Source organism: Pongo abelii, chromosome 20 (assembly GCF_028885655.2).
Source record: "Pongo abelii isolate AG06213 chromosome 20, NHGRI_mPonAbe1-v2.0_pri, whole genome shotgun sequence".
Classification (NCBI taxonomy): domain Eukaryota; kingdom Metazoa; phylum Chordata; class Mammalia; order Primates; family Hominidae; genus Pongo; species Pongo abelii.
Window position 1 is genome coordinate 53848703 of NC_072005.2, and position 68826 is coordinate 53917528.

The 68826-nt window shown below is 53.2% G+C and overlaps 3 protein-coding genes and 1 non-coding gene across 4 annotated transcripts in view; all 4 read left to right on the forward strand.

Annotated features, from left to right (window-relative positions):
- Positions 1-552: 552 nt before the first annotated feature.
- On the forward strand, positions 553-31503 carry EHD2 (EH domain containing 2). The gene is made up of 6 exons (XM_024237667.3): positions 553-883; positions 3859-4317; positions 5807-5904; positions 14172-14584; positions 24872-25036; positions 29072-31503. Exons 2-6 carry the CDS (start codon positions 3914-3916, stop codon positions 29621-29623), a joined length of 1632 nt encoding a protein of 543 aa, XP_024093435.1. The 5' UTR covers positions 553-883; positions 3859-3913; the 3' UTR covers positions 29624-31503.
- Positions 31504-33734: 2231 nt separating this feature from the next.
- On the forward strand, positions 33735-45336 carry NOP53 (NOP53 ribosome biogenesis factor). The gene is made up of 13 exons (XM_024237668.3): positions 33735-34154; positions 35302-35366; positions 38488-38596; positions 39221-39420; positions 39823-39893; positions 40809-40904; positions 42808-42912; positions 42990-43172; positions 43630-43805; positions 44036-44102; positions 44806-44882; positions 44966-45022; positions 45277-45336. The coding sequence occupies exons 1-13, from the start codon at positions 33790-33792 to the stop codon at positions 45281-45283; spliced, it is 1578 nt and encodes a 525-aa protein (XP_024093436.2). The 5' UTR covers positions 33735-33789; the 3' UTR covers positions 45284-45336.
- On the forward strand, positions 44133-44242 carry LOC112130296 (small nucleolar RNA SNORD23). Its single transcript, XR_002912562.2, has one exon. It is a non-coding gene; the product is annotated as a small nucleolar RNA SNORD23 (small nucleolar RNA).
- Positions 45337-66613: 21277 nt separating the features above from the next.
- SELENOW (selenoprotein W) overlaps positions 66614-68826 on the forward strand; it is a 5776-nt gene continuing 3563 nt past the window's right edge. The window contains 3 exon segments of the mRNA NM_001133657.1: positions 66614-66721; positions 68656-68680; positions 68776-68826. The exon segment at positions 68776-68826 is cut by the window's right edge and continues 3 nt beyond it. Coding sequence (NP_001127129.1) covers positions 66693-66721; positions 68656-68680; positions 68776-68826 — 105 coding nt within the window. The 5' untranslated portion in view covers positions 66614-66692.

Genomic DNA, 68826 nt, shown 5'->3' on the forward strand with positions numbered 1-68826 from the left:
GATCTCCCGACCTCGTAATCCGCCCGCCTCGGCCTTCCACGTATTTTTAGTAGAGATGGTTTTGCACCATGCTGGCCAGGCTGGTCTTGAACTCCTGACCTCAAGTGATCCACCCACCTCAGCCTCCCAAAATGCTGGGATTACAGGCGTGAGCCACCACACCCGGTCCTATTATTTTTTTTTTTTTACAGGTGAGGTCTCGCTCTGTCACCCAGGCTGGAGTGCAGTGGCACAATCATAGATCACTGCAGCCTCCACCTCCTGGGTTCAAGCGATCCTCCCACCTCAGCCTTCCAAGTTGCTGGGATTACAGGTGTGCACCCCTGTGCCTGGCTAAATTATTTTATTATTTTTTATTTTTTTTAATAGACATGAGGTCTCGCTATGTTGCTTAGGCTGGTCTTGGACTCCCGGCCTCAAGCAATCTTCCCAAAGTGTTAGGGTCTTTGGCCTTCCAAAGTGTTAGGGTTACAGGCGTGAGCCAGGGCGCCCGACCTAAGTTATTGTTACTATTATTGCTGCTGCTCTTGTGATTCCCATGTTAAGAAGAGAGACAGACTGGGGAGCAGCCCAACGCCGGAGGCGGAGGTGGAATTCGAACCCCAGGCTGGACGCTGGAGCTCTCGCCCGCCGTGCTAAGGCGTCTTCCCCACTCCCCACAAGGGGGCGCCAGAGGCCGGGCGCCCGGTTTTGAGGGGGGCGCCTCGTCCCGCCCCTCCCTCCTGTCCTCCCTGCCGTCCTCCCTGCTCCGGGCCCCACCCGGCTCAGACGGCTCCGGACGGGACCGCGAGCACAGGCCTCTCCGCGGGCGCTTCGGATCCTCGCGGGACCCCACCCCCGCCCAGCCTACCCAGCCCGCTGCAGCCGCCAGCGCGCCCCGTCGGTGAGTGCTCCCAGCACCGCAGCTGTCGCCTCCCGACCCCCGCCCAAGCCTGCCCGGTTCCTCATGTCTGACCCCTGCTCCCCGCCACCCTGTCCCCAGTCTGTAACGGTCTCCCCAGGTGTCCCCCAGTCACACCCAGTCTTCACCAGTCCCCCCAGTCTGTAAACATGTCCCCCACTTTTCCCACTCTTCCCACTCTTCCTCCAGTCTTTCGAAGCCTCTCCCACTCCCCCAATCTCCTCCATCCTCCCCCAACACGCCTCCCTATCCCCTGGCTAGAGGAGATCCTCTCTGCAGGGTCTCCCTCCACGCCCTCATCCATATCGGCTACCTTGGTCCCTCCAGCCACTCAAGAGCCCCTCTCCTGCCTCACCAGCTCCATCGGCCACCGCTGATGGCATTCTTCCCAGCTCTCTCTCAGGGCCCTCCCTGCCTGGGACACCGCCCAGAGCCCTCTCCCTCTGCCCACATCCCAGATCCTGCCTCTCTTTTCCGTTCCTGCCACTCCTTTACGAACTCCTTTTCCTTTTATCTCCCCTACCCCCGGCCATCCCTTTTAAAAGTCTCATGATTTTATGGATTTTAGCATATTTGATTTGCAGTTATTTTGATGCTCAAATTGCCCCATTTTTGGCCACTGGGCGCCCCTGCAAGCTGGGTCCTCTGTCCCTGTAACATGCCCTATCGGCCTTTGAGCACTTCCTCACCGTCTGACCCAGGCTCACTTGTTCTTCCCTGCCCCAGCCCTGGAATCCACCATTTCTCTAAGGAGTCCCAGGTTCTTTTAGTGGGGAATGGTATTTAGAGACTCCCATCTCACCAAAAGTTGATTCTTTGAAAACATCAGTAAAATCATAAGCATCAACGGGGACCAATCGTTTTTGTTTTTCTTTTTTAAAAAAAGCAAAGATCCACACATATGGCTGATATCGGGAATGAAAGAGGGGACATCACTACAGATCCTACGGTGAATAAAAGGATAGTAAGGGAAGATAGAGAACACAGTCTGGGTGCTGGAGGTGCTCATTGCTCCTGGGTTGGTCATGGTTAACCTCCCTAACTCAGATCTTTAGACCTATAATAGGATTGCAGCCTCTGAGGTCAGGGTTGCCTGCGTTTGAGTCCCAGCTTGAGCATTTTCTAGCTAAGTGATCTTGGGTAATTTGTTGCTGTCTTCCTGAGCCTCCTTTGCCTTGTTAAAAAAGCAGAGATGAGCCGGCATGGCGGCGCACACCTGTAATCCCAACAATTTGGGAGGCTGAGGTGGGTGGATCGCCTGAGCTCAGGAGTTCGAGACCACCCAGGGCAACATGGTGAAACCCGTCTCTACTAAAAATACACACACACACAAAAATTAACTGGGTGTGGTGGCACATGCCTCTAGTCCCAACTACTTGGGAGGCTGAGGCAGGAGAATCCCTTGAGCCCCAGAGGTGAAGGTTGCAGTGAGCTGAGATTGTATCACTGCACTACAGCTTGGGCTACAGTGTGAGACTCCATCTCCAAAAAAAAAAAAAGAAAAGAAAAGAAAAGAAAAGCAGGGATGATAATAGACCTACTTTACAGGGTTATAAAGGTTAAGTTAGTACAGTACCTGGCATGCAGTGATCATAAATGTTGCATTATTTTTCTTGTTAACATCCAGCAGCCCTCATGACCTGGGTGCACCCAGGCAACCTTCTCAGCTCCATTTCTCACCCCTCCTCTTTGTGCCCCTGTGTCTGGCCACCTACCTAGATGTTTCATGGCTCCCAACACACCAGGAACTTTCACACCCCCAGACCTTTGCGTGCACCGTCCTCTGCCTAAATCCCCTTGTCTTGCCTGCTCTTCATGGAGCAGCTCAAAAGTCAACCCTGCCCTGAGTCTTACTGGTGCTGTGGTCTGTTTCTCATGCCCTCCTCTGGATGTCTGGCATATGTCTGGGTCCTTACTGGGGGCTGTGGGTGGGTAGGGGATGATCTCTGGCTCATTTCTGGGTCCACAGTGCCTGAAGCATGGAGTGAGTGATTTCAGTGAAAATGTGTCAAATGATGGAAGGGAGAAGTGAGGAAGAAATAAATGAAGCAATTAAGGAATCCGTTTCTTCCAAGCAGCTTCTGCATGCTTTGCCTTGTCCATCTCTTGGTCTTCCACTATCACCATCAATCCCCCTTCTTCAACCATGTTACCATTAATCTTTCTCCTTCAGCTGGTTCGCTATGCTCTCCCTATTTTTTTTTTCTTTTTTTTTGAGATGGAGTCTCGCTCTGTCGAGTGCAGTGGTGGGATCTCGGCTCACCGCAACCTCTGCCTCTCGGGTTCAAGTGATTCTGTCTCAGCCTCCCGAGTCGCTGGGACTACAGGTGGCCACCACCACGCCTGGCTAATTTTTTGTATGTTTAGTAGAGACAGTTTCACCATATTGGTTAGGCTGGTCTCAAACTCCTGACCTCAGGTGGTCCACCTGCCTCAGCCTCCCAAAGTGCTGGGATTACAGGCATGAGCCACTGCACCTGGCCTTTTTTTTTTTTTTTTTTTTTTTTTTTTGAGATGGGGTCTTGCTCTGTAGCCCAGGCTGGAGTGCAGTGCAGCGGCATGATCATAGCTCACTGCAGCCTTGAACTCCTGAGCTCAAGCAATCCTCCTGCCTCAGCCTGCCAAAGTGCTAGGACTACAGGCATCCACCACCATGCCCAGTTAATTATTTTTTTTGTAGAGATGGGGGTCTCACTATTTTACCTGGGCTGGTCTTCAACTACTGACCTCAAGCAATCCTCCTGCCTCAGCCTCCCAAAATACTAGGATTACAGGTGTGAGCCATTGCACCTGGCCCAATCTTCCTCCTGCCACCCACTATCCATGCTCTGTGACCACACATATCTGTGCTCCTCCTCCTCCTCCACCCATCCTGTCACCCAGACAGTCTGCACTCAGACCCCTTTCGTCCTCCTCGGCCAGGCCACCCGTGCTCATGCCCTCTCTCCCTCCCACAGGCAGCTCTCCATCTGCACGTCTCTCCGTAAACCCAGTGAGCCGTGTGCAGCTACCATGTTCAGCTGGCTGAAGCGGGGCGGGGCACGGGGCCAGCAGCCCGAGGCCATCCGCACGGTGACCTCGGCCCTCAAGGAGCTGTACCGCACGAAGCTGCTGCCACTGGAGGAGCACTACCGCTTTGGGGCCTTCCACTCGCCAGCCCTGGAGGATGCAGACTTCGACGGCAAGCCCATGGTGCTGGTGGCCGGCCAGTACAGCACGGGCAAGACCAGCTTCATCCAGTACCTGCTGGAGCAGGAGGTGCCCGGCTCCCGCGTGGGGCCCGAGCCCACCACCGACTGTTTTGTGGCCGTCATGCACGGGGACACTGAGGGCACCGTGCCCGGCAACGCCCTCGTCGTGGACCCGGACAAGCCCTTCCGCAAACTCAACCCCTTCGGAAACACCTTCCTCAACAGGTGTGCCAGCCGCGAGCCCAGGGCGCATCTTTCTTTTTCTTTTTGTTAAGACGGAGTTTCCTTTCTTTTCGCCCAGGCTAGAGTGCAGTGGTGCGATCTCGGCTCACGGCAACCTCCACCTCCTGGGTTCAAGCGATTCTCCTGCCTCAGCCACCTGAGGAGCTGGGATTACAGACACCCACCACCACCCCCAGCGAGTTTTTGTATTATTAGGTACAGATGGGGTTTCACCATGTTGGTCAGGCTGGTCTTGAACTCCTGGCCTCAAGTGATCCACCTGCCTCAGCCTCCCAAAGTGTTGGGATTACACGCGTGAGCCAACGCGCCCGGCCCTGGGGACGCATCTTTCTGTCCCGGGGGTGCATCTTGTTGTCCCCCTTCTCTGTCCCCTCCCTGACTGTGTTTCCCTCCTTCTCAGCCCCAATTCCCTTCTCTCTACCCAGTTCTTCCCTGCCTGTCTCTGCTCTCTTATCCAGGGGAGCACCTAGGCTAGTGAAGTCAGCATGCCTGGTTCAAATCCCGGCCAGCTGGGTGGCCTCAGGCAAATGACTTGACCTCTCTGCCCTTCTTGTAGCCTCATCTGCAAAATGTGGATCAATCACCTTGGGCTAGGCCCGGTGACTCACGCCTGTAATCCCAGCGCTTTGGGAGGCCGAGGCAGGCGGATCGCTTGAGGCCAGGAGTTGGAGACCAGCCTGGCCAACATGGTGAAACCCCGTCTCTATCAAAAACACAAAAAATTAGCTGGGCGTGGTGGTTCGCGCCTGTAATCCCAGCTACTCGGGAGGCCGAGGCAGAAGAATTGTTTAACCTGGGAGGCGGAAGTTGCAGTAAGCCGAGACCGTGCCACTGCATTCCAGCCTGGGCAACAGAGCGAGACTCTGTCTATTAAAAAAAAAAAAAAAAAAAAGGGATCAGGATCACCATGGTCTCTATGCCATGGTTGCTGTGAGGACTTGGAATAGCACCTGGCGGCCAGGTGTGGTGGCTCACACCTGTAATCCCAGCACTTTGGGAGGCTGAGGCGGGCAGATCACTTGAGGCCAGAAGTTTGAGACCAGCGTGGCCAACGTGGTGAAACCCCGTCTCTACTAAAAATACAAAAATTAGCTGGGTGTGGTGGTGCCCACCTGTAATCCCAGCTGCTCAGGAGGCTTAGGCAGGAGAATCACTTGAACTCGGGAGGCGGAGGTTGCAGTGAGCTGAGATAGTGCCATTGCACTCCAGCCTGGGCGACAACAGCAAAACTCTGTCTCAAAAAAAAAAAAAAAAAAGAACAGTACTTGGCACAAATTAAATGCTCACTGAACATGAGCTGTGGCTGGTTATAGCTCTGAGATGGTCCTGGTCGCCCTTTTTCTGTCCGGTGTCTTTCTTTGCCCATACAGGATGCTTTGCCATGTGGTCCTGAGTCCCTCTTCATGTTTTCTTCATGTTTTCCCTCCTTCTGTCCTTCCCTGTTGACCCCTGACCCTCCTTCTGCCCCCAGGTTCATGTGTGCCCAGCTCCCTAATCAGGTCCTGGAGAGCATCAGCATAATCGACACCCCGGGTATCCTGTCGGGTGCCAAGCAGAGAGTGAGCCGCGGTAAGTGGGGCCAGACCCTGGGGTCTGAGCGAGGAGGGGCTGGGGCCTGGACTTCTGGGTCTGAGGGAGGAAGGGCTGGGGGCCTGGACTCCTGGGTCTGAGGGAGGAGGGGCTGGGGCCTGGACTCCTGGGTCTGAGGGAGAGGGGCTGGGGGCCTGGACTCCTGGGTCTGAGGGAGGAGGGGCTGGGGCCTGGACTCCTGGGTCTGAGGGAGAGGGGCTGGGGGCCTGGACTCCTGGGTCTGAGGGAGGAGGAGCTGGGGTCTGGACTCCTGGGTCTGAGGGAGGAGGGGCTGGGGGCCTGGACTCCTGGGTCTGAGGGAGGAGGGGCTGGGGGCCTGGACTCCTGGGTCTGAGGGAGGAGGGGCTGGAACCTGGACTCCTGGGTCTGAGGGAGGAGGAGCTGGGGTCTGGACTCCTGGGTCTGAGGGAGGAGGGGCTGGGGCCTGGACTCCTGGGTCTGAGGGAGAGGGGCTGGGCCTGGACTCCTGGGTCTGAGGGAGGAGGGGCTGGGACCTGGACTCCTGGGTCTGAGGGAGGAGGAGCTGGGGTCTAGACTCCTGGGTCTGAGGGAGGAAGGGCTGGGGCCTGGACTCCTGGGTCTGAGGGAGGAGGAACTGGGGCCTGGACTCCTGGGTCTGAGGTAGGAGGGGCTGGGGCCTGGACTCCTGGGTCTGAGGGAGGAGGAGCTGGGGTCTGGACTCCTGGGTCTGAGGGAGGAGGGGCTGGGGTCTGGACTCCTGGGTCTGAGGGAGGAGGGGCTGGGGCCTGGACTCCTGGGTCTGAGGGAGGAGGGGCTGGGGTCTGGACTCCTGGGTCTGAGGGAGGAGGGGCTGGGGGCCTGGACTCCTGGGTCTGAGGGAGGAGGGGCTGGGGGCCTGGACTCCTGGGTCTGAGGGAGGAGGAGCTGGGGTCTGGACTCCTGGGTCTGAGGGAGGAGGGGCTGGGGCCTGGACTCCTGGGTCTGAGGGAGAGGGGCTGGGGGTCTGGACTCCTGGGTCTGAGGGAGGAGGGGCTGGGGGTCTGGACTCCTGGGTCTGAGGGAGGAGGGGCTGGGGCCTGGACTCCTGGGTCTGAGGGAGGAGGGGCTGGGGGCCTGGACTCCTGGGTCTGAGGGAGGAGGGGCTGGAACCTGGACTCCTGGGTCTGAGGGAGGAGGAGCTGGGGTCTGGACTCCTGGGTCTGAGGGAGGAGGGGCTGGGGCCTGGACTCCTGGGTCTGAGGGAGAGGGGCTGGGCCTGGACTCCTGGGTCTGAGGGAGGAGGGGCTGGGACCTGGACTCCTGGGTCTGAGGGAGGAGGAGCTGGGGTCTGGACTCCTGGGTCTGAGGGAGGAGGGGCTGGGGCCTGGACTCCTGGGTCTGAGGGAGGAGGGGCTGGGGGTCTGGACTCCTGGGTCTGAGGGAGGAGGGGCTGGGCCTGTACTCCTGGGTCTGAGGTAGGAGGGCCTGGGGTCTGGACTCCTGGGTCTAGAGGAGGAGGGGCAGTGTCTCCGCTGGGACCTGGGCCTGTGTCCTCTGGCCCTGGCTGGCGAGGCAGCTGCAGGGAGCTAGTGGAAGCCATGACTGCTCCATGCTGGCTCGCATTGATGGGTGGGGGAGGTGTGTGGGTGACCACGTGGTGGGAGTGGGCAGGAGCTGCACGTCTGGGCAGGCAGGAAGGATGGGAAGGGAGAGATGAAGAGGGACAGGGATTCCGAGGCAGTGAGACAGCGATGCAGGGAGACACAAGGCCCGGAGATGAGGCAGAGCCCGGGCAGGGGAGGCTGGGCCCTGCGAGCTCCTAGCTCTGCGTCTGGGCCACAGATGGGGCCGAGAAGGGGATGGGAAGGGAATTTGGGTGGGGGCCAAGGCCAGGCCTGGAATTTATAAACAGCTGTGCAAGGAGAGCGGCAGGGGGTGGATTCCAGCTGGGGCCTCTGGGTGTGCTGAGCCCCCACCACCCCTGCTCAGCCCAGCTCAGCATCTGTGATCCTCCAGCCCCACAGATCTGTGTCCCCCACCCCCCATGGCCTTGGAGGCCTGGAACTGGGGCAAAGGAGGCTGCTATGTGGGGCAGAGGGGATGGGAGGCCCTGGCGAGAAGGCTGGGCCTGGGGTGGGGCGGGGACGCCGGGGGTGACCATGTCCCTGGCCGCCGTCCAGAGGCCCCACGGGAGAAAGGCAGGAGGCAGCTGCAGAAACGATTGGGAGGACGCGCTGCCAGCTGAGGGGGAGGAATTCCTGGGGCTCCCACCCCAGGGCCTGGGCCTGGGACAGCGGGAGGGAGCGGCTCTCTCAGCCAGGGCAGGGGTGCCGGCAGGGGAGTCCAAAGGCCGTGGGTGGTGGGGGAGTGGGGAACGGGGTCTGCCTCCCTGGCCTTGAGGATAGAGGAAGAGGAAGAGAGAGTGCCCAGCTGTTGGTGTGTATGTGTGTGTGTGTGTGACTTTGTGTATATCTTGGGAAAGTGTGTCATTATGAGTGTACTCCTGGGTGTGGTGGTTCCACGCATTTGTGTATAGCAGTGGACGTGCCTCATTGTGGCCATGGCTCTGAGGTTGTGTGACTTTGAATTGTGTACATGCCTCTGTGTGTGTGTGTGTGTGTGTGCATGTGCCTATAATTGTGGCTGTATGACTTTGTTTTGTTTGTTTTCGAGACAGAGTCTCACTCTGTCGCCCAGGCTGGAGTGGAGTGGCGCGATCTCGGCTCACTGCAACCTTTGCCTCCCGAGTTCAAGTGACTCTTCTGCCTCAGCCTCCTGAGTAGCCAGGACTACAGGCACCCGCTGCACCCATGTCCGGCTAATTTTTGTATTTTTTTTTTTAGTAGAGACGGGATTTCACCATGTTGGCCAGGCTGGTCTCGAACTCCTGACCTCAGGTGATCCTCCTGCCTTGACCTCCCAAAGTGCTGGGCTTACAGGTGTGAGCCACCATGCCTGGCCTGCTGGATGACTTTGGGTGACTCTGAAGGGCTGTGTAGGGCTATGAGAAACTTTGTGGGGTAGTGTGCAACTGATTCTGTCCCTATATACTGTTATATTGTGATGTGTGTGTGAGAGAGACAGACATAAAGGGCATCTTTTGTCTATGTGTCATGTGGATTTAGTGTGTATCATTGTAGGTGTGAGTCTGACATTGTGTGCCTGTGTGTGAGATGGTCTAAGCGTATATGTGTATCTGGGCTGTGGGCTGTGCGTGACTTTGTGTGGCTGCATCGGGCAGTCAGGGCTGCGGGGATTTTGTGGGGCTGTGTGTGACTACCTGTGATTGTATCTCCAGATACAGTTGTGTGCTTCTGTTTGGTGTTGTGTATGTGAGAATGTGTGTGTGCAGGAGTGCATCTTTTGTGTAACTGTGTGTGATTACGTCTGTGTGTGTGCCTTTGGGTTTGGGAGGGTATGGGAGGTTATGTGTGTGCGATTGTGTCTGTGTGGGTGTGCATGTGTGCCTCTGTACCTGTGTGTTCGTGCAGGTCTCTGTGTCTATGATGTGTGTGCATCTCACATTATCTTTGTGATTGTGTGACCACAAACACCTGTGCAGATCCCAGATTGTGAACACGGGTGTGTCCGGGAGCCTGCATCTTGTAGTAAATGGCTATGTTTGTGTCTGGATGTACTACTGGGTGTGTGTGTGTGTGTGTGTGTACGCGAGCTCATGTGTTTGGCTGCCTCTGCATGTAAGATGTGTGAACACACGTATGTGTGATTGTAGCATAGTAAAGTCCTCAAATCTGGGCTCTGCTACTTTTATTTATTTATGTTATGCTACTTTTTTTTTTTTTTTAGATGGAGTCTTACTCTGTCTTCCAGGCTGGAGTGCAGTGGTGCGACCTCGGCTCGCTGCAACCTCCACCTCCTGGGTTCAAGCAATTCTCTGCCCCAGCCTCCCGAGTAGCTGGGATTACAGGCGCCCGCCACCGTGCCCGGCTAATTTTTTTGTATTTTTAGTAGAGACAGGGTTTCACCGTCTTAGCCAGGAAGGTCTTGAACTCCTGACCTCGTGATCCACCCACCTCGGCCTCCCAAAGTGCTGGGATTACAGGCGTGAGCCACCGCGCCCAGCCTATTTTCTGCTGCTTTTAAACTGTGGGACCTTAGGCAAGCCACTTAACCTCTCTTTGCCTCAATTTTCTTACCTGCAAAATGGGAATAATGGGCTGGGTGCAGTGGCTCATGCCTGTAATCCCAGCAATTTGAGAGGCCAAGGTGAGCAGATTACCTGAGGTCGGGAGTTCGAGACCAGCCTGGGCAACATGGTGAAACCCTGTCTATACTAAAAATACAAAAATTAGCTGGGTGTGGTGGTGCTTGCCTGTAATCCCAGCTACTTGGGAGGCTGAGGCAGGAGAATTGCTTGAACCCAGGAGGCAGAGGTTGCAGCGAGCCGAGCTCATGACACTGCACTCCAGCCTGGGCAATAGAGTGAGGCTTCGTCTCAAAAACAAACAAACAAACAGAAAAACAACACACACACACACACACACACACACACACACACACACACACACACACACACAGTGGGAATAATAATACTAGCGGCCTCATAGTTGTCCTAAAGGTTAAATTAGTTAAAACATACAAAGTACTTAGAAGGTGCACACTTGTGTGTGCACACAGTAGGTGCTATGGAAGTGCCAACAATGCCTGTTTTTGCTGGGTGAGTGCCGTTGTGGGCCCAAGGTTCCTTTTTGCCACGTCTCCCATCCCACACTGACTCAACCTCTCTCCCTCCTTCCCTCCCCGCCCCATGAGACACACTTTCTGAATCTGGGCCAGTATGTGTGTTTGTGGAGACACCGGGAGGGAGGGGGGCTCCAGCTGCTGTCCCTCCAGTGACTTGGCCCTTCCTCCCCCAAAACAATGCCCCCCAACCCCATCCCGGTCCCTGCGTTGCCCGCAAGGAGGCTGCTTCCTCCCAGGCAGGATGGGCGCAAGCACCAGCTCCCCGGAGGAGCACAGGGGCCCATGGGACTCCTCTTTTGTCGCCTCTTACCTGTGTGTCTTGGGTAAGTCCCCTAACTTCTCTCTCTCTGTTTTTTTTTTTTTTTTTTTTTTGAGATGGAGTTTCGCTCTTGTTGCCCAGGCTGGAGTGCAGTGGCAGCAACCTCCGCCTCCTGGGTTCAAGTGATTCTCCTGCCTCAGCCTCCCAAGTAGCTGGGATTACAGGTGCCCACCACCACACCCAGCTAATTTTTTTGTATTTTTAATGGAGACGGGGTTTCACTATGTTGGTCAGGCTGGTCTCGAACTCCTGACCTCAGGCGATCCACCCGCCTCAGCCTCCCAAAGTGCTGGGATTACAGGCGTGAGCCACCATGCCTGGCTAGTCCCCTAACTTCTCTGTGCCTCAGTTTCCTCATCTGGAAAGTGGGGTCAGAACAGCGCCCACCTCCTGGGGTTGTTGTGAAGAGTCACTGAGTGAGCTCTAGCTGGAGGGTGTGAAGTCAGTAAATCAGGGCTAGCTCCTTGTTCTGCCAGTTAACTTTTTGTCCTCTGGGTTCCCACTTTGCCTTCCCTCCTCCTGGAAGTCCTCCCTGACCCCCAGGCTGGGGGTTGGGTCAGGCACTGGCCCTGGGCTCCCACAGCTCCCTGGATCCCCCTGCCCACCCTGGGCTGACCACTCAGGGGCCAGGTCTGTGTCCCCAGTGGGCTGAGAGATGTAAGGACAGAGCTGAGACTGCCTCAGCCTCCACACACACAGCAGGGACCACAGAGGGTGCTTCCCAGTGGGTGACATCACCATGACTTGCTGAGTGCTTACCATACATCCAGCACTGCTTTTAAAAAAACAGTTGCATTGAGGATTAACTTACATGCCATAAAAGCTCAACCATTATGGCCGGGCTCGGGGGCTCATGCCTGTAATCTCAGCACTTTGGGAGGCTGAGGTGGGCGGATAATGAGGTCAAGAGATGGAGACCATCCTGGCCAACATGGTGAAAACTCATCTCTACTAGAAATACAGAAATTAGCTGGGTGTGGTGGCACCTGTAATCCCAGCTACTCGGGAGGCTGAGGCAGGAGAATTGCTTAAACTCGAGAGGCAGAGGTTGCAGTGACCTGAGATCGCACCACTGCACTCCAGCGTGGTGACAGAGCTAGACTCCGTCTCAAAAAAAAAAAAAAAAAAAAAAAAAAAAAAGCTCAACCATTTTTTTTTTAAAGAGACAAGGTCTTGCTCTGTCTGCAGGCTGGAGTGCAATGACGCAATCATGGCTCACTGCAGCCTCCAACTGCTGGGCTCAAGTGATCCTCTTGCTTCTTCCTCCTGAGTAGCTGAGACTACAGATGCATGCCACCATGTGTGGATAATTTTTTATTTTATTTTTTTCTGTAGAGACAGGGTCTTGTCATCTTGCCCAGGCTGGTCTCAAACTCCCAGGCTCAAGCGATCCTTGTGCCTCAACCTCCCAAAGTGCTGGAATTACAGGTGTGAGCCACTCTGTCTGGCCACCTCCATCATTTTTAAATGTACAGCTCAATGCCAGGCATTATTTTAAGCTCTTTATATATATTAGCTCATTTATATTCTTTTAATCTTCACAACAGTCTTTTTTTTTTTTTTGAGACAGAGTCTCACTCTGTCGCCCAGACTGAAGTGCAGTGACGCTATCTCGGCTCACTGCAACTCTGTCTCTCAGGCTCAAGCGATTCTCGTGCCTCAGCCTCCCAAATATCTGGGACCATAGGCATAAGCCACCAACACCAGGCTAATTTTTTTGTATTTTTAGTAGAGATGGGTTTTCGCCGTGTTGGCTAGGCTGGTCTCAAACTCTTGGCCTCAAGTGATCTGCCTGCTTCAGCCTCCCAAAGTGCTGGGATTACAGGTTTGAGCCATCACACCTGGCTTCACAACAGTCCTATGATTTGCATTTTACAGAAAAGAAAACACAAGTTCAGAGAGTTTAAGCTACTTGCCTAAGGTCCCACAGCAGATGGGGGCAGAGGAGGGACTCAACTCCAGGTCTTCCAGACAGCTAAGTCAGGGGGTCTCAATCGCTCCTCTCTGCTCTCCTCAGCATTGCTTGTTGGTGAATAAATGAGTGAACAAGCAAAGGTGAGAATGGGTAGATGAAGGAGTGAATGAGGAAATGAATGGTGAAAGGAATGAATGAATGAGCATGGGAACCCATGGCTGGGATGGGTGCTTCATAAGAGCAAGAATCTTGTCTGTGTGTTCTCTGCGGTATCCCAGGTTCCCAGGACAGGGCTTGGCACACATGAGACTCTCAGTAAATATTGCTAAATAAATGCAAAATATTTAACATCTCAGCCTGGCCAACATGGTGAAACCCCATCTCTACTAAAAATACAGAAATTAGCCAGGGTGGTGGTGCATGCCTGTAATCCCAGCTACTCAGGAGGCTGAGGCAGGAGAATTGCTTGAACCTGGGAGGTGGAGGTGGAGGTTGCAGTGAGCCGCATTCATGCCACTGCACTCCAGCCTGGGCGACAGAGTAAGACTCTGTCTCAAAAAAAAAAAAAAAAAAAAAAAAATTATCATCTGCTATGGCAAGAGCACAGCTATCCAGCATGAACTCTAGTTGCTGGATGGTGGGGAGATACAACAAGTCCTGGGGAGGAGCTGGGGTGATAGAGGCATGTGGTGTGGTGGGCTTGGGGGTTCCATAGAAGCACAGGGGGATCTCTTAGCAAACATGTCAGTATTTTTAACAACCTACATATACATACCGATGCACACCCTTAATAACTGCTTAATGAATGAGCGAATGAAAAAATGGAGGCCGGGAGGCTGGGCGCGGTGGCTCACGCTTGTAATCCCAACATATTGGGAGGCTGAGGCAGGAGGATCGATTGAGCTCAGGAGTTCGAGACCAGCCCGGGTAACATAGTAAGACCCTGTCTCTACTCCAAAAAAAAAGAAAAAAGAAAATTAGCCAGGTGTGGTGACATGCACCTGCAGTCCCAGCTACTAGGGAGGCTGAGGTGGGAGGATCGCCTGAGCTGGGGGAAGTGGAGGTTGCAGGGAGGCGTGATCCCGCCATTGCACTCCAGCAAAGGGAAAGGGGGATGATTGCCCCCTGTAGCCAGATGGCTTGAGGGGCTGGGGCCAGAGTGAGGGGGGAAATTCTGGTCACTGGGGAGCCAGAGCAGTGGTACCCACTGAGGGCCTTGGCTGTTTTTCCCAGACAGGATTTGGACAGCCAACAACGTGAACATCTTTACAGTCCAATATGCAAGAGAATGGATGCTGCTGAGAATGGCTGGAGGGTGGGGGTCTGACTTCTGCCCCTTGCGCCCCTGTCTTTCCACTCCCACTCCAGGCTACGACTTCCCGGCAGTGCTGCGCTGGTTCGCGGAGCGCGTGGACCTCATCATCCTGCTCTTTGATGCGCACAAGCTGGAGATCTCGGACGAGTTCTCGGAGGCCATCGGCGCGTTGCGGGGCCATGAGGACAAGATCCGCGTGGTGCTCAACAAGGCCGACATGGTGGAGACGCAGCAGCTGATGCGCGTCTACGGCGCGCTCATGTGGGCGCTGGGCAAGGTGGTGGGCACGCCCGAGGTGCTGCGCGTCTACATCGGCTCCTTCTGGTCCCAGCCTCTCCTCGTGCCGGACAACCGGCGCCTCTTCGAGCTGGAGGAGCAGGACCTCTTCCGCGACATCCAGGGCCTGCCCCGGCACGCCGCCTTGCGCAAGCTCAACGACCTGGTGAAGAGGGCCCGGCTGGTGCGGGTGAGTAGTCCTGGGGGCTGGGCGCGCATTCTTGGAGGAGGGCGCAGGGGGAGCCCCTGCCTTTCCTCGGTCCTCTCCTACCAGGGCTGTGAGTCCCTGACTTATCAGTGCCCAGGTTAGTTAGTTCTCTTGAAGTTGGGTCATTCTGGCACAGAGTGGAGCGGGGAGGAAGAACTGTATGGAGACTCATTCCTCTGCCTTTGGATTTCTGTGTCAACTCCCTGTCACCCTGGCTTCTCTGTCCTGGTATTTCTATTTCTTCTTCCTCTTCCCTCCTCCTCTTCCTCCACTACTACTTCTTCTTCTTCTTCTTCGCCTTCTTCTTCTTCTTCTTCTTCTTCTTCTTCTTCTTCTTCTTCTTCTTCTTCTTCTTCTTCTTCTTCTTTCTTCTTCTTCTTCTTCTTCTTCTTCTTCTTCTTCTTCTTCTTCTTCTTCTTCCTCTTCTTCCTCTTCCTCTTCTTCCTCTTCTTCTTTTCTTCCTCTTCCTCTTCCTCTTCTTCTTCTTCTTCCTTCTTTCTTCTCTCTTTCCTCCTCCTCCTCTTCTTCTTCTCCCTCCTCCTCCTCCTTCTTCCTTTCTTCCTCTCCTTCCTTCCTTCCTCCCTTCCTTCCTCTGTTCCTCTCTCCCTTCCTCCCTCCTCCCTTCCTCCTTCCTTACATCCTCTTTCGTTCCCTCTTCTTCCTTCTTTTTTAAGAGATGAAGTCTCGCACTCTTGCCCTGGCTGTAGTGCAATGATGCAATCACAGCTCACCACAGCCTTGAACTCCTGGGCTCAAGTGATCCTCCCTCCCTAGCCTGCCCCGAGTAGCTGAGACCACAGGCACATGTCACCACGCCCAGCTAATTTTTTATTTTTGTAGAGTTGGGGTCTTACTGTGTTGCACAGGCTGGTCTTGAACTCCTGCCCTCAAGTGATCCTCCCCTTTTGGCCTCCCAAAGTGCTGTGATTACAGGCATGAGCTATATTGAATTTTTGAGCTTCCTATAAAATATAGACAGACCAATACTCATTATTCTACCGTCTTTGTTTATTTTTTGATAATTTATAAGATTGTGGTTCAAAAGTTTCCGAGTTCATTGGTTTATTCCACAAATATTTCTTTTTCTTTTTCTTTTCTTTATTTGAGATGGAGTTTTGCTCTTATTGCCCAGGCTGGAGTGCAATGGCGCGATCTCCGCTCACCACAACCTCTGCCTCCCGGATTCAAGCGATTCTCCTGCCTCAGCCTCCCGAGTAGCTGGGATACAGGCATGCGCCACCATGCCCGGCTAATTGTGTATTTTTAGTAGAGACGGGATTTCTCCATGTTGGTGAGGCTGGTCTTGAACTCTCGACCTCAGGTGATCCACCCGCCTTGGCCTCCCAAAGTGCTGGGATTACAGACGTGAGCCACCGCGCCTGGCCCACAAGTATTTCTGGAATGCTTTCTGTACACATGGTGCTGGCGCTGGGGATGGAGGGAACAGACAAGGTTCCAGCCCTCCTGGGGCTCATCTTTTTTAAAATTTAATTAATTAATTTATTTATAAGCTAGTCAAATTTAGCAGTGGGGGTGGGGGGATGCATGCCAACTTTAGTGACACTAATAAGTTCTGGTAACCAAGGCCAGGTGCGGTGGCTCACGCCTGGAATCCCAACACTTTGGGAGGATCGCTTGAGCCCAGGCATTGAAGACCAGCCTGGGCAACATAGTGAGACACCATTTCTATTAAAAAAACAAACAAACAAAAGTTCTGATAACCCACTACCATTGGACCAGCCCCGGGGCTCATCTTTTGATGGAATGAGACAGAATAAGTAAACAGACATAAAATAACGATGAAGGCTGGGCGCGGTGGCTCACGCCTGTAATCCCAACACTTTGGGAGGCCAAGGGGGGGGGTGGCAGATCACTTGAGGTCAGGAGATCGAGACCAGCCTGGTCAAGATGGTGAAACTGCGTCTCTACTAAAAATACAAAAATTAGCCAGGTGTGGTGGCGGGCACCTGTGATCCCAGTTACTCGGGAGGCTGAGGCACGAGAATCGCTTGAACCGGGGAAGCAGAGGTTGCAGTGAGTCAAGATTGTACCACTGCACTCCAGCTTGGGCGACAGAACGAGACTCCATCTCAAAAAAAAAAAAAAAAAAAAAAAAGGCCGGGTGCAGTGGCTCACGCCTGTAATCCCAGCACTTTGGGATTCTGAGGTGGGTGGATCACGAGGTCAGGAGTTTGAGACCAGCCTAACCAACATGGTGAAAACCCATCTCTACTAAAAATACAAAAATTAGCCGGGCATGGTGGTGCATGCCTGTAATCCCAGCTACTCAGGAGGCTGAGGCAGGAGAATTGCTTGAACCCGGGAGGCAGAGGTTGCAGTGAGCCGAGATTGCACCACTGCACTCCAGCCCGGGCGACAGAATGAGACTCTGTCTCAAAAAAAAAAAAAAAAAAAAGATGAATTTATTACATCTTAGGTGCTTCACAGCACCGGTCTCCCATGATTCCTGTTTGATTATGGCCACAGATTGTCCCCTTCCCTCACCCCTTTCAAGACTCTGCTCAAATGCTCCCTTCTCAGGAAGGCTGTCCCTGCCCTCCTTTGAATGAATATAACTTCCCCCACATGGGTCCTTCTTTACCCTAACCCTGTTGTCCTTTCCTTTCTTCTCTTCTCCTCTCCTTTCTCTCTTTCTCTGTTTCTCTTTATGTCTTTCTTTCTCTTTCTCTTTCTTTTTTCTTTCTTTTTTTTTTTTTTTTTTTTGAGACAGGGTCTCCCTCTGTTGCCCAGGCTGGAGTGCAGTGGTGCGATCTCAGCTCACTGCAACCTCTGCCTCCTGGGTTCAAGTGATTCTCCTGCCTCAGCCTCCTGAGTAGCTGGGGTTACAGGCGTGCACCACCACACCCAGCTAATTTTTTGTATTTTTAGTGGAGACGGAGTTTCACCATATTGGTCAGGCTGGTCTCGAACTCCTGACCTCAGGTGATCCGCCTGCCTCGGCCTCCCAAAGTGCTGGGATTACAGGCGTGAGCCACTGCGCCCAGCCAATCAGGGCTCTTTGAATTCCTTCACTGATTTATCCCCAGCGCCCGGAACAGAATTGGTGCTCTGTAAATATTTATTGAATGAATGACATTGAACAAACAGTTGCATTGAACAAAATCTCCTCTATGCCTGGCCTGGTGTTGGGTGGTGCAGGAGACACAGCAGTGACCACGGTGGTTCCAGTCCTGTCCTGCTGAGGCTCCCAGTCCTAAATAATGAAGGCAGTTCCAGGGCTCAGTCCTCACTGGGGCTCCTGAAGAGGAGATAGACCCATCCCCAGGCACCGATGACCCAGGGTGGTCAGAGCTGGGGTGGGGTAGCTGGGGCAGGCAGAGAGGGCTTCTTTGGAGGAGAGGGCATCTGAGGGGAAATGTCAGTGTTGAACCCAGTGTAGACAGTGTGCATAACTCAATTAGAGGCTGAGGATGTGGCTGAGATCAGAGGTGGTGTGGGCTGTGTCTGGGAATCTGTGCTTTGTCCCTAGGGCACTGGGGAGCCATGGAAAAGTTCGGAACAGGGAAAGGAGATAATTAGACTCAAGCTACCTTTTGGAGGGTGGATTCAGGGCAGGTGAGTCTAGGAGCCTGGAGACCAGGCAAAAGGCTTGGAGGTTCCTGGATCAGGACAGGCCTTGGGGAGGGAGAGGAGAAAGGAGAGCGCGGGTTTCAGAGCGATTTTGGATGTCAGATGGAACATTCTCAGGGGAGGCTGCCAGGGTGGAGGCGGGGCAGGAAGCTGGGCAGGCAGGGAGGCCAAGAAGGTTCTAGGGGGTGGAGGAGCCTGAGGTGTTGGTTTAAGGAGCAGCGAGAGTGGGTGAGTCAGAGCCCCCACCCCCACCCCAGGAATCCTCCTTCGGAGGGAGCGGCCCACTGTGGACGGGGCTGCCACTCCTGGAACCTTCGGAATTCACCTTGCGCTCCTCTGCCCAGGTGACTCTGCAGTATGTCTCTCTCTCTTTTTCTGTCTCTATATCAGTCTCCTTTCTACCTCTCTCTCAATCTCTTTCTTCTCCATTTTTACTTTTTCTTTTATTCTAATTCCCTTTCCTTTTCTTTCTCCCTCTCTCTGTCTTCTCCTGTCTCTCCATCTCTCCCTCGCTCCGCCGCCGCCCTGTCTCTGTCTTCCTCCTGGTCTTGCTTAGACTCCCCCAGGTTCGTTCCCGCGGGTCCCTTGGCGGGAGCTGGAGCACAAAGCCCAGGGACAGAGGGGTGGGGCCGGGCCAGACACCTGGTGCCCCCGCCGGGCTGGGGACGGCTCCGGAAAACCAGACAAACCCCGGAGTCAAGGACCCAGCCCCGGCCCAGCCCGCCCTCCCACCTTATCTCTTCCTGGCACCTTCCCCTGCTTCCTCTCTGGAAAAGCCATCAGCGCCCTCCCGCCTCCCCTCCTTTGGTCCCTGTGGAGCCGCCCTTCGGCCCTGCCCCCTGGCTTCATTGGCCCGCTCTCACAGGCCCCGCCCCCAGCCCGGCCACACCCCTGTCCTGATTGGTCCTTCAGACCCTTAGGCACTCCCTCCCCTTCTTCCTGCAGGTTCATCCATGGCTCCCCAGTGCCGTTCAGGACGCAGGAGCATGAGATTCAGGGTCCGCAGTGACCAAGGCTCACTGCCCCTCCTTTGCTCCGTGTCGCACCCCCACCCCTGCTCCTCACATATGAGTCTGCCACACTTGGTCGTCACCAACAATAGCCATACTGTTAACCTCCCCTCATGCTCTCCTGGACTCTGTGCCTCAGTTTCCCATCTGAACGATGGAGGGTGTGGACGAATCCTCTGGCTCTAGGTCCTTTGGCTGAAGTGATAGCTGCTAGAAGGGGCGATTTTATGATGCTGTGATACGTAAGGCCAAGATCTTGGGAGGGTCTGATTCTAAAGACGCCAAGATGCCCTGAACTTTCAGACCACATTCTCTGCAGTGGCCCAGTGACATTCATTCAGCAGTTGCCGAGCGCATGTGGCACTCTTCTAGGCTCTGGGGATAGAGCAGGGAACAAAGATAAATTCCTTTTCTCATAGAATTACTTTTTAGTGGGGAAGCAAACATTAGACAAATCAATGGTTATGAAGAAAAATGAAGCGGAGGAAAAGAGGGGCTGGCGAGGGACTATTTTAGAGCGGTCTGAAGGAGAGGAAGGGGTGAGCCGAGTGGCGATTGGGTGGAAGAGCAGTCCATGCGGTAAGAACAGCATGTGCAAAGGCCCTGGGGCAGCCATGTACTTGATGTATTTGAACTGAGAGCCTAACGGGGCTGGAGACAGGGTGGTGGTGGAGGGTGGAAGAGATGAAGATTTAGAACCAGTCAGGGACCACCAATGTTCTCAGCATTCTAAATCTGCGATTCTTTAAAATATATATATATATATGTGTATATATATGTGTGTATATATGTGTATATATGTGTGTATATATGTGTATATATGTGTATATATGTATATATGTATATATATATGTGTGTGTATATATATATATATGTATTTTTTTTTTTTTTTCAGATGGAGTCTGTCTCTGTCACCCAGGCTGGAGAGCAGTGGCATGATCTTGGCTCACTGCAACCTCTGCCTCCCAGGTTAAAGTGATTCTTGTGCCTCAGCTTTCTGAGTAGCTGGGACTACAGGCAGATGCCACCACACCCTGCTAATTTTTGTATTTTTGGTAGAGATGGGGGTCTCACCATGTTGGCCAGGCTGGTCTCGAACTCCTGACCTCAGGTGATCCACTGGCCTCGGCCTCCCAAAGTGTTGGGATTATAGGCGTGAGCCACTGCACCTGGCCTAAAAGAATTTTTTAACAAGTCTTTTTTATTGAACATTTAAGACCATCTCATGGAAAGGCATTCATACTTTATCAGACATGATTCTCCCACACGTCACCCCACCAGCTCACAGGGCCTCTTTCCTAGAGGCAACCCCCATAAGTAGTTTCTTGTGTCTCTTTCAAGATATACTGCATTTTATAAAAGCATTTATTTATTCTTTTTTTTTTTTTTTTTTTTTTTTGAGACTGAGTCTCACTCTGTTGCCCAGGCTGGTGCAATGGCACGATCTCAGCTCACTGCAACCTCCACCTCCCAGGTTCAAGTGATCCTCCTGCCTCAGCCTCCCATGTAGCTTGGATTATAGGTGTGCACCATCATGCCCTGCTAATTTTTGTATTTTTAGTAGAGACGGCGTTTCACCATGTTGTCCAGGCTGGTCTCTAACTCCTGACCTCAGGTGATTGGCCCACTTCGGCCTCCCAAAGTGCTGGGATTACAGGCATGAGCCACCGCGCCTGGCCTATTCATTCATTTTTTTAGAGACAAAGGCTCGCTCTGTCACCCAGGCTGGAGTGCAGTGGCGACATCATAGCTCACTGCAGTCTCAAACCTCTGGACTCAAGTGATCCTCCCTCCTCAGCCCCCGCAATTCGCTGAGACTGTAGGCGCGCACGAATTGCCTATAGTTTTAAAAATTTTTGTAGAGGCCAAGTCTTGCTATGTTGCCCAAGCTGGTCTCGAACTCCTTTCTTCAAGTGATCCTCCCCACTTGGCCTCCCAAAGTGCTGGGATTATAGGCATGAGCAATATTTAATTTTTGAGCTTCCTATAAAATATAGACGTACCAATATTCATTATTCTGCTCTCCTTGTTTATTTTTCGATAATTTATAAGATTGTGGACTGGACGTGGTGGATCACGCCTGTAATCCCAGCACTTTGGGAGGCTGAGGCGGGCGGATCATCTGAGATCGGGAGTTCGAGACCAGCCTGACCAACATGGAGAAACCCCATCTCTACTAAAAATATAAAATTAGCTGGGAATGGTGGTACATGCCTGTAATCCCAGCTACTCAGGAGGCTGAGGCAGGAGAATCGCTTGAACCCAGGAGGCAGAGGTTGCAGTGAGACAAGACTGCGCCATTGCACTCCAGCCTGGGCAATAAGAGTAAAACTCCATCTCAAAAAACAAAACAAAACAAAACAAAAGATGGTGTTTCAAAGGTTCTCAAGTTTGTTGGTTTATTCCACAAATATTTCCTGAGTGCTTTCTGTACACATTGTACTGGTGCTGGAGATGGAGGGAACAGAGAAGTTTCCAGCCCTTCTGGGGCGCTTTTTTTTTTTTCTTTCTTTCTCTCCTTTTTTTTGAGACAGTGTCTTGCTCTGTCACCCAGGCTGGAGTGCAGTGGAGTGATCGTGGCTTACTGTAGCCTTGACGTCCCCGGCTCCAGTGATCCTTCCATCTCAGCCTCTTGAGAAGGTTAATAAATCAAGTCATTAGGCCGGGCACGGTGGTTCACACCTGTAATCTCAGCATTTTGGAAGGCTGAAGTGGGTGGATCACGAGGTCAAAAGATCAAGACCATCCTGACCAACATGGTGGAACCCAGTCTCTACTAAAAATACAAAAATTAGCGTGGTGGTGGGCGCCTGTAGTCCCAGCCACTTGGGAGGCTGAGGCAGGAGAATGGCGTGAACCTGGGAGGCGGAGGTTGCAATGAGCCGAGACTGAGCCACTGCACTCCAGCCTGGGGGACAGAGCAAGACTCTGTCTCAAAAAATAAAAAATAACAAATAAATAAACAAATAAATCAAGTCATTATTTGTACCACTGCACTCCAGCCTGGGTGACAGAGCAAGACTCTGTCTCAAAAAAAAAAAAAAAAAAAAAAAAAAAAATCCACTGTCCATTTGGGAGAAAATAAGAGTGAAGAAAGCAAAAAGTGAATAACATCTTAGTATTGTTATTAAAATAATTTTGACCATAGGAACACCCGAAAGCATCCTGAGGACCCCTGGGTTTCCCTGGACCACACTTTGTGAATTGCTGCTGTAGGGCCTTGTTGGCTTCGGTAGAAATTTTGAACTTGAATAAGCAAATCGAGAGTTATGAGCAGCATCCCCTGGACTCATGTTCCTTCCTGAAAAATGCCCTCTCGGGCCACTGCTGCATGGAGGAAGGGTTACTGGGGCAGCGTGGGGAGCTGGGAGACCTGTCCGTCCACTTGGGTATCTCCCCAGGCAAGAGAGGATGACTCTTGAATGGACATGGTGGCCACTGAGGTGGAGAGAAATGAGAAGTAGGGGAGAGGCTGGGCGTGGTGGCGGGTGCCTGTAGTCCCAGCTACTCAGGAGGCTGAGGTGGGAGGATGGATTGAGCTGGGAAGGTGGAGGTTGCACTGAGCCGAGATTGTGCCACTGCACTCCAGCCTGGGGGACACAGCCAGACCCTGTCTGAAAAAAAAAAAAAAGAAAAGAAAAGAAAAGTAGGGGAGAGAGGGAGAGACATAGGAGGAGGCAAAAAGGACTCATTGATAGGTTGGATGTGGCTACTAAACAGGAAGAAGAATCAAATATCAAATCAATAATGATTTCAAGAGTTGGGTACCGTGGCTTCCGCCTGTAATCCAGCACTTTGGGAGGCTGAGGCAGGCAGATCATTTGAGGTCAGGAGTTTGAGACCAGCCTGGCCAACATGGTGAAAACCCCTCTCTACTAAAAATACAAAAATTAGTGGTGGTGGGCACCTGTAATCCCAGCTACTTGGGAGGCAGAGGCAGGAGGATCGCTTGAACCCAGGAAGTGGAGGTTGCAGTGAGCCAAGATCATGCCATTGCACTCCACCCTGAGCAACAGAGTGAGACTCCATCTCAAAAAGAAAAAAAAAGTGATTTCTAGAGCCGGACAGGGTGGCTCCCGCCTGTCATCCCAGCACTTTGGGAGGCTGAGGCGGATGGATCACTTGAGGTCAGGGGTTCGAGACCAGTCTGGCCAACATGGTGAGACCCAGTCTCTACTAAACATAAAAAATTGGCCAGGCATGGTGGCACGTGCCTGTAATCCCAGCTACTCGGGAGGCCAAGGCAGGAGGATTGCTTGAACCCGGAGGTGGAGGTTGCAGTGAGCCGAGGTTGCGCCACTGTACTCCAGCCTGGGTGACAGAGTGAGTGAGACTCCATCTCAAAAAAATAAATAAATAAAAATAATTTCTAGATTTCTGGCCTCAGCTGGGAAGGCAGGGCTGGGGATGCCCTTTCCAGAGATGGGCACAGCTGAGGGCGACACAGCTCTGGGGGCTAGGCTCAAATTCCACTTAGGGCATCCTGGGATGGAGCTGTCCAGGAATGTTGACAAGGCAATTAGCTCTGAGTCCTGAGCTGGAGGGAGAGGCTTAGGCTGGTATGCAGATTTGGGAGTGGACCTCTTGGAGGGATGTTTAAAACTGGGAGGGACTGAGCTCACTTAGTTAGCAGAGAGGAGGAGCCCAGGGTGAGCCTCAGCAGGAGGAGGCCATGGGACTCACAGTGTGGCGCCTCCACCTGCAGCACCTGTAACTCGTCAGAAATGCAAATTCTCATCTGGACAGTGGCTCTTGCCTGTAATCCCAGCTACTTGAGAGGCTGAGGTGGGAGGATCCCTTGAGCCCAGGAATTTGAGGCTGCAGTAAGTTATGATCGCACCACTGCACTCCTGGCTGGGTGATAGAGCGAGACGCCTGTCTCCAAAAAAAAAGAAAAAAAAAAAAAGCAGGCCGGGTGCGGTGGCCCATGCTTGTAATCCCAGCACTTTGGGAGGCCACGGCGGGTGGATCACCTGAGATTAGGAGTTCAAGACCAGCCTGGCCAACATGGAGAAACCCCGTTTCTATTAAAAATACAAAAAAATTATCTGGGTGTAGTGGCGCACACCTGTTAATCCCAGCTACTTGGGAGGCTGAGGCAGAAGAATTGCTTGAACCCAGGAGCTGGAGGTTGCAGTGAGCTGATTGCACCACTGCACTCCAGCCTGGGCAACAGAGCGAGACTCTGTCTTGAAAAAAAAAAAAAAAAAAAAAGACTGGGCACGGTGGCTCACACCTGTAATCCCAGCACTTTGGGAGGCCAAGGTGGGCGGATCACGAGGTCAGGAGTTTGAGACCAGCCTGACCAGCATGGTGAAACCCCATCTTTACTAAAAATACAAAAATTAGCTGGGCATAGTGGCGCATGCCTGTAATCCCAGCTACTCAGGAGCCTGAGACAGGAGAATTGCTTGAAGCCGGGAGGCGGAGGTTGCAGTGAGCCAAGATCGTGCCACTGCACTCCAGCCTCGGTGACAGAGCGAGACTCCATCTCAAAGAAAAAAAAAAAAAAAAAGAGAGAGAGAGGAAAGAAATAAAAGAAATGCAAATTCTCATGCCCCAGCCCAGACCAAGTGAATCACAATCTCGGAGTGGGGCCGGCAGCCTGTGTTTTAACAAGCCCCCTGGTGGACACTGATGCACGCTGAGGTGAGAACCCTTCCCACAGGTTCACGCTTACATCATCAGCTACCTGAAGAAGGAGATGCCCTCTGTGTTTGGGAAGGAGAACAAGAAGAAGCAGCTGATCCTCAAACTGCCCGTCATCTTTGCGAAGATTCAGCTGGAACATCACATCTCCCCTGGGGACTTTCCTGATTGCCAGAAAATGCAGGTGAGAAGCTGCCCAGGAGGGAGTGTTGGGGGTGGATGATGGGAAGGTTGGTTTCTGGGAGCTCTGAGATGGGACCTCAAAAGCCGGAGGGATGGATGGCAGGTTCTGGAAAGCGCCTCCCTCAAATAGTTCTGTGGGAGCATGGTTTTATGAGTCAGGCCAGAGGAGTGAAGAGAAAACCCAAAATAACAGTGGCTAAATTAAGATAGAGAGTTTTTCTTTCTTTCCTCCATAAAAAGTCCCAGAAAGTGGTCCAGGACTGGTTTGGTGCTTTACAGAGCCAGGGATCTAGTCCCCCTCTGTCTTATTTCTCTTCCATGCCTGGCCTCCAGGCCCAAGAAACTTCATGGTACAAAAGGGCTGTGAAGGGTCCAGCCATTGTGTCTGTGTTCCAGCCAGCAAGAGGTTGGGAAGGGGAAGAAAAGTGTAGTCTCTTTAAGAATGCTGTTTATTTTATTTTCATTTATTTATTTATTTGAGACTTAAATGTTTATATTTGTAAAATATAAATATTTAAAATATACACAGCTGGGTGCAGTGGCTCACGCCTGTAATCCCAGCACTGTGGGAAGCCGAGGCGGGTGGATCACCTGAGGTCAGGAGTTCGAGACCAGCCTGGCCAACATGGTGAAACCCCGTCTGTACTAAAAATACAAAAATTAGCTGGGCATGGTGTTGTGCACCTGTAGTCCCAGCTACTGGGCAGGCTGAGGCAGGAGAATCCCTTGAACCTGGGAGGCAGAGATTGCAGTGAGCTGAGATTGCACCACTGCAATCCAGCCTGTGTGACCGAGTGAGATTCTGTCTCAATAAATAATAATAAATAAATAAATAAAATAAAATATATACGTTTAAAAATTTATTTATATATTTTTTAGAGATTTATTTATATATTTTTCAGAGACTCTGTTGTCCAGGCTGGAAGTGCAATGGGGTGATCATAGCTCACTGTGTACTTGAACTCCTGGGCTCAAAGGTCCTTCTGCCTAGCCTCTAGAGTAGCTGGGACTATAGGCACATGCCACCATGCCTGGCTAACTTTTTTTTTTTTTTTTTTTTTTGAGACAGAGTCTCACTCTGTCACCCAGACTGAAGTGCAGAGGCGCGATCTTGGCTCACTGCAACCTCTGCCTCCCGGGTTCAAGCAGTTATCTCGCCTCAGGGCCTGCAGGCATGTGCCACCAATGTACAGATAATTTTTCATACTTTTAGTAGAGATGGGGTTTTGTCATATTGGCCAGGCTGGTCTCGAACTCCTGACCTCAAATGATCCTCCTGCCTTGGCCTCCCAAAGTGCTGGGATTACAGGCAGGAGCCACCATGCCTGGCCAAGAACACTTTCTAGAACAGAGCTATCCAGCAGTACGTTCTACAATGATGGAAATGTTTCATTCTGCACTGTCCAGTATGGTGGCCACTAGCCACATTAAAATGGAATGTTAAAGTGTATTTCTTTTTTCTTTTTTTTGAGATGGAGTCTTGCTCTGTTGCCCAGGCTGGAGTGCAGTGGAAAGATCTTGACTCACTGCAACCTCTGTCTCCTGGGTTCAAGCAATTCGCCTACCTCAGCCTCCCAAGTAGCTGAGATTACAGGCGTCCGCCACCACGCCCAGCTAATTTTGTATTTTTAGTAGAGATGGGTTTTCACCATGTTGTCCAGGCTGGTCTCGAACTCCTGACTTCAGGTGATCCTCCCGCCTTGGCCTCCCAGAGTGCTGGGATTATAGGTGTGAGCCACTGCGCCCGGCCTGTATTTCATTTTAATTAATGTAAATAAGCACATGTGGCTAGTGGCTGCCATACTGGACAGGCTAACAGCAGAAGCTGCACATGCAACCTGTGCTTGCCTCAGTGACCTGAACTTAGTCATACCCTGGCTGCCAGGGAATCCAGGTTGCAACCTAGGATCCCCAACCCTTCAGAGTCGTGATCAGCTGGCCTCTCTGCCTTGGCTCAGGAAATTCACATAGGGTTGTGAAAGGAATCCAGTTTCGCAGAGACTGTCCTGGTGTAGTCTGGGCCACTTAGAGTTGCCCGTGTGAGAAGCAGCGTGACGCCAAGCCCCCCCCCCACACCCCAAAATGACTTCTTCGGTGGGGAGGGGGCGGTCCCAGGAACCCCTGATGATCTGATCATCTCAAATCTCACCTCCAAATTTGGCAGCCAGCCACTCAGTCCTTTCTGTGTGGTGTGGTAGCACTGTGACAGGAATTGAGCTTTCTTAACTTTCTTTTTTCTCTCCCCTCTGCACGCTTTTTTGTTTTGAGACAGGGTCTTGCTCTGTCACCCAGGCTGGTGTATAGTGTGGTGCCATCTTGGCTCACTGCAACCTCCGTCTCCTGGGGTTCAAGAGATTCTCCTGTCTCAGCCTCCCAAAGTAGTTCGGACTGCAGGCATGCACCACCACACCTGGCTAATTTTTAATTTTTTTTTTTTTTTTAGAAATAGGGTTTTGAGGCCAGGTGCAGTGGCTCATGCCTGTAATCCCAGCACTTTGGGAGGCCGAGGTGGGCAGGTTGCCTGAGGTCAGGAGTTCAAGACCAGCCTGGCCAACATGGCGAAACCCCATCTCTACTAAAAATAGGAAAATCAGCTGGGCGTGGTGGTGGGCGCCTGTAATCCCAGCTACTTGGGAGTCTGAGCCAGGAGAATTGCTTGAACCCATGAGACGGAGGTTGCAGTGAGCCGAGATCGCGCCATTGCACTCCAGCCTGGGTGACAGAGCGAAACTCGTGAAAAAAAAAAAAAAAAAAAAAAAGAAAGAAAGAAAAGAAATAGGGTTTTGCCATGTTGTCCAGGCTGGTCTTGCACTCCTGGGCTCAAGTGATTCTCCCACCTCAGCCTCCCAAAGTGCTGGGATTACAGGTGTGAGCCACCCAAGCCTGCTGAGTTTTTTTTTAACTTTCAATGTTGTGCGTGCTGGCTGGGCAGCTGGAGTTGGGTAGAGGGCAGTTAGAGTTCTAGGCCGGTGTGGATGCTCTGAGAAAGCTATCCTTGATGCGAACATATTGAAATCCTTCTCTGCTAGCTGGCAAAGGACCACTGCTCTCACCCATCAGAGCGGCCCCAACCTCCCCACCCTCCAGTAATTCTGGGGCACAGGAGAAAGCCTCTGGGACCTTGTTGTCCAAGTATCTTCTCAGTGGTGGGTGCCTGAGCAGAACAGGTTGTTCAGATGTTCAAATACTTCTGCATGTGTCAGTAAAGAGCTGCCACCCTGGCTGGATGCAGTGGCTCACACCACCTGCAATCCCAGCACTTTGGGAGGTTGCGGTGGGAGGATGGCTTGAGCCCAGGAGTTCGAGACCAGCCTGGGGAACATAGCAAGACTTGGTCTCTACAAAAAATTTTTAAAACTAGTTGGGCGTAGTGGCGTGTGCCTGTAGTCCCAGCGAATTGCGGGGGCTGAGGAGGGAGGATCACAAACAAAAATTTAGCTGGGTGTGGTGGTGTGTGTGCCTGTGGTCCCAGCTACTTGGGAGACTGAGGCCAGAGGATCGTTTGAGGCTGGGAGTTGGAAGCTGCAGTGAGCTATGTTGGCGCCACTGCACTCTAGCCTAAGTGAAAGAGCGAGACCCTGTCAAAAAAACAAAACAAAACAAAACAAAACAAAACAAAAACGGCCAGGCGCAGTGGCTCATGCCTGTAATCCCAGCACTGGGAGGCTGAGGCGGGCGAATCATGAGGTCAGGAGTTCGAGACCAGCCTGGCCAACATGGTGAAACGCTGTCTCTACTAAAAATACAAAAATTAGCTGGGCATGGTGGTGCATGCCTGTAATCCCAGCTACTTGGGAGGCCGAGGCAGGAGAATCGCTTGAAACCGGAAGGCGGACGTTGCAGTGAGCTGAGATTGTGCCATTTGCACTCCAGCCTAGGCAACAAGAGCAAGACTCTGTCTCAAAACAAACAACAACAAAAAACCCCACAACAGCTGTTCCCCTGAGCTTCTCCAGTGTCCTGGCACCACCTTGCAGCCTGAGGGCCTCAGGGATGGCGCCGCTTGAATTCTGGGTGCCCCTGTCCCCCACCACAGGAGCTGCTGATGGCGCACGACTTCACCAAGTTTCACTCGCTGAAGCCGAAGCTGCTGGAGGCGCTGGACGAGATGCTGACTCACGACATCGCCAAGCTCATGCCCCTGCTGCGGCAGGAGGAGCTGGAGAGCACCGAGGTGGGCGTGCAGGGGGGCGCTTTTGAGGGCACCCACATGGGCCCGTTTGTGGAGCGGGGACCTGATGAGGCCATGGAGGACGGTGAGGAGGGCTCGGATGACGAGGCCGAGTGGGTGGTGACCAAGGACAAGTCCAAATACGACGAGATCTTCTACAACCTGGCGCCTGCCGACGGCAAGCTGAGCGGCTCCAAGGCCAAGACCTGGATGGTGGGGACCAAGCTCCCCAACTCGGTGCTGGGGCGCATCTGGAAGCTCAGCGACGTGGACCGCGATGGCATGCTGGATGATGAGGAGTTCGCGCTGGCCAGCCACCTCATCGAGGCCAAGCTGGAGGGCCACGGGCTGCCCACCAACCTGCCCCGTCGCCTGGTGCCACCCTCCAAGCGACGCCACAAGGGCTCTGCCGAGTGAGCCCGCCCCCCCCCCCCCATGGCCCTGCTGTAGCTCCCCAGCTCCAGTCAGCTGCACGCACACCCCTGCCCCGGCTCACACACGCCCTGCCTGCCCTCCCTGCCCAGCTGTAAGGACCGGGGGTCTCCCTCCCCACTACCGCCAGACACCCAGGTGGAAGCACTTAGAGGGGACCACGGGAGGGAGAAGGCTTCTCTGTCCGCCCTTCACACCTCCAGCCTCACGTTCACTTAGGCACATCACACAGACACTGGCACTCGCAGGCATCCATCCATCCGTCATTCATTCAAATATTTATTGAGCACCTACTATGTGCCCAGCCCTGTTCCAGGCACCGGGCATTACCATAGAGAACAAAATAGACAAATACATCTGCCCTCATGGAAGGTGACATTCCCAGGAGAGGGCACCTACACAGTCACGCAAACACACTAATTCCTGGCAGGACCCCAGCCCCTCCCCTGGGTGAGCAGCCCTGTGGTTGAAATGACTAACAGAGAAACAGAGCCCCTTCTGCTCCGCTTCCTCCTGCCCAGCCCGGCAACACCCTCAACCCACTCCATCACATCCTCAGGTCTCGGGACCATGGGGGGCTCAGAGGGGAGACACGCCTACTGCTTCCTCAGATGGGCCCCTATGCAGCCCCTCCCCTTGCTCGGGGAAAGCCCCCAGTTCTGCCCATACGCATTTATTTCCTTCTTTCCTTCCTTCTTTCCTTCCTTCCTTCTTTCCTTCCTTCTTTCCTTCCTTCCTTCCTTCTTTCCTTCCTTCCTTCCTTCTTTCCTTCCTTCCTTCCTTCTTTCCTTCCTTCCTTCTTTCCTTCCTTCTTCCTTCCTTCTTTCCTTCCTTCCTTCCTTCTTTCCTTCCTTCCTTCTTTCCTTCCTTCCTTCCTTCTTCCCTTCCTTCTTTCCTTCCTTCCTTCCTTCCTTCTTTCCTTCCTTCCTTCCTTTTTTTTGTTTTTGCCCCCAATTCTGTCCACACCCATTTCCTTCCTTCCTTTCTTTTCTTTTCTTTCTTTCTTTTTTTTTTTTTTTTTTTTATGGAATCTTGCTCTGTCGCCCAGGCTGGAGTGCAGCGGTGAGATCTCAGCTCACTGCAACCTCCACCTCCTGGGTTGAAGTGATTCTCATGCCTCAGCCTCCTGAGTAGCTGGGACTGCAGGCACGCGCCACCACGCCCAGCTAATTTTTGTATTTGAGTAGAGACGGGGTTTCACCATGTTGGCCAGGCTGGTCTCGAACTCCTCATCTCAGGTGATCTGCTCGCCTCGGCCTCCCAAAGTGCTGGGATTACAGGCATGAGCCATCGTGCCCGGCTTCACACCCATTTCTTTAAAAAGGATCCCGTAGCAGGCAGAAAAGCCCCTTCCATCCTGCTCTTCCGAGACTGTACCCCCTTGGAGGTATTTCCGTCCTCCACCCACGCGTCTGTGGCTGGAAATGCCCAGCCTGTTCCTGGCCCCCTGGAAGCCTCCCCACAGCTGGTGATCTGGACTTAAGGATTGCTGGGCCACCGCCTCTCTGCCCACCACCATTCCATATTTAAGTGGGGCCCCTACGTAGAAAGGCCCCGGGGCTTTATTTTAGTCTCCTTTTCAGGGATGTCGTGGGCGGGGGAGGGGGGTTCTTGGTGCTACAGCCCTCTCCCCACCCCTAAAGGGCCCCGACGCTGTTTGCTGCCTTCACCACGTATGAGTGCTTGACCCTGGCAGGGGACCCCATGGAAAAGATGGGGAAGAGCAAAATACATGGAGACGACGCACCCTCCAGGATGCTCGCTGGGATTCCCACGCCCACCATTGTCCCCCACCCCGTGGCTGGGAGGGGCCTCTGAACGGAACAGTGTCCCCACAGAGCGAATAAAGCCAAGGCTTCTTCCCATGTGGCAGTCAGGCTGGCTTGGGACAGGGATCGTCCGCCCTCCCCCAGGGAAGGAGAGACCTGGGCAGGATTTGGGGTGGGGGGAGGCCCCCTTCCGTGCTCTCAGGGGCGGGGTGGAGTCCGTGACTCAATGCAGAGAGGCCTGGTGACTCAGGCCTGGGCTGGGGGCCAGAACGGCATATTTTCCGAAGAAAAGTGACTCTGGGGCCCTCCCCCCGGGACATCCCTCCCTCCCACCTCCCGCGGCGGGGGCCTGGGAACCAAGCCCTGGGGCGCGCGCGGGGGGTGTGTGTGTGTGTGTGTGTGTGTGTGTGTGTGTGTGTGTATGTGTGTGTGTGTGTATGTGTGTATTCGGGCACCAAGTGCTCTCCCAGCTCCCGCCCTGCCCGGCATGTGCCCTTGCACAAACTGGGCACATAACTCCCGACGCTTAACACCAGGAACACACTGGTTTCTGGTTGAGGAGGTGGTGACCTTGCCCACACGGGCTGCCAGGAGTGTGCGCACGCTCACGACCCGGGGACTCTTGGCCAGAGCTAGGCAGCGCACCGTGAGCGCCGAGTCCCGCGCACTCACACCCAGGCCACACCCACGGCGTCCCGGGACACGCTGGCCGCGCACTCATCCCGCCCACGCGGGCCCAGTTTCGCGGCTCGCGGCGCCCCCTGGCGGACGCTCAGGAAACAGACAGGCTGTGGTCGCCAAAATCCCTGCCCACGTGATCCGGCGCTCAGGTCTCGGGGCTGCGATCCAGGGCCTGTCACCTTTCCAACGCTCTGCGCAAGGATCCAGTTGAGTTTCGCTGTGTGACCATGCGTGTGTCGCCTGACCTCTCTGTGCCTTTTTCCTTTATGAGTCCAGAGTGGCTTTTATAAGGCCTGGATTCCTTTGATTTGATTGTTTTGTTTTTGAGACAGGGTCTTGCTCTGTCACCCAGGCTGGAGTGCAATGGTGCAATCACGGCTCACCGCACCCTCCAACTCCCAGGCTCAAGCGATCCTCCCACCTCAGCCTCCCGAGTACCTGGGACTACAGGCGCACACCATCACGCCTGGCTAATTTTTAAATTTTTGGCAGACACAGGCTCTCACTATGTTGCCCAGGCTGGTCTTGAATTCCTGGGCTCAAGCGATCCTCCTGCATCGGCCTCCCAAAGTGCTGGGATTGCAGGCGTGAATCACCACGCCCTGCCATGGATCCTTTTGAATGGCTGCCAGGGCCCAAGAGCCTCTGAGCTTCCTTCCTTATTTGTAAATAGCAAAGATGAGTTGATTCTAAGATGAAGCCTCAGAGGGCAAGGCAGTAACAATAGCTGACACTCAGATGCCAGACGCAGCCTTAAGCGCTTTACATATGTTTAATCTTCTGCATGATTTGAGGCAGATGTACCGTTATCATCTTTGTTTTACAGATGAGGAAACTGAGGCACAGCGAAGTAGCATGCTCAAGATGAATGATTCTGAGTCTGCACTTCTAGGGTCCTAAAAGTGTATGTTTCTAACATTCCTCTAATGTTCTGTGCTTCCAACTTTGATATTCCGAAAGTTACTTGATTTCTAAGATCCTAGGATTGGAACATTTGAGAGGACAAAACTTCTGAGATTGGAATGTGTGTTGTGCAGAATCTGCCACTGACGGTTCTGACTTTCTAAGAAAACGAGATTAAAAAATAATCAGGCCGAGCATGGTGGCTCACATCTGTGATCCTAGCACTTTCGGAGGCTGAGGAGGGGAGAATCACTTGAGCCCAGGGGTTCAAGACCAGCCTGGACAACATAGTGAGACCTTTGTCTCTTAAAAAAAAAAAAAAATCAGTTTGGACCGGGAGTGGTGGTGTGAGCCTGTAATTCCAGCGCTTTGGGAGGCGTAGGAAGGAGGATCACTTCAAACCAGATGTTTGAGACCAGCCTGGGCAACATGGGGAGGCTCCATTTCTACAAAAAATAAAAATAAAAAATTAGCCACGTGTGGTTGCACGCTTCTGTGGTCGCAGCTACTCGAGAGGCTGAGGTAGGAGGATCCCTGAGCTTAGGAGTTGGAGGCTAGAGTGAGCCATTACCCTTCCACTGCACTCCCACCTGGGGGCAACAAAGTGAGACCTTATCTATTAAAGAAAAAAATCAGTTTGAGCAAAGACCCCAGGCGGCCGGGAAAGGTGTTCGCTTAAGGGCGAAAGCTAAGAAGCAGCAACCTTCCCGTTTCTCTCCTACCACCCGCCGCCGTTAGGAATCTTCGGATCCCACTGCAAAGAATGGAGGAAGGAAGAGCCATTTATCCTTTACTAAGATGGCAGCCTCCTGGCAACTCCAGTTACTTTACAAATATGGCTGCCACAGGAAGTACGTCACGGGGGGGTGGGAAATCTGCGCGCGCACGCTGCAAAGGGGCTTTTTGGGACGCCGGCGGCTGAATTTTTCTTTTGACAAGATGGCGGCAGGAGACAGTGGCGTTGGTGGGAAGCGCAGCTCGAAAAGCGATGCTGATTCTGGTTTCCTGGGGCTGCGGCCCACTTCGGTGGACCCAGCGCTGAGGCGGCGGCGGCGAGGCCCAAGAAATAAGAAGCGGGGCTGGCGGCGGCTTGCTCAGGAGCCGCTGGGGCTGGAGGTTGACCAGTTCCTGGAAGACGTGCGGCTACAGGAGCGCACGAGCGGGTACGGGGGGCGGGAATTCCGGGAGCTGGGGGTTCCTGCGCCCAGGTGCAAGGCCAGGCGTGCTTGCGTGGACCGCTCGGGGGTCGGGGGCCGGGGGCCGGGGGTTCGGGGTTGAGGAGCTCCTGTCCCGGAGACCGCCGAGGAAATGGAGAGCATGGGCAGGGGACTCAGCGTGGGAAGCTGGAGAGCTTGATAGAGTTACCAGATTTAGCAGATAAATACATAGGACGCTCAATTAAATTTGGATTTTAGGTAAACAATGAATAGTTTTTAGCATAAATACGTTCCATGCATCCACCTTAGCTTGCTGTTTCCTAAATATGTATGTGTGTGTATGTGTGTATATATATATATATATATATATGTATATATATATATATGTTTTTCAGACGGAGTCTCGCTCTATCGCCCAGGCTGGAGTAGGCGCGATCTCAGCTCACCGCAACCTCCGCCTCCCAGGCTCAAGCGATTCTCCTGCCTCAGCCTCCTGAGTAGTTGAGATTTCAGGCGGGCGCCACCACGCCCGGCTATTTTTCTTTTCTTTTCTTTTCTTTTTTTTTTTTTTGAGATGGAGTCTCTCTCTGTAGTCCAGGGTGAAGTGCAATGGCACGATCTCGGCTCACTGCACCCTCTGCCTCCTGGGTTCAAGTGATTCTTCTGCTTCAGCCTCCCAAGTAGCTGGGATTACAGGCATGCACCACAACGTCCGGCTAATTTTTGTATTTTTAGTAGAGACAGGGTTTTGCCATGTTGGCCAGGCTGGTCTTGAACTCCTGACCTTAGGTGATCCACCCGCCCTGGCCTCCTAAAGCGCTAAGATTACAGGTGTGAGCCACCGCACCCGGCCTAATTTTTGTATTTTTAGTAGAGACAGGGTTTCACCATGTTGGCCAGGCTGGTCTTGAACTCCTGACCTCAGGTGAGCCACCCGCCTGGGCCTCCCAAAGTGCTGGGATTACAGGTGTGAGCCACCGCGCCTGGCAGTCCTTCCTAAATATTAAGTTCTGTAAACTGCTGGGCGAGGCGTTAGCCTGGAAGAGTCCGGTGGCGGGACTTGACTAAGCGGAAGACGGAGGCTGGACCTGCCAGGTTAAATCTCTTTCCTCTCCAACATCTTTGGCTGATGGTCTGCATTTCTGTCCCCCAGTGGCTTGCTGTCAGAGGCCCCAAATGATAAACTCTTCTTCGTGGACACTGGCTCCAAGGAAAAAGGTGAGGAGAGGCTTTTGTGGTGTGGAATGGCCGTTATTCGTTGTTAGTCAGCTTACCGTAGCCTCTCAGATCTGTGTTAATGATGTAGCTTGGGAGGCAAATATCTGCGGAAACAGGTCAACCTTAATATAGACAAGGGGACCTCAACTGGGCAGAAAGCAAGCTGGAGACCAACTTGGAGAAGGCAGGTTTTTCTTTTGAGATGTCAGTGATCTCCATGCACAGATAAGCTGCTGGGAGTCTGCCTTGATGAACAGGTTAGAAACACATTAAAGGATCTCTTTTTAGCTTGCAGAAAAGCAAGTCAAGGACCTGCTTAAACATATCAGTCCTGCCGGTCGCAGTGAGTCACGCCTGTATTCCCAGCACTTTGGGAGGCTCAGGCAGGCAGATCATTTGAGGTCAGGAGTTCGAGACCAGCCTGGCCAATATGGTGAAACCCTGTCTCTGCTAAAAATACAAAAATGAGCCAGTTGTGGTGGCGGGCACCTGTAATCCCAGCTACTTGGGAGGCTGAGGCAGGAGAATCACTTGAACCTGGGAGGTGGAGGTTGCAGTGAGCCGAGATCGTGCCGCTGAACTCCAGCCTGGGATTACTATTATTTTTTTGAGACAGTTTTGCTCTGTCATCCAGGCTGGAATACAGTGGTGCGATTCTCCTTCCTCAGCCTCTCAAGTAGCTGGGACTGCAGGCTGCACCATCAAGCCTGGCTAATTTCTTTTCTTTTCTCTCTCTTTTTTTTTTTGAGATGGAGTTTCGAGCCCAGGCTGGAGTGCAATGGCGTGATCTCAGCTCACCGCAACCTCCACCTCCCGGGTTCAAGCGATTCTCCTGCCTCAGCCTCCTGAGTAGCTGGGGTTATAGGCAGGCGCCACCATGCCTGGCTAATTTTGTATTTTTAGTAGAGACGGGGTTTCTCTATGTTGGTCAGGTTGGTCTCGAACTCCTGACCTCAGGTGATCCGCCCGCCTCGGCCTCCCAAAGTGCTGGGATTACAGGCATGAGCCACCACGCCTGGTCAAGCCTGGCTAATTTCTGTATTTTTAGTAGAGATGGGGCTTCATCATGTCAGCTAGGCTGGTCTCAAACTCCTGACCTCAGGTGATCCACCTGCCTTGGCCTTCCAAAGTGCTGGGATTATAGGCGTGAGCCGCTGCGCCCGGCCAAGATGAGCTTTAATAGGAACAAGAGGACCTGCTTTAGTGAGCAGGTAACACACGTCTTAACTTGCTTGCCTGAAGTTGCTAGAATGCAGGGTGGGGATCTGCTGAAACAAGATGAGGAGGGAGGGATTGCTCTGATGAGTAATAGTGTTTACTTCAATATGTAGAAAAACAAACTAAGAACAGATGATCTGCTCTAATGAACGGCCTGGAAGCAAGTGAAGGGATCTGCTTTAATGAGCAAGAGAGTGAGCTTGTGTGAGATCAGTCAAAGGGTCTGTTTTAATGAAAATGAGAGGACCTGGTTCAGTGACCAGATAGAGTGGAAGGAGCTGCCCTGAGGTACAGGAGACTTCCAATAGGCAGGTAAAAAGTGGTTATTAGAGTCTGGGTGCAGTGGCCTACAGCTGTAAGCCCAGCACTTTGGGAGGCCGAGGTGGGGTGGATCACTTGAGGTCAGGGGTTGGAGACCAGCCTGGGCAGCATGGCAAAACCCCGTCCCTACTAAAAATACAAAAACTAGCCGGACGTCATGGTACACGCATGTAATCCCAGCTACTGAGAAGCGCTTGAACCCGGGAGGCAGAGGTTGCAGTGAGCCAAGATCATACCACTGCACTTCAGCCTGGGCGACAGAGCAAGACTCTGTCTCAAGCTGGGCGTGGTGGCTCACGCCTGTAATCCCAGCACTTTGGGAGGCTGACGCGGGTGGATCACCTGAGGTCGGGAGTTTGAGACCAGCCTGACCAACATGGAGAAACCCCGTCTTTACTAAGATTACAAAATTAGCCGAGCGTGGTGGCACATGCCTGTAATCCCAGCTTCTCGGGAGGCTGAGACAGGATTGTTGCTTGAACCTGGGAGGCAGAGGTTGCAGTGAGCCAAGATCGCATCATTGCATTCCACTCCAGCCTGGGCAACAAGACTCTGTCTCAAAAAAAAAAAAAAAAAGGGGGCGGGGTTATTAGAGAAGTCAGCCTTGACCGAAGTGAGTTATCTGGTGTGTGAGTGTAAAGGGTAAGTCAGTGACCTGCCTGTAATGAACAGATGGGAAAGTAGTTATCGGCGTGCTTTGGTGAGTGGGAAGCCTCTTTGGGGGGCAGGAGAGAGGCAGTTTATGGGTTCCACTTTAGTAAGGAAACATGGACGAAGATCACAGTGGTTGTAAGCAGTCAACCAGGTCAGCCCCTGTGCTTTGTGGGCCTTAAATGATTACATCTTCACAACAGCCTAGTGAGGGAGGTATCTACATCCTCATTTTGGGGGCACGGAGGAGCTAAGCCTCTTGTGTGAGGTCCCACAGTCCGTGCAAGGGCATTATTCCATTCTAGGGTGTTTTGCTGTAGAGTTACTGCTTTTAACTGTTAGGCTTTTGAAGTAAAAACCATAGGTATCTTTGCGGGAGGAAAAAGACAGTAAAAACCAGAGAACTAGAAGTTATGCTGAGAAGTGGCTGTCCTGGGTCCCAAGTCCAGTTCTGTGGCCCTCCCTGGGCTTCGGTGTCAACTGATCACTTGCTTTCTTCCCTTTTTTTTTTTTCTCCCTGAGACGAGATCCCACTATGTTGCTCAGGCTGGCCTTAAACTCCTGGGCTCAAGCGATCCTCCCACCTCAGCCTCCCAGAGTGCTGGGATTACAGGCGTGAGCCACCATGCCTGGTCCTCTTCCCTCTTTGTTTGGGAGACCCTCCTATGTGGCTGTGGGCGTGACTCCTCGTGTCCCCAGCATGGGGCCTGCCTCCTGCTGTCCCAGTACTTGGTTGTGGAGGGTCAGGGCTTGGGCACCTTGGGCCCCACCCTTAGGAGCCTCTACCTCCAGGTAGGAGCCTGGGGACCTCTAAGTCTCCTGGGGTGACTTAGGATTCAGGTCTGATGGCTCCCATGGAGGTGAATAGGGTGGGTGGTCTTTGGCAGTGGGTAGGGCTGAGGCCTTGACTCGTTCTCTTTCCCACTCTTAGGGCTGACAAAGAAGAGAACCAAAGTCCAGAAGAAGTCACTGCTTCTCAAGAAACCCCTTCGGGTTGACCTCATCCTCGAGAACACATCCAAAGTCCCTGCTCCCAAAGAGTGAGTGTCCCAGCATCCCCGGGCCCTTCTTTCCCGCAAGACTCTGGTCCTAAAGGGTTTCCGGGGCTGGGGGGTGGTAGGTGAGGGGCATTTGGAGGGTAGGGCGGGGTCAGGTTTGGGCTTTGGAGTGCAGATTGGAGGGAGGGAGTCTGGGTGCCCTGGTGCTGGGCCGAGGCAGGTGAGGAGGGGCCTGGACCCAGCTGGGGGCTTTGGGGTTGGAGAGGAGGGGCTGAGTGGGAGGCGTGTTCAGGAGGCACATCAGGTGGGTCTTGGGGCATGAGCGGGTGAGAGGGTGGACAGCTGGCCTTCCCCTGAGATGGGGATGTGGAGGAGGAGTGGGATTTCGGGTGATGCTGAGGTTGGTTTTGACATGGTGGTGTGAGGTGCCTGGGGTACGTCCAGGATGGGGCTGTTGCTTCGTTGAGTCTGGGGCTCAGAGGGGAGGCCTAGGCTGGAGACAGACGTGGGGAGAGGAGTTCTTTGAAGAGGGGGCGGAGCGCCACCTTTTGGAGAGGGGGTGCTGGAGCTGCCTTAATGGTGGAGGAAGCCTGACAGGGAGGAGGCTCGGCTGCCATTCAGGCTGCCACCTCACCTGCGGCGCTTGTGCCGCCTCTCCCCGACCAGCGTCCTCGCCCACCAGGTCCCCAACGCCAAGAAGCTCAGGCGGAAGGAGCAGCTATGGGAGAAGCTGGCCAAGCAGGGCGAGCTGCCCCGGGAGGTGCGCAGGGCCCAGGCCCGGCTCCTCAACCCTCCAGCGGCCAGGGCCAAGCCCGGGCCCCAGGACACCGTGGAACGGCCCTTCTACGACCTCTGGGCCTCAGACAGTGAGTGACCCTGCTGTCACCTATGAACGGGGACAGGACTGCCATGTGCAGTTGCATGTGTTGTGCACTGCACGAGAGTACAGTGTGAAAGGGAGTGCTCTGTGGGTGCTTTGGTGACCTCCCCTCAGAGTTGCGCATCCTGAAGGGGCGGCCGTTTCCCACTCGTGCTTTTCCTTTCCTGAGTTGTGAGGCTCCTGCCTTCAGCTTTGGTCTCCTCCACTTTCTGAACCTGTCCAGACACAGTTTTGTCCTAGTGATCAAGGCCCTTGGGGTCTAGAATCAGTCCTTCCCTTGCCTGAGCTTCAGAGTCACCTTTTTGAAATGTGGAGGGATGAGGGGGGAGCCTTTGGTGCCTCTTCCATGCTGGGACTGTCCCAGCAGCTCCCCTCGCTGTATCCACAGACCCCCTGGACAGGCCGTTGGTTGGCCAGGATGAGTTTTTCCTGGAGCAGACCAAGAAGAAAGGAGTGAAGGTGAGACGTGTGGGAAGAGCATCCTGGGTGATGGGAGGGTGAGGAGGGCCGGGAGCTGCTCTGTGTTCCTGCAGTACAGTCTCAGTCTCAGAGCCCTTCCATCCCAGTGGCCGAGAACTCTATGCTGGAGCCAGGTGGTTGGGATTCCTGTCCCAGCTCCAGTGCTGACTGATCCTGGGAAGGTGGTCTAACCTTTGTGCGACCTGTATCTTCCTCTAAAATGCAGATGAGGGCCAGGCATGGTGGCTCACGCCTGTAATCCCGGCACTTCGGGAGGCTGAGACAGTTGGATCACCTGAGGTTGGGAGTTTGAGACCAGCCTGACCAATGTGGTGAAACCCTGTCTCTACTAAAAATGCAAAAAAAATTGGCCGGGCGGGTGGCACATGCCTGTAGTCCCAGCTACTAGGGAGGCTGAGGCAGGAGAATCGCTTGAACCAGGGAGGTGGAGGTTGCAGTGAGCCGAGATCACGCCACTGCACTCCAGCCTGGGCAACAAGAGCGAAACTCCGTCTCAAAAAAAAATAAAATACAGATGAAATTGTACTTAGATCATGGGCCAGTGGAGAGAATTTAAAAGAGGTAGCGCATGAGAAGGTGGAGCCCGTGCTGGCAAGTGGCAGAAATGTCACGGGTTTGAGTTTGGATTTGCAGCCTCCTCCCTCTTGAGCTGCTGGACCCCTAGTGTTAGAGCCCAGGTGCTTACAATCTCTGGGGCTCAGCCTCCTGGGTAGCAGAGGATAGGCTACTATCCTTTTTCTGAGACAGAGTCTTGCTCTGAAGTCACCTGAATGCCCCTCGAGCTCTTCCCACACCCAGCCGCTGGCAAGGCCTGGAGCGTCTGCCCCATGACTGTCCTGGGTCACCCGCAGCCCCAGCACACGGCCTTACCCTGCTTCGGCCTTTTCTCCACAGCGGCCACAACGCCTGCACACCAAGCCGTCCCAGGCACCCGCCGTGGAGGTGGCGCCTGCTGGAGCTTCCTACAACCCATCCTTTGAAGACCACCAGGTACACCGCCCCGTCCAGGCCTCCCTCCTCAGCGGGCTCTGCCTCTCTGTCAGGCCTTCAATAGCTTCCTCCCTGTGCTGGGTGGTGCTGGGAACTCCAGTGACCCAGACAGCCCTGTGCCTGTCCTCACGGGGCTCATGGTCCAGTGCAAGAGACCTGTTCCCAGACAGTGATGGGCAGAGTGGTTGGGGCTGGGAGCCCCAGCCTGGGGGGTCAGGAAGGGCTCCCTGGAGGAGGGGACACCTGAGCCGAGGCAGAGGCTGAGGGAGGGGTTTGCAATGGAAGGAGGGGAGTGGGTTTTCCAGGTGGCGGGAACAGCACTGCAAAGGCAGAGTTGAGTGAGACCGTGGCGCCTTCCAGGAAGCCTGTGGGACAGATGCAAAAGGCTGCGGTGACATGGTGGCACACTCGCAGTCAAGTGACAGTTACGGGTGAGGCTAGCTCAGCGATGGGAAAGTCTGGCTGGAGCCACTGTGCATTTGGCAGGCATCTGTTGGGCACAGATGCTGTGGACAAAGGGGACAAAAACCCCTCCCTTGGTCGGGTGCAGTGCCTCACACCTGTAATCCCAGCACTTTGGGAGGCTGAGGCAGACGGCTCATTTGAGGTCAGGAGTTGGAGACCAGCCTGACCAACATGGTGAAACCCTGTCTCTACTAAATAAAGAAAATTAGCGGGGTGTGGCAGCACGCGCCTGTGGTTCCAACTGCTCGGGAGGCTGAGGTGGGAGGATTGCTTGAACCCAGGAGGTCCAGGCTGCAGTTAGCTATGATCGCACCACGGCACTCCAGCCTGTGTAACAGAGCGAGACTCTCAAAAAACAACCACAACCCTCCCTCGAGGAACACTCCTCATGGGGTCACGTGACTGGAGAGATGCTGAGATGTTTGCGGTAGATGCAGGATGCTTGTCCGAATCGTGTTCAGCATTCATAAGAAGGAGATAGCTAGCCAGGAACAGAGGCAGCTTCCTCATCTGGTAGAGAAAAGTGTCTGTGGAAAAAAGCAACAGTGTGCTCACTGTTGGAGAGATGAGAGTGCCGCTCACTGCCATCTGTTCCTGGACCAGATGTGGGAGGGGGTTTGGAGATCAGACAGTTACTTCTAGATTTGTACAGAACTACTTCGAAGAGATAAAATTCACTTACCATACGGTCAGCCTAGTTAGAGGATGTGATTCAGTGGCTTTTAGTGACCATTGTGTAACCATCCCCGCAGTCAAGTTTAGAACATTTTCACTGTCCGTAAAGGAAACCTCACACATGTCAGCCGTCACCTCCCAATTCCCTATCTCGTGTGGTCTTAGGCAGATGCCAGGCTTCCTGTCTCAGGGACTGGCCCACCCTGACCAATTCACATAAATGAAACCGTGGGCCGGGTGTGGTGGCTCACACCTGTAATCCCAGCACTTTGTGAGGCCTAGGTGGGTGGACCACCTGAGGCCAGGAGTTCAAGACCAGCCTGACCAACATGGAGAAACCCCATCTCTACTACAATTACAGAATTAGCCGGGTATGGTGGCGCATGCCTGTAATAGTAGCTACTTGGGAGGCTGAGGCAGGAGAATCGTTTGAACCCAGGAGGCGGGGGTTGTGGTGAGCTGAGATCACACCATTGCACTCCAGTCTGGGCAACAAGAGTGAAACTCTATCTCAAAAAAAAAAAGTGAAGCGTACAGGTCAGACTGCCTTCACAGACGCGCAGAGCAGGTGTGAGGGCGAGGGTTTGAGGTGCCCCCGGCTCTGTGCGGGGTGGCTGTGCTGGTAGACAGGGCGTGGGGAGGAAAGCCTGGGCCGGGGCGGGATCCGTGGGCACTGGATGAGGGACAGATGGGAGGTAAGAGGGTCTAGTCTCAGTGTCTCAGGAGGGGTTCAGGGACCCATCCTCACTCCCGCCCCTCACAGACCCTGCTCTCAGCGGCCCACGAGGTGGAGTTGCAGCGGCAGAAGGAGGCGGAGAAGCTGGAGCGGCAGCTGGCCCTGCCTGCAACAGAGCAGGCCGCCACCCAGGTGAGCCCCGCACCTGCTCACTCCCTCCCCTCCCCGGGCCTCCTACCCACCCCTGACACTGCACCCCGCCTCCCCAGGAGTCCACGTTCCAGGAGCTGTGCGAGGGGCTGCTGGAGGAGTCGGATGGTGAGGGGGAGCCAGGCCAGGGCGAGGGGCCGGAGGCTGGGGATGCCGAGGTCGGTCCCATGCCCGCCCGCCTGGCCACCACAGAGAAGAAAACGGAGCAGCAGCGGCGGCGGGAGAAGGTTGCGCGCAGGCTGGTGAGCGCCTGGGCCGGTGGGGACTGTCTCTGATGCCTCGCCCCCTTCCTTCCTTCCTCCCACCCATGGGCTGCCCTGGGTGCTGCGGGCAGCCTGCCCACCCCAGGCCCCGCGTGTGGCCTGTGGTTTGGGCGGTTTGGGATCCTCACAGCTGAGACTCATTTCCCAGCCTCTTCCAGGCAGGGCTCTGGGCTGGGGTGGGGCAGGGTCCCTGGCACTTCTGTTTGAGGGCCGGGGTCGGGGGAGGTTTCTGCACCGCAGAGCAGGGGAGATGGATGACAAAGGGGCTTCAGCAAACAGCTGCTGAGAAGGCACTGGAGGGGCTGCTGATGGGATGTGGTCAGGAAGGGCCTATGGGGACAGGCAGGTTTGCGCAGGGAAGGTTCCCTGTGTACGGAGAAGGCCTCCCTGGGTGGGCAGCACTCGCCTGGGCCCTGACCCTCCCCTGTCTCCACAGCGGGTACAGCAGGCCGCGTTGCTGGCCGCCCGGCTCCGGCACCAGGAGCTGTTCCGGCTGCGCGGGATCAAGGCCCAGGTGGCCCTGAGGCTGGCGGAGCTGGCGCGGCGGCGGAGGCAGCGGCAGGCGCGGCGGGAGGCCGAGGCTGACAAGCCCCGAAGGCTGGGGCGGCTCAAGTGAGAATCAGGCAGGGGGTTCTGGGAGAGGCTGGGGAGGGGGCCAGGTCCCAGGTCCTGACACCTTTCTGCCTTTGTTCAGGAACTGCCCATCCCCCACCAGGAGACCACCTCTTCCCCCACAAAACCCCACATTCTCAGAGGCCCCTTCTTCTCCAGGATGGGGCTTTGGACTGGGTGTCTTGGGCCCCGCGCGGATGATATTTCTGAACACCCACCCTGTTCTGCAGGTACCAGGCACCTGACATTGACGTGCAGCTGAGCTCGGAGCTGACAGACTCGCTCAGGACCCTGAAGGTGCCCATTGTGTGCTGCCGTGGAGCCCCGTGCCCAGTGATGACACCATCCTTGCTCCCCGTGCCCCCCAGGGGCTATGGGCGACACCATGGCTGCCCCTGGGCTGGGCCAGTGGGGCCAATGCCCGGGGGCTGAGGGCACGGGATGCTGGGATGGGATCCCAGGGTGAGGGGTCAGGCTAGGGTTTGAGTCTGGGACCCTAAGAAGGCCTTTCCTTCCAGCTGGTCCCTGTTGCAGTCCTGGTCACCTTTAGGACTAGAGGGACCTTCCTGAAGCTCAGAACCAACCCTGTCCCTCCCCTGCTCAGAACCTGTTGTGGCTCCCCAGTGCCCCTGAGGAAGCCCAGCTCCTCTGTCAGCCACACACCTAGGCCGACCCAGCCGTGAAGCTCCAGCCAGCTGTGCTCATGAGTGGACTGCACCTTCTCCCTCTGATCCAGCATTTGCCCTTGCTGTCCCCTTTTCTGTGTCGTCACCAGCCCACTTCCCGTGACTCCTCCAAGCCCAGCTTAGAGATGGCCGTGGGTTGGTGGCTGTCATCCCAATGCTGAGCCCCAGCAGCTGAGGGCCAGGCTGAGTCCCTGGTGCCCACAGGCTGCCCTGGGGAGACTGCATGGGGCTGAGCCCTGCCAGGACCCAGAGGAGAGATCCAGGCCCTTGGGCTTCTGCCAGGCCCTACTGAGGCCTCCCTCTCTGTCCTGCAGCCCGAGGGCAACATCCTTCGAGACCGGTTCAAGAGCTTCCAGAGGAGGAATATGATCGAGCCTCGAGAGAGAGCCAAGTAAGGGGCGGCCGGGGCTGCTGTGGGGGGAGGGCATCTGGGATTGGCGCCAGGCACTGATTGCTGCATTGTCCCTGCTCCAGGTTCAAACGCAAGTACAAGGTGAAGCTGGTGGAGAAGCGGGCGTTCCGCGAGATCCAGTGAGTCCACCCGGCTTCGGCGCAAGGAAGGGAGCCCTTCTCCCACCCCATGGTGCCCACCGAGTCCCAGGGCTCCTCCCAGAGTGTGGCCAGTGGCTGAGCTACACCCCCTTGGCTGTGCCCAGAAGAGGCCCTGAAACCAGAGCGGGGTTGGGAGGGCCCCCAAAGGGAAACTGAAAGGCAGGGGGTGTCAGGTCGGCAGGGGTTATGGGGCACCCTCTCACCCACCCTCAGCCCCTCTCCTCTGTCCCCAGGTTGTAGCTGCCATCAGATGCCGGAGCCTCGCCCTTCAATAAAAAGTCCCTTCTGGCTAATCAGTGGGCTCCACGTGTGGCTTGTGTGCCTCCTGCGGGCAGCTGCTCCCGGGTGCAGACTCTGTGTGTCCCCCCATGGCGCACAAGCATGTAGGTGCCAGAACTCACCGCCAGAGCCTGGTGAGGGCCTAGGGTGTGTCCGAAGAGGTTGTCAGCCGCCTGGATCGTGGTCTGTCCAATAGCTGTGAAGTTGGCAGCCCTTCCAAGCCTGGGCAGATCCTAAAAAGCCAGCAGGCAGAGGGCGCAGGGCTTATGGCCTGGCCGGAGGTGGGAGGTGAAGCAGAGGTGAGGAGGAGGTTCCCCCACTGGATTCTGACTTGGAGAATAGCCCAGGTCCCTCTGCTGCGGGTGACATAGCAGCTCTCGCCACACTGATAGAAGGAGTGGCGGCAGCTGATCTCTGCCGATAGAACACCTGCTATCAGATTTAAGCAGGTGGATTCACTCACTGAACTCACAGCGGCCCAATCAATGAGGGCTGTACTTACTCCCATTTTAAAGGTGAGGAAACAGGGCTGGGCACAGTGGTTCACTCCTGTAATCCCATCACTTTGGGAGGCTGAGGCGGGCAGATCACTTGAGCCCAGGAGTTTGAGACCAGCCTGGGCAACATAGCCAGACCCTATCTCTACCAAATATTAGCTGGGTGTGGTGGGATGCAGCTATGGTCGCAGCTACTGAGGAGGCTGAGGTGGGAGGATCACCTGAGCCTGGGAGGTGGAGGCTGCAGTGAGCCATGATCACACCATTGTACTGTAGCCTGGGTGACAGAGGGAGACCTGTATCAAAAACTTAAGTGACAAAGGTGAGGAAACTGAGGCACATAAAATGACGTAATTTTCCTGCCTTCTATGCCTATTTTGAAAACATGTTTTTAAAATCTTTACAAGAAATGAAGAACTTATTCTCACTGTAAATCATTGTCAAAACGTGTCTGTCACTGTTGACCTTTGCCCTCCAGTCACATCCACGCCCCTCTTCTGGAGCTGCCTGTCAAGTAGTCACTGCAGTGTGGTGTGAGTGATTATGCTCCCTGTGTGATTCTATTAAATTACGTAATCGATTAGCCGGGCATGATGGTGTGCACCTGTAGTCCCAGCTCCTGGGGAGGCTGAGGTAGGAGAATCCCTTGAGCCTGGGAGGTGGAGGCTACAGTGAGCTGAGATTGCACCACTGCACTCTATCCTGGATGACAAAGAGCACCCTGTCTCAACCTCCCACCCCCCAAAAAACTAACATAAATTTCACACATGTATTTGTGAGGATAGAACTGTTTTTTTCAGTGTCTTAGGATCACAGTGTGCGTGATTCTGCAGCTTGCTGTCAGTGCATCTTGGAGGTCATTCTGTGTCTGTACAGAGCTGCTTCCTCCTGTTTTGTGGCTGTGTGGAATCCCGTTACTTGGGTGTGCCTTGTGTTTCTTAACCAGGCCAGTGTGGCGGCTCCTAAGGAAACTGAAACCATGTCTTTGTCCACGTGCCTTTTTACTTGCATCTGTGGTTAAGTACCTGGAAGTGAATCTGGGCTGAAGGATACATATATCTGTAACACGTCATTTGATAGGTTCAACCCAATTGTTCTCCCAACAGGCTGTGCTGATTTTTACTCTGGTAGCGTAGGAGGAGCCTGCCTGTTGCCATGTAGCTTTGCTACGGTGTGATCCCACTATTTTTATTTGATTGTGCCTGGTTATCAGTGAGGTTGAACATCTTTTTTTTTTTGAAGTAGGGTTCCCCAGGCGGGAGTGCAATGGTGCAGTCCCAGCTTCTTGGCTCACTGCAGCCTTGACCTCCTGGGCTCGTGATCCTCCCACCTCAGCACCCCCACCCCCCCCCCCCCGCCCCAAGTAGCTGGGATTACAGGCACATGCCACCATGCCTGGCTACTTTTATATTTTTATTAAAGACAGGGATTCGCCATGCTGCCCAGGCTGGCCTCAAACTCCTGACCTCAAATGATCCACCCACCTTGGCCTCCCAAAGTGCTGGGACTACAGGCATGAGCCACTGTGCCTGTCTTAAACATCTCCTTGTATGATTACTGACCATTCATAGTCCCCTTCTGTGCTGGTACAAACCTTTTGACCATTTTCCTCCTGTGTCATTTGTCATTTTCTTGTTTATTTGTAGTAGCTCTTTATTTATTGTGGATCCACAGTCTGTCATACATGTCAAACATTTCCCCTAGGCTGCTTTTGACTTTTGACTTTGTATGTGGTGTCTTTTGTCAGGAAGAAGTGTTCAGTGTTACGTTTTCTGTTGGTCTTTCTCCATTTCATACTATGGCCTTTGAGAAGGCTTCTCTATGACAAAATGTTTATAAAAATAGAGCAGGCAGTTTATAAAAGAAATGAATGAGGCCGGGCATGGTGGCTCATGCCTGTAATCCCAGCATTTTGGGAGGCCGAGGCGGGTGGATCACCTGAGGTCAGGAGTTCAAGACCAGCCTGACCAACATGGAGAAACCCCATCTCTACTAAAAGTACTAAAAAAGTAGCTGAGTGTGGTGGCGTGTGCTGGTAGTCCCAGCTACTTGGGAGGCTGAGGCAGGAGAATTGTTTGAACTCGGGAGGGAGAGGGTGGCAGTGAGCCGAGATCGTGCCATTGTACTCCAGCCTGGGCGACAGAGTGAGACTCCATCTCAAAAAATAATAAAATAAAATTAAAGAAATAGAAGGGAGAGACTTACATCAGAACTTCCCACCTCCCCACCATATGCCATAGAACAAGGCTTTAAGGAGCTATTTCTGCTGTTCTTCCCCCTCCCGTATTAAATAAAAAGAGGTGTTCTGCAGATAGGAAAACAGCTGTGTGTGTGTTGGGAGTGGTGGGGGGTCAATGTGTGGACGACAGAGCAGTAGGGAGAGGTAAAAATGAGTCTGGGCACAGTGGCTCAACGCCTGTAATCCCAGCGCTTTGGGAGGTGGAGGTGGGTAGATCACCTGAGGTCAGGAGTTCGAGACCAGCCTGACCAACATGGCGAAACCCCATCTCTACTAAAAAATACAAAAATTAGCTGGGCGTGGTGGCACGCGCCTGTATGTAGTCCCAGCTACTCGGGAGGCTAAGGCAGGAGAATCACTTGAACCTGAGAGGCGGAGGTTGCAGTGAGCTGAGATTGCACCATTGCACTCTAGCCTGGGCAACAAGAGTGAAACTCCGTCTCAGGAAAAAGAGAAACGCCACCTGCCAAGGCGGCCAGCCTCTGGCCCAGTGACTCTGCTCTCGGGTGACTGAAGGAAACTGCTGGAAATGGGGAGGAAGCTCTTAATGCCTGGAGACAGCCACTGGGGCGTCGGGCACACTCCTGGATACCCAGGGGTGAGGGTGTTCACAGCCATTCAAGGACAAACTCGGTGGCCTGGACATTCAGTGTCCTCAGGAAGTCCTTGGTATTTAATTGCCTGGGGAAATGCATCTGTTCCCATGTGCGAAATGGGGAATCCACAGAAAAAGTGTTTGTGTGCCTCACTGCACAGAAACTGCATTTCACGTCTGAATTTTACCTCAAGAGAAAAGTTTAAAAGTACAGAACTCAGGTGTGATGGCTCACACCTGTAATCCCAGCACTTTGAGAGGCCGAGGTAGGCGGATCACAAGGTCAGGAGTTCGAGACCAGCCTGGCCAACATGGTGAAACCTTGTCTCTACTAAAAATACAAAAAAATTAGCTGGGCGTGGTGGCGCGTGCCTGTAGTCCCAGCTACTCGGGAGGCTGAGGCAGGAGAATTGCTTGAACCCGGGAGGTGGAGGTTGCAGTGAGCCAAGATCATGCCATGGCATTCCAGCCTAGGCAACAGAGTGAGACTCCATCTCAAAAAGAAAAAGAAAAAAAAAAAAATGCTTCAGGCACCACAAAATCTGGATCTGCCTCTGATTGTGATAGAAAAATATTGGAAGGACTACCCAGCAGTTGGAGAACAGCTGAACAAATGATACATCTATACATCTATGCTGTGGCATGGGTATGACTTTGCTTTTTAAGAGGATGGAGACCAGATGAATGTGGTGGCTCACTGTCATCCCAGCCCTTCAGGAGGCTGAGATGGGAGGATTGCTTGAGGCCAGGAGTGAGACCAGCCTGGGCAACATAGCAAGACCCCATCTCTAAAAGAAAAAAATTAGCTGGGCATAATGGCATGTGCCCATAGTCCCAGCTACTCAGGAGGCTGAGGTGGGAGGATCTCTTGAGCCCAGGACTTCGAGGAGGCTGCAGTAAACTATGATTGTTCCACTGTACTCCAGCCTGGGCAACAGAGTGAGACCCTGTCTATTTTTTTTTTCTTTTTGAAGCGGAGTCTTGCTCTGTCACCCAGGCTGGAGTGCAATGGTGCACAATCCCGGCTCACTGCAACCTCTGCCACCCTCTTTTTTTTTTTTTGAGACGGAGTCTCTGGAGTCTTGCTCTGTCACCCAGGCTGGAGTGCAGTGGCGCGATCTCAGCTTACTGCAAGCTCCGTCTCCCGGGTTCACGCCATCCTCCTGCCTCAGCCTGCCAAGTAGCTGGGACTACAGGCGCCCACCACCACACCTGGCTAACTTTTGTATTTTTAGTGGGAGGGTCTCTTGAGCCCAAGAGTTGGAGGCTGCAGTAAACTCTGATCGTGCCACTGCACGGAGTCAGCCTGGGCAACAGAGTGAGACCCTGTTTCTTTTTTTTTTTCTTTTTGAGGTGGAGTCTCGCTCTGTCACCCAGGCTAGTGTGCAGTGGTGCAATCTCGGCTCACTGCAACCTCTGCCACCCTGTCTCTTTAAAAAAAAGACCATTTGTAGGCAGCAGCATGGAGTTGTGAAGAGCATGATGGAGTCCGTGTCCTGATTTCAGACCCACTGTGTTACATACAGGCTGTGTGATGTTGTGCAGGTTACTCAACCTTTTTGTGCCTCAGTGTCGTGTCTGTAAAAGGGACATAACAGTAGTACTTATCTTGTTGTGGATTATTATAAGTAAGTGAGTCTGCCTGTGAAAGTGATCAGAACAGGCCCTGGCACAGGGGAAGCTCTAGGTGAGCATTTGCTGTTATAACAATGTTAGGGTGGGGGAAGATGATTTTAAAAAGATGCAGAAACTTGCAATTTGTGCCAGAGGCTCCTCCCAAATGCTCTGACCCTTTGACGCAGTGATTGCACGCTTGGGAACGTGGCCTACAGAAACAGCCGGAAGTTGGGGAAGAGCATTTTGCACAGGCTGGTCCTTGAGAGCGTTCTGCAGAATGGGAGGAAGTGTGGTCATGGACACAGGGGCGGGCCCTGGCCACGCGGGCGCCACCTCTGTGGCCATTAACCGACGACGGGTCGACGGGTCGCAAGTGCCTGCAGCCACTGGGAGGTGTTTGCGTTTGAATGCTTTGTGGGAAAAAACAAACAGGATCTGCTGCCGTCCATGCTGGCGTTCATCAGACAAACCCCCATGCCATGTCTCCTGAGTGGGAGGATTTCAGAGACTCCTTGTCCTTATTCTTTTTTCCAGCATTTCCTTTTTTTTTTTTTGATGAGAAAGGGTCTCATTCTGTTGCCCAGGCTGGAGCACAGTGGCTGTGTCTCAGCTCACTGTAGCCTCAACCTCCTGGGCTGAAGTGATCCCCTGAACTCAGCCGCCTGAGTCGCTGAGACTTACAGGCCCACGCCACCATGCCTGGCTAATTTTTTTCTTTTTGTATTTTTAGTAGAGACAGGGTTCTGCCATGTGGCCCAGGCTGGTCTCAAACTCCTGACCTCAAGTGATCCACCCACCTCGTCTTCCCAAAGTGCTGGGATTACAGGTGTGAGCCACTGAGCCAGGCCCCAAGTTATCTGTAATGGAGCAAACTTTAAAAAAGAAAAAAAAGGAATCCAAAGGTTTCTTCCTTTGTTTTTCTTTTTGAGATAGAGTCTTGCTCTGTCGTCCAGGCTGGAATGCAGTGGCACGATCTTGGCTCACTGCAACCTCTGCCTCCCGGGTTCAAGCGATTCTCCTGCGTCAGCCTCCCAAGTAGCTGGGATTATAGGCACGTGTCACCACGCCCGGCTAATTTTTGTATTTTTGGTAGAGACTGGGTTTTGCCATGTTGGCCAGGCTGGTCTCAAACTCCTGACCTCAGGTGATCTACCCGCCTCGGCCTCCCAGAGTGCTGGGATTACAGGTGTGAGCCACCGCGCCCTGCCTGGGAGATTTTTATTTTCTTCCTTAGATCCACTTTTCTGTGTCCTCTCCACATGCTCCCACGCTCTTCGTGGTGGTGGGTGCTGGGTGGGCGGGGTGACCTCCCTCCGTCCTCTCATCAGAGGTTAGAAGCAACATCTGTATTTCCCAGACACCCCAGCAGCTGGGATTCTGGATGAGAATTCAGTGCCAACAATTAGAGACACGCTGTGAGGTGTGGACGGCAGGAGTGATCCCAGAATCGCAGCTGGGCCTGGCGTCCTTGAACCGAGCAGTTGCAGCAGCGGAACCAGAGGCAGCAGTGCCCCTGGTGGGTCAGTTCAGTGGAGGCAGAGGTTGCAGTGAGCCGAGATCCCACCACTGCCCTCCAGCCTGGGGGACAGAGCGAGACTCTGTCCTGGGTGTCATTTCTGAGGGCTTGGCCTAGAGCTGCTGCTTCTGCTTCCCATGATTTTTTTTTTTTTTTTTTTTTTTGACACGGAGTCTGGCTCTGTCGCCCAGGCTGGAGTGCAGTGACACGATCTTGGCTCACTGCATCACTGCAAGCTCCACCTCCCTGGTTCACGCCATTCTGCCTCAGCCTCCCGAGTAGCTGGGACCACAGATGCGTGCCACCGCGCCCGGCTAATTTTTTCTATTTTTTTAAAGTAGAGACAGAGTTTCACCGTGTTAGCCAGGATGGTCTCGATTTCCTGACCTCGTGATCCGCCCGCCTCAGCCTCCCAAAGTGCTGGGATTACAGGCGTGAGCTACCGCGCCTGGCCAGCTTCCCATGATTTTGTAAGCACCGAATTCCCTGTAAGACACATGAAGTGGTTTCCATTTAGACGCTAGAGACAATCATGCATTGCAGTTTTTGTTGTTTTTTTTTTTGGAGACAGGGTCTTGCTCTGTCGCCCAGGCTGGAGTGCAGTGGTGCGATCATGGTTCACTGCAAGCACCACCTCCCCAGGCTCCGGTGATCCCCCCACCTCAGCCTCCCAAGTAGCTGGAACCACAGGTGCATGCCATTATGCCTGGCTAATTTTTGTATTTTTTGTGGAGATGGGGTCTTGCCGTGTTGCCCAGGCTGGTCTCCAACTCCTAGACTCAAGTGATCCTCCTGCCTCAGCCTCCCAAATACCAGATTAAAGGCGTGAGCTATCACACCCAGACTCCTGTCTCTATTTAAAAACAAAACAAAACAAAACAAAAAAAAAAAATACTGGGCCTGGTGGCTCACGCCTGTAATCCCAGCGCTTTGGGAGGCTGAGGGGGGCGGATCACTTGAGGTCAGAGGACTCCTCCTTATTCTTTTTTCTGTTTAGGCGCTATGTTCGAGACTACCTGGCCAACATGGTGAAACCCCGTCTCTACTAAAAATACGAAAAATTAGCTGGGCATCGTGGCGGGTGCCTGTAGTCCCAGCTACTCTGGAGGCTGAGGCAGGAGAATGGCGTGAACCGGGAGGTGGAGCTTGCAGTGAGCTGAGATCGCGCCACTGCACTCCAGACTGGGAGACAGAGCGAGACTCCGTCTCAAAAAAAAAAAAAAAAAAAAAAAATACAAAAATTAGCTGGGCGTGGTGGTGGGCGCCTGTAATCCCAGCTGCTCAGAAGGCTGAGGCAGGAGAATCACTTGAACCCGGGAGGCAGAGGTTGCAGTGAGCCGAGATCCCACCACTGCACTCCAGCCTGGGGGACAGAGCGAGACTCCGTCTCAAAAAAGAAAAGAAAAAAATCGATGTTAACGGGTAGACACGACTCAAGTGAGAGTAGGTTTTGGGGCAGAGAAATTCAGATTAGGCTTTGACTGGATTAGGCCTGAGCCTCCTGTTTGGCTTGTGAATGGCGATGTCACTGAGCTGGCGGACACAGGAGCCAGAGCTCAGGGGACCTGGCAGGGAGAGATGTGTGGTCAGCGTGTGGGTTTGTGGCATTTGAGGCAGTGGGACTGGGTAGGAGTTGCACGTAGACCAAAGGTGACAGGTGAAAGGCAGGGAGGTCTGGGGGAAGGAGAAAAAGGGGGGTGGGGACCAGCACAGGGCACTGAGCAGAGGTGGCGGGGAGGGTGTGGGAGAGAATCGGGGCTGCGGATGAGCTACTCCCCAGCCTGCCCACACAAGGCTGGAAGGTACCCCAGGAGGGTCAGCCAGGAGGCCGGGGCAGGGTATCCATTGCTGAGAACTGCCCGGGGAGGGGGTGTTCAGGGCTGGGAGCAACCTCATAGCACTGCTGTGGTCTTGCGTGATCACTGATGCCCCCACTCCCTGATTCTGTGTGACCATCGAATGCAGGGTTGCCCAAGTTCAAGGAGAATCTGGACGTGGGAGACAGTGGCCGCCAGGAGGCGCCTTGAGCCTGTGCCAGGAACCAGACAGTTTGGGAGGTCCCAAGCAGCCCTAACTCTCCTGTCACTCCTGCTCAGGAGCCCTCAAGGGGTTACACTGCAGCAGGCGGGGTGACAGCTAGACCCTGGGAGGGCCAGCGGGGTAATGCTGCTTTCTGAATGGGCGGGAGCAGGTCCGTGGAGACCGCTTCCTAGGTCTGTCCAGGGGGCCTTCTGGAGGTCTGGGGGCTGTGGCTTGGGGGTCAGTTGATGAGACTTGAGAGGCTCACACTGGTTACAAAGGCCTCCATACTGGCCCTGATCAGGACCGCAGCCCACTGGAGTTGGGGAGTGGAAGCCAGCAGGGGTTCCTGACCTGGAAAGTGGGAGACGGGGGGTTAAAGGTAGAGGGTGAGTGGGAGGGAGGGGTGTGGATTCTGGCAGTGGGCCTGGAGATGGACAGGGGTCCCTGGCCATTAGGGCCATGTGTCTGCCATGGTGGGGGCAGGATGAGAAGTTGCTGGGACAGATCTGTCAAACCCTTGTTGCTTTTCAGAGAGCAAGGGTGTCAGGCTTCACCCCTGACAACCACCCACCTGTCTTTTCTCCCATTGCCAGTCTGTGACCTTACCTAGAACCCCTAGGGGCTAGCAGGAATCTTTCCTCCTCCAGGGACAGAATCTCAGGGTGTCACATATCCCAATGCTGTGATGGTCTAGGATTCCACATAGAGGTTCTGGGCTTCCAGTCCTGTGAGCCACCAGGGGTAGTAGGGAACCTAAGGAAGGAGAGACAGGAGATAGAGGGAGACAGACTCAGGGAGATGACATCAGAACACCTGGATCCAGCTGTGCCTGAAGCCCTCCCTCAGGCTTTTCAATCACAGGAGCCAAGTGCTTAAGCCAGTCACAACTTGGCTTCAGACACTTATGACCAGAACTTACCTGGAACATGCCCTGATGCCCCCTCCCCATCTCATCTGCTTTCCCCAGGCTTCGCTTCTGCCCCTGTCACTGGTGGGAATCCATCCAAACCTTGAGTCTAACCTTCAAGTCTGGCCACCTCACCACTCCTCTTCCTGGCACATCAGCCTTGGGCCCCTCTCCCTGGCCCACTGGATTCCTGCCCCTTTGTCCTCAAGCCCCTCTACTCCAGGAAGTCAGCCTGAATTGCACTCTTCTCACCACCTCACCCACATGAAGTAGAATCAGGAGCAATACTGGGCTCCCTACCTAAGAGCTGGGGGGTTGGTTTCAAGTCTTCTCAGTCCAGTTCTTCCCATCTGAACTCTATGAACAGGTAACTACAGCTTCCCTCTGACATCCTAAACATCCTTAACTATTAGATAGGGGTAACGTGAACCTTGTATGCAGAAGGTGCTTAATCAACACCTGCTGATGCAGGTGATACAGGGCATTGGTTAGTAGCATGGACTCTGGAGCCAAGCTCCTGGAATCACATCTTGGCTCCACCCCTTACCAGCTGTGTGTCTTTGAGGAAGTTAACCTCTCGAGCCTCAAGAGATAATACTAGTGTCTATCGTTAAATAAGGTAATACCTATTACTTTATTTATGCTGTAAATGCTGACAGCAGTGCCCAGCACATTGCCAAGTGCTGTGTGATTGTATACTATATAAGGAGCTCAGAAGAAAAAGAAAAAGGACCACAATCAATTCCTTTTCTTTTTCTTTTTTTTTTTTTTGAGATGGAGTCTTGCTCTGTTGCCCAGGCTGGAGTGCAGTGGTGTGATCTCGGCTTACTGCAGTCTCCGCCTCCCAGGTTCAAGTGATTCTCCTGCCTCAGCCTCTGGAGTACCTGGGATTACGGATGCGTGCCACCGTGCCTGGCTAATTTTTGTATTTTTAGTAGAGACAGGGTTTCACCCTGTTGGCCAGGCTGGTCCCAAACTCTTGGCCTCAAGTGATCCACCTGTCTCAGTCTCCCAAAGTGCTGGGATTACAGGTGTGAACCATGGCGCCTGGCCAGTAGAGTCTAGATTTAACTCCCAGTTTATAGAATATACTAGGGACAGAGGAGCATGTTAGATGACACCACAGAGTAAAACCAGTCAAATCCAGACAGTAGGAAACCCAATCAACTTGCTTTCTTCAACAAATGAATGTCATTTAAAAAACTGAGTGATTGGCTGGGCACGGAGGCTCACGCCTGTAATCCCAGCACTTTGAGAAGCCAAGGCGGGCGGATCATGAGGTCAGGAGTTCGAGACCAGCCTGGCCAATGTGGTAAAACTCTGTCTGTACTAAAAATACAAAAATTAGCCAGGTGTGGTGGCATGTGCCTGTAGTCCCAGCTATTTGGGAGGCTGAGGCAGAAGAATCACTTGAACCCGGGCAGCAGAGAGGTTGCAGTGAGCCAAGATCATGCCACTGCACTCCAGCCTGGGTGACAGAGCGAGACTCTGTCTCCAAAAAAAAAAAAAAAAAAAAAAAAAACCCAAAAACAAAAAACTGAGTGATTATCTCCACGTCAAGATACAGATATTGAGGAGGGTGGAAGGCACTGCTGTGACTAGACTGGAATCCAGGCCATCCAAAGCCCCAGGTGGACAGAGATGCTCTGGTTACCTGGACATCCTGAATTCCAGAATTCCAGCAGGTGTCTACTTAGGGCTGCCACCTCCTTGCAGTTGATTTTTGGAGCCTCTTGTTGCCTCTGGCTTGAGGGCCTAGCTGTCTTTCTAGGTATTTTTCCAGTGGGCATGGAGCTGCAGCGTGGCTGCTGGGAGCAGCACCATGTCTCCCTGCCCGCTAGCTGGAGCTCCAGCTAGATGTGAACCACCAGGCAGGCGCAGTTGCTGCTGGTATCCAGGGAGCATTGAACAGCAGGAGGGACTGAGGGTAGTAGGAGAGAGGAGAAAGAAGGTGGGTGTGAAGGACAGGATGTCATATCAGTGGTCTTCCTTCTTGGAGGAAACCTCACCTGGCTAGACTCCTGCCCACTCACCGACTTGCCCATCAACCCGTTTATCCACCCAGCTGCCCATCCATCTGTCCACTCTTCCATCCATCCACTTATTTATCCAGCCCCTCATAATCCACTATTCATCTACTCCTCCATTCATTGATCCACTCATCCATCCATCCATTTATTCATCCATCCATCCATCCGCTTATTCATCCAGCCACTCATAATCCACTCATAATCCACTCATCCATTCACTAATCCACTCATCCATCCATCCATCCATCCATCCATTTATTCATTCATCCATCCATCCACTCATCCATCCATCCATGGGCAACCATCATCAATGGCTGCTAAAACCATTTGGTTTAGGCTGGGCATGGTGGCTCATGCTTGTAATCCCAGCACTTTGGGAGGCTGAGGCGGGCAGATCACTTGAGGTCAGGAGAGACCAGCCTAACATGGTGAAACCCCATCTCTACTAAAAATACAAAAATTAGCCGGGCGTAGTGGCGGGCACCTGTAATCCCAGCTACTCGGGAGGCTGAGACAGGAGAATCGCTTGAACCCGGGGGGTGGAGGTTGCAGTGAGCTGAGATCACGCCATTGCACTCCAGCCTGGGCGACAGAGCGAGACTCTGTCTCAAAAAAAAAAAAAAAAAATTAGGTTTAGCATCCACTCATCCATCCATTCATCCATCCATCCATCCATCCATCCATCCATCCTTCCATCATCCATTCATCCATCCATCCATCCACCCACTCATCCATCCAATTATGCACTCATCCACTTGTCTATCCATTGATCCATCCATCAATCATCCATCCATCCATCCATCCATCCATCCATCATCCATCCATCATCCATCCATCCATCCATCCACCCGCCACAGACATAATGTGAAGGGAAAGAATCCAGACATAAAGAGTACACAGTATGTGATTACGTTTATATGAAGTTTGAAAACAGGCCAAACTGATTTATGGTGAAATTAGTCAGGCCAGTGGTGACCCTTATGAGGGAATTAATTGGGAGGATGCCTGAGAAAACTTGGGGAACTGGAAATGATCCGTATCTTGATCTGGGGTGGTTAAATGGTATTATACATATGGAAAATTCACTGACCTGTACATCTGAAGATTTATGTAAAAAATATATTTTTAAAAGCAAAAAGACCTCACTGAGAAGGTGGCATTTGGGGAAGTACCCATGTCACTTGCACTGCAGAATGCTCCCAGACACCTGCAGATACCGTATACCTCTGTGTAGCCAGCACAACTTGGGATGGCTCCTTTGAATACCGTATTGACCAGAATAAATTATACCGGATTCCTGCCTCGCACCACATGCGTTTGTATTGTGGTACCCTGTGTTCCTCGCAAACTGAAGAGGCCTGACGGGAACTCAGTGGGTCTTTGGAAAATTCTGCACCCAGTGGAAGAAGAGCCTATAAGCCCTACTTAAAAAAAAAAAAAATTAAATCTGAAATATGCCTTTTCCCTTTAAAGATGTACAAAGGATTATTTGAGCAGGAAATTAAACAGACACCCCCTCCCCCCACAACATGCCTGAATTCGAAGCGCCTGGTGCTGGCCCAGAGAGGATAAGAGTTATCGCAGGGAGAGTGAGATAAGAATTTCCTTGGTTGGTGCTAACAAATGACCGAGTTTGCTTTCCTGTTTCACATACGGTTTTTACATGATTTAATTGTTTTAAATGTTTGTGAACGTTCAGATAAATGCCATGTGTTTTTTTGTTGTTGTTGTTGTTGAGACAGAATCTCGCTCTGTCACCCAGGCTGGAGTGCACTGGCGCGATCTCGACTCACTGAAACTTCCGCCTCCCCGGTTCAAGCGATTCTTTTGCCTCAGCCTTGCCTTGTGGTTTTATAGATGGTTTTTGTGAAAATGAATAATGTTCGAAATTGTATTCATTAATATAAGCCACTCAACAGTAAGGTTTTTTTGTTTTTGTTTTGTTTTGTTTTGTTTTGTTTTGAGACAGAGTCTTGCTATTGTCACCCAGGCTGGAGTGCAGTGGCACAATCTCAGTTCACTGCAACCTCCGCCTTCGGGTTCAAGCCATTCTTGTGCCTCAGCTTCCCTAGTAGCTGGGATTACAGGCATGCGCCACCACGCCTAGCTAATTTTTGTATTTTTAGTAGAAACAGGGTTTCACCATGTTGGCCAGGCTGGTCTCGAACTCCTGACCTCAGGTGATCCACCCACCTCAGTCTCCCAAAGTGCTGGGATTACAGGCCTGAACCACTGCACTCAGACAACAGTAAGCTTACTAAATATTTTCCTAAAGATGCATTTATCTGACAAGGATTTGAGGGCCTGCCATGTGCCACTCACTGTTTAGTTTCTGGGCACATACCAGGAAAGAGAACCAAAAGGAAAAACTTGAGGTGCACATTCCAGTAGGGAGAGATGGATACAGAACATGAAAAAATTATGCTTAGGCTGGGCATGGTGGCTCATGCCTGTAATCCCAGCAGTTTGGGAGGCCGAGGCCAGTGGATCACATGAGCCCAGGAATTTTGATGCTGGCCTGGGCAACATAGGGAGACTCCATCTCTATGAAAAAAATACAAAAATTAGCCGGGCCTGGTGACGTGCACCTATAGTCTGAGCTACCTGGGAGGCTGAGTTGGAAGGATCACCTGAGCTCAGGAGGTCGAGGCTGCAGTGAGCCATGATCATGCCACTGCACTCCAGTCTGGGCAACAGAGCAAGACTCTGTCTCAAAAAAAAAAAAAAAAAAAAAACCAAAATCATTATTGGTAAGGTACATAGAATGTCAGAGGAGTGCCATGAGGAAGGGGGGTACAGAATGCTGCAGGAGGGGTTGCAGTTTTAAATAGGATGTCAGGGGAGGTCACAATGAAAAGTGACATTTTGGCGGGGCATGGTGGCTCACGCCTGTAATCCCAGCACTTGGTGGGAGGCCGAAGCGGGCAGATCACCTGAGGTCAGGAGTTCAAGACCAGCCTGGCCAACATGGTGAAACCCCATCTCTACTTTTATAAAAGTTAGCCAAGTGTGGTGGTAGGCACCTGTAATCCCAGCTACTCAGGAGGCTGAGGCAGGAGAATCGCTTGAACCCGGGAGGTGGAGGTTGCAGTGAGCTGAGATTGCGCCACTGCACTCCAGCCTTGTTGTCCAGCACTCCAGGCAGCAAGAGCAAAACTCCATCTCAAAAAAAAAAAAAAAAAAAAGAAAAGTGACATTTGAGCAAACATATGAAGGAAGCAAGGAGAGAACCTTGCAATTATCTGAAGGAAAACTGTTCCAGGCAGAGGGCACAGTAAGTGCAAAAACTGTGAGGTGGATATGTGCTACAATGTGTGTGAACCTCAAAAACGTTATGCTAGGCTGGGTGCAGTGGCCCACGCCCGTAATCCCAGCACTTTGGGAGGCTGAGGCAGGTGGATCACTTGAGGTCAGGAGTTCGAGACCAGCCTGGCCATCATGGTGAAACCCTGTCTCTACTAAAAATACAAAAATTAGCCAGGCGTGGTGGTGGGCACCTGTAATCCCAGCTACTTGGGAGGCTGAGGCAGGAGAATTGCTTGAACCCAGGAGGCGGAGGTTGCAGTGAGCCGAGATTGCACCACTGCACTCCAGCCTGGGCAACAGAGTGAGACTCTGTCTCAAAACAACAACAACAACAAACCCAAAAACATTATGCTGTCAGATACAAAAGGTCACCTGTTGTATGAGTCCATTTATGTGAAATATCCAAAACAGGCAAATCCTTTAAAGCAAAAAGCAGATTCACGGAGCCAGGGACGCCTGGGGAGATGAGAAGTGGAAAGGGGCTGCTTGATGAATACGGGGCAACGTCTAGGGTGAAGAAGATGTCTTGGAGCTAGACAGGAGTGATGGCTGCACAACAGTGTCAATGCACAAAATATCCCTAATGGTACATTTTAGCTTATATGTATCATTTGTATCATTTATTTATTTATTTATTTTGAGATGGAGTGTCGCTCTGTTACCCAGGCTGGAGTGCAGTGGCATGACCTTGGCTCACTGCAACCTCTGCCTCCCAGGTTCAAGCGATTCTCCTGCCTTAGCCTTCTGAGTAGTTGGGACTACAGGCACCCGCCACCATGCCCAGCTAATTTTTATATTTTTAGTAGAGATGGGGTTTCACCATATTGGCCAGGCTGGTCTCGAACTCCTGACCTCAGGTGATCTGCCCGTCTCGGCCTCCCAAAGTGTTGGAATTACAGGTGTGAGTCACACCGTGCCCAGCCTAGCAATATACTTTGAAAGTAGATCCACCATAACTGGCGGAGGTACAAGGCGAATAAAAAAGAGCCAAAGGTGACTCCAACTAGAGTTGCCATTGCCTGAGACGGGGAAGACTGAGGAAGGAGGGGCTCAGAGCTGGGGCAGGTGCAGGGGAGAAAGGGGAACTCAGGATTGAGACGCCTATCAGATGCCCAAGTATAGACGTGAACTAGGCAGTTGGAGGTAAAAATTTGGAATTCAGAGAAAATTCCTGGGCTGGAAATATGCATTTGGAATTTACATATATTCACAACCTTTAAAACGTGGGAGTGTGCCTTGTGCCTTAAACCTGTGAAAACTGCCCATTCTCTCCCTACCTAATGTAGTAGAAATTTTGTTTGTTTGTTTTTTATTTTTGAGACGGAGTCTCACTCTATTGCCTAGGTTAGAGTGCAGTGATGCAATCTTGGCTCACTGCAACCTCCGCCTCCCGGGTTTAAGTGATTGTCCTGCCTCAGCCTCCCGAGTAGCTGTGATTACAGGCGCCTGCTACCACACCCGTCTAGTTTGTATTTTTAGTAGAGACGGGGTTTCACCGTGTTGGCCAGGGTGGTCTCGAATGCCTGCCTGCCCTCAAGTGATCTGCCCATCTCGGCCTCCCAAAGTGCTGGGATTATAGGCATGAGCCACTGTGCTTGGCCAGGGCTGTCATATATTGAGAGCAAGGTGTGCTTTTGTATAGCTGTGTGGCTGAATAAAGGTGTGTTTGATGTGTTGTGTCTCTGGCTGGATTGGGTTTGTCTGGATGTGCAATTGTGTGCATAGGTGAGGGTGATCACTTGTGTGTTACCATTTGTCATGTGTGTGAAAGACAGAGAGAAGGACAGAGAGAGAAGGAGAGAGAAGGAGAGAGAGAGAGAGAAAGAGAGAGAGAGAGAGAGAGGTGGCCTCCCAGCCCAGGAGTCATTACTAATTCCTCCAGCATCCCCCATTTCTGGGCAACAGAGGCCCCTTTGTTCACAGTGGCAGAAGCAGTGAGGTCCCTTCTCTCTCGAGGCCCCTGGCAACTTCTCAGCCCTGAGCCTGGCCAACAAAAGGTCCTGTGAGCTTTTGCATTGAGCCCGGCCACTTGCAGAGTGTGCTGAAGACATCAGTGAGGGCACGGGACCTGTGACAACCACAGTGGCTTGGCCAGTGATGGAGGAGCCAGGGGCTTAGGGGCTTAGAGAGGACCTTCTTGAGGATAACGTTGTTACAAGATAATTATGGGAGAAAAGGGAAAACCATGACTGTCCTACAGATCTAAAAATGAACACATGGGGCGGACATGATGGCTCGTGCCTGTAACCAGCATTCTGGGAGGCCGAGGTAGGAGGGTTGCATGAGTCCAAGAGTTTGAGACCAGCCTGGGCAACATAGTGAGACCTCATCTCTATTTTTATTTTTATTTATATTTATTTTTAGTTTTCATTTTTTCTTGAGATGGAGTCTCCTTCTGTCACCCAGGCTGGAGTGCAGTGGCATGATCTCGGCTCACTGCAGCCTCTGCCTCCTGGGTTCAAGCGATTCTCGAGCCTCAGCCTCCTGAGTAGCTGGGACAACAGACATGCACCACTAGGTCCGGCTAATTTTTTTTTTTTTTTGTATTTTTAGTAGAGATGGGGTTTCGCCATGTTACCAGGCTGGTCTCGAACTCCTGGTCTCGAGTGATTCGCCTGCCTTGGCCTTCCAAAGTGCTGGGATTACAGGCCTGAGACACCACGCCCAGCCCCATCTCTATTTTTAAAAAAAGATTTTAAAGGCCGGGCATGGTGGCTCACACCTGTAATCCCAGCACTTTGGGGGGCCAAGGTGGGCAGATCACCTGAGGTTGGGAGTTCGAGACCAGCCTGACCAACATGGAGAAACCCCATCTCTACTAAAAATGCAAAATTAGCCGGGTATGGTGGCACATGCCTGTAATCCCAGCTATTCGGGAGGCTGAGGCAAGAGAATCACTTGAACCCGGGAGGTAGAGACTGCAGTGAGCCGAGATTGCACCATTGCACTCCAGCCTGGGCAACAAGAGCAAAACTCCGTCTCAAAAAAAAAAAAAAAAAAAAAAAAGAGATGGAGTTTCGCTCTTGTTGCCCAGGCTGGAGTGCAATGGCACCATCTTGGCTCACTGTAACCTCTGCCCCCAGGGTTCAAGCGATTCTCCTGCCTCAGCCTCCCAAGTAGCTGGGACTACAGGCGCCTGCCACCACGCCTGGCTAATTTTTTGTATTTTTAGTAGAGATGGAGTTTCACCATGTTGGCCAGGCTGGTCTCAAACTCCAGACCTCAGGTGATCCACCTGCCTCGGCCTCCCAAGGTGCTGGGATTACAGGCGTGAGCCACCACCACGCCCAGCCCTCCCTCTTAAAAAAAAGAAGAAGAAAAAAAAAAAAGACGAGAAACAAAAAGATTTGACTTAAGTAGTTAATGAGGGAACCGGTGACATGTTGACAGTTCAAAGGAGAATCAAAGAACTAGACGCGTTACAGATGAGGAATATTGAAATGTATGTGGGGGCCCGGCGAGGTGGCTCACGCCTGTAATCCCAGCACTTAAGGATGCTGAGGCAGGCAGATCACCTGAGGTCAGGAGTTTGAGACCAGCCTGACCAACATGGTGAAACTCCAGTTCTACTACAAATACAAAAATTAGCTGATGTGTTGGTGCACACCTGTAATCCCAGCTACTCGGGAGGGTAAGGCAGGAGAATCGCTTGAACCCAGGAGGCAGCGGTTGCAGTGAGCCGAGATCGCGCCACTGCACTCCAGCCTAGGCAACAGAGTGAGACTCTGTCTCAAAAAAAAAAAACAAAAAACCATATATATATATATATAAAATGTATGTATATATTTTGTATATATATATTTTTGTGTATATACATATCTATATATATAATTTGTATTTATAGAGATGGGGTCTCACTATGTTGCCCAGGCAGAGGTTTGGGTTTTTGCTGAGGGCTCTGAGAGCCACAGAAGATAGCTCTATTTATGGGTCATTCACTTTTTGCCCAGCCCTGTGTTGCTTTACATGCACTTGCTCATTAAATCCTCCCAAGATCAGGGGGATCAGACCGAGGTGGGTGGAGTCGACTTAAACTTTGCTTAGTGTTCTAAGAGGTAAAGACTAGGGGATCTGGGTACAGGGAAATCCCAGATAGAGTTAACCTTTTTTTTTTTTTTTTTGATACAGTCTCGCTCTGTCGCCCAGGCTGGAGTGCAGTGGTGCAATCTCAGCTCCCTGCCTTCCGCCTCCCGGGTTCAAGTGATTTTCCTGCCTCAGCCTCCCAAGTAGCTGGGATTACAGGTGCGCGCCACCGCATCTGGCTAATTTTTGTATTTTTAGTAGAGACAAGGTTTCACCACGATGGCCAGGCTGGTCTTGAACTCCTGACCTCAGGTGATCCGCCTGCCTTGGTCTCCCAAAGTGCTGGGATTACAGGTGTGAGCCACCTCGCCAGGCTGAGTTAACCTTTATTGAGTTATCCCCATGTGCTAGTCACAGCTCTGGTTCTTCCTACCTGTAGAAACTCACTCGCTGCTCACATCAACCCCTAACGGAAGTGCTATTTTCATGTTGTTTCCTGCCCTTTATCTGCACTTGCCAAATCACTCCCAGGAGGGAAGGGACTTTGTTTATTTCTTCATTGCTGTATCCATGGAAACTGGGACTGCAGGTGGTTATGAAGTACCTATGTGTTAAATGAGTGAACATTTCCTGTAGGCAATTACACCCAACTTCCAAACGGAGAAACAGGCTCAGAGATAAGCACCTGCACCCTCACTCCTCAACTGCCTGTTTCTAGCACTTTCCATGATGATCCCCTCTGCACGGAGAGGGTTCATGGGAGTGACTATTGTTGTGTAATGAACGACCAGGCTGAGCCAGGGTCCAGCTGTAGGCCTTTTCGTTTTTGTTTTTTTGAGACGGAGTTGAGTTTTGCTCGTCGCCCAAACAGGAGTGCAATGGTGTGATCTCAGCTCACTGCAACCTCTACCTCCCGGGTTCAAGTGATTCTTCTGCCTCAGCCTTCCGAGGAGCTGGGACTACAGGCGCGTGCCACCACGCCTGGCTACTTTTCATACTTTAGTAGCAGTGGTGTTTCACCATGTTGCCCAGGCTGGTCTCGAACTCCTGTCTTCAGGTGATACACCCACCCTGGCCTCCCAAAGTGCTGGGATTTCAGGTGTGACACTGTGCCTGGCCAGGCCTTTTCCTTTCTTTTTTGAGACGGTGTCTTACTCTGTTGTCCAGGCTGGAGTGGCAGTGGCACAGTCACGGCTCACTGCAGCCCCAAACTCCTGGGCTAAAGTGATCCTTTCATCTCAGCCTCCCCAGTAACTGGGAGTACAGGTACATGCCACCACACAGACTAATTTTAAAATTTTTTGTAGAGATGGGGTCTCGCTATGTTGCCCCAGCTGGTCTCAGACTCCTGGGCTCAAGTGATCCTCCTGCCTCGGCTTCCCAAAGCTTTGGGATTACAGGTATGCGCCACCGTGCCCAGCCGCAGCACGCCTTTTGTCTTTTTAGAGAGGGTCTTTCTCGGTGGCGTAAGCTGGAGTGCAGTGGTGCAATCACGGCTCACAGCAGCTTCCAAACTCCTGGGCTCAAGCGATCCTCCTGCCTCAGCCTCTCAAGTAGCTGGGACTATAGGCACACACCACTATGCCCGGCTAATTTATTAATTTATTTGAGACGGAGTCTCGCTCTGTCACCCAGGCTGGAGTGCCTTGGCCTGATCTTGGCTCACTGCAACCTCTGCCTCCTGGGTTCAAGTGATTCTCCTGCCTCAGACTCCGGAGGAGCTGGGACTACAGGAACTCGCCACCACGCCCGTCTAATTTTTGTATTTTTAATAGAGACGGGGTTTCTCCATGTTGGCCAGGCTGGTCTCGAACTCCTGACCTCAAGTGATCCGCTCGCCTCGGCCTTCCAAAGTGTTGGGATTACAGGCGTGAGACAACGCATCCAGCAGCTAATGTATTATTATTATTATTCTGTAGAGACGCAGTCTGGCTATGTTGCCCAGGCTGGTCTTGAATTCCTGCCTCTGCTTCCCAAAGCGCTGGGGTTACAGGCGTGAGCCACCGCGCCCCGCGGCTGCAGGTCTTTATAAGGCAACTGTGGGCCCTGGACCGCTCCCTGAAAACCTCCCCCTCAACCCCCCGTCTCCTCCCTCACCTGGTCTACCCCGAATCCTTCCCCTCTCGTCTCTCTCGCCCTCTCCAGGGGAGGTGAAGGACTCAAGAATCGCGCCCTGCTTCTGTCCCCACCGCGCCGCACCCCAACCCACGCAGGGAAAGAATCACCCTTGAGGGCTGATGCCGGATCCAGTTGGGAGCGGCGGGCCCTAAATCACCTCCTCCGCGGGCCGTACCATTCTGGCCGGGGGGACCTGGGAGGGGACGCGCGAAGGGCTTCCCCCGGGGACTGCCTCTATCGAGACTCTCTCCAGCCCCACAGGAGGATGGGAAGGAGATTTGTGTGGGGGCCTCGGGCTGGCGGGTCGCGGGTTCCTTTTCCCCCGCCTTGGCGTCTCTCCGCCCACCGCCCCTCCCTGGCATTGGTTGGCGCCAGGGGAAGCAGAGGCGCCCTCCTTTCTGCGCAGATTCCCGCCGCACTCGCGCAGACCTAGCGCGTCCAGGTGGGAGATTGGTGTGGCCCGGGCGTCCGCTCCTCAGCGGATGTGGCAGCCCCGAGCCATGGCTCTCGCCGTCCGAGTCGTTTATTGGTAAGCGCAGCGGCCAGCGGCCCCCGTCCCAGACCCCCGCCGGGACCCGATCCTCCTCACCCTCGGAGCCGGGGTCTGGGAGCAGCGGGGAGAGGACCCATGGGAGCCCCTGTATGGAAAAAGGGATTCCGGTGTGGGTGGGGTGGGCGTACGGAGGGGCGAAAAACAGAGGGCGGTGGTCCCCAGGCCCCCTCTTCGGCTTGTGACACGCTGGGCATCTCGGGTTATAAAAGGTGGGGCTGAGACGGGTGTGTGTCAATTTCGAACCCCCGACTCCGGGGCTCCGCTGGGGAAGGGGCTGGCGGTCGGCTTTGTAAAGGGACCTAAGGCTTCTCCACTCTAAGGCTTCTCCTCCCCCAATATCCCGAACAGTCGCGGGGTGGGGACAGTGAGAGCCCAGAAGGTTCGAGAATGTCTCAGCCTCTGTTTCAGAAGCACTTGAATTGTTGGCCTCTGCCCAGTGGGTTCCCTTGGCCACGAACCCCACTCCTTTTCTGGCCTCAGTTTTCCGTCTGTGGCAAGAGGGAGGCTCTGTGTCAGCACCGAACACGGTTAATTTCTGCAAGTCTCAGGAAGGATATACTAGGATAGGATATAAATTACGTTCTCTCCACTCCCCAGCACCTAATACCGTGTGGCATGCTGTATTTAATAAATACGTGTTAAATGAATTTATCCTCCCAGGAATCCCTTAAAAGGGGAATTTTAGGTCAGGCGCCGTTGATCACGCCTGTAATCCAAACACTGGGAGGCTGAGGCGGGTGGATCGCTTGAGCCCAAGAGTGCGAGACCAGCCTGGGCAACCCAGGGAGACCCCTCGTCTCTACAGAAACTTAAAAATTTAGCCGGGCATGGTGGCACGCACCTGTAGTCGTAGCTACTTGGGAGGCCGAGGCAGGAGGATCACTGGAGCCCGGAAGGCCGAAGTTGCAGTAAGCTGAGATGGCGCCACTGCACTCCATCATCCTGGGCAGCAGAGTGAGACTCTGTCTCAAAAAAAAAAAAAAAAAAAAAAAGGTAAATTAAAGAGAGAGGAATTTTAGTTCTATCTTACAGGTGAGAAAACTGAGGCGGGGACTGGGGTGGGGGCAGGTCAGTAGCTTCCAGTCTGGACTGCAGGTGACAGGGGTAACTGGAACCTGGGTTTGCCGGCAGCTTTCCAACGTCTCTGCTTGCTCGACAAAGCAGAGGCAAGAGTGACATTTTGAGACGCCTACCAGGCCTGTGCACCAGATTCCAGTCCCGAAATAGCCTCCTGTGGGGCTTGGGTGAGCTTGTATTTCACCCTGGGTCCTGGGAAGGTGTTGAGAATCTAGGAGCCCCAGGGCTGGGTGCGGTGGCTCATGCCTGTAATCTCAGCACTTGCGGAGGCGGAGGCGGAGGCGGAGGCGGAGGCGGGCCGATCCCCTGAGGTCAGGAGTTTGAGAGCAGCCCGGCCAACATGGTGAAAATACAAAAATTAGCTGGGCGTGGTGTAAGAATCCAGGAGCTGCAGGGTTTTCCTTGGAGTGCTGCGATGGCTGTGGGTGAGGGCGGTGGGCACAGGGAGTGGGTGGGGACCTTATCTGCTGTTCTCCTAATCCAGTTCTCCTGGTTTTCCCCCGTCCCCGTCTCTCGTATTTGTGGTCTCCTTGTCTCCTCTCTTTCTCTCCCCTTTTTCCCTTCCCCCTTCTCTGTCTCTTGCTTGGTGTTGGTTTTCTGTGTGTCTCTGTGTGTCCCCGTGCCACCCCCTGTGCTGTGCCCCAAAACTCTGCCTGGCTGGTGCCTGGCTTCTCTCTTGAGGGCATCTGTAACCTCTTCTGCTTGGTCATCTGGTCATCTGTGTTCCTCTTTTTTTCTTCCTGGCCCCACCTTGCTTTCTCTACCCTCCTCTCCCCGATCCCCCACTTCTCCCTCTCTCCCCTGGGCCCCGATGTCTTGGACTCTCCTACCAGTGGCGCTTGAGGCTACAAGTCCAAGGTAAGCAGTGTGGATGCCTGGGGAGGGGTAGAGTGCGTATCGGGAGGGGGGCTGACTGGTATGACCCCTGCCGTGACCTCTCACCGTGTTTTCAGTATCTTCAGCTCAAGAAGAAGTTAGAAGATGAGTTCCCCGGCCGCCTGGAC

Bases quoted from the DNA above. Each gene is read 5' to 3' on its own strand.
- EHD2 (XM_024237667.3), top strand. From the start codon at position 3,914: ATGTTCAGCTGGCTGAAGCGGGGCGGGGCACGGGGCCAGCAGCCCGAG. The intron at 14,585-24,871 runs GTGAGTAGTCCT...CCCTTCCCACAG, and splicing joins AGAGGGCCCGGCTGGTGCGG to GTTCACGCTTACATCATCAG. The intron at 25,037-29,071 runs GTGAGAAGCTGC...CCCCCACCACAG, and splicing joins CTGATTGCCAGAAAATGCAG to GAGCTGCTGATGGCGCACGA.
- NOP53 (XM_024237668.3), top strand. From the start codon at position 33,790: ATGGCAGCCTCCTGGCAACTCCAGTTACTTTACAAATATGGCTGCCAC. The intron at 39,894-40,808 runs GTGAGACGTGTG...TTTTCTCCACAG, and splicing joins CCAAGAAGAAAGGAGTGAAG to CGGCCACAACGCCTGCACAC. The intron at 42,913-42,989 runs GTGAGCCCCGCA...CCGCCTCCCCAG, and splicing joins CAGAGCAGGCCGCCACCCAG to GAGTCCACGTTCCAGGAGCT.